This window comes from Canis lupus, chromosome 30 (assembly GCF_011100685.1).
Source record: "Canis lupus familiaris isolate Mischka breed German Shepherd chromosome 30, alternate assembly UU_Cfam_GSD_1.0, whole genome shotgun sequence".
NCBI classification, from domain to species: Eukaryota; Metazoa; Chordata; class Mammalia; order Carnivora; family Canidae; genus Canis; species Canis lupus.
Window position 1 is genome coordinate 929,187 of NC_049251.1, and position 72,089 is coordinate 1,001,275.

The window sequence follows — 72,089 nt, forward strand, 5'->3', positions numbered from 1 at the left end:
GAAAGATGAATGGATAAAGAAGATGTGGTTTATGTATACAATGGAATATTACTCAGCCATTAGAAACGAGAAAACCCACCATTCACTTCGACATGGATGGTACTGGAGGGTATTATGCTGAGTGAAATAAGTCAATCGGAGAAGGACAAACATTATATGGTCTCATTCATTTGGGGAATATAAAAAATAGTGAAAGGGAATAAAGGGGAAAGGAGAAAAATGAGTGAGAAATATCAGAAAGGGAGACAGAACATAAGAGACTCCTAACTCTGGGAAATGAACAAGGGGTGGTAGAAAGGGAGGTGGGCAGGGGATGGCGGTGGACTGGGTGACAGGCATTTAGGGGGCACTTGATGGGATGAACACTGGGTGTTATTCTATATGTTGACAAATTGAACACCAATAAAAAATAAATAAAAAACAAGCAAACAAACAAAAAATATAAAATAAATAAAAAATATAAGATATAAATGTAAAAAATGAAAATTACAATCTAAAAACAAAGAGTTGATAAAATAAGATACTAGTTGAAAAGAGAAAGAAGAAAAAAGAAATGGAAAATTTTAAATTGAAAGATACATGTATCATGAGAAAGAACCTCCACTTCTGTATGCTATTTTCCCTTATCCTGGATTTTTATGGTCTTGTAGGGTCTGTAATTTGTTGTGCACCTGGTCTTCCAGTTTATCTTCTAGGAGAGGGGTCTTCTGTGCTGCTTCTCAAGTATCTTTGCCTTGGTAGAGTCACACTGCCCCTTGCCAGGGGACCAGGCTCACTGTAAGCTGGTCTTGAGTGTGGCTTTTATTTCCTGAAGGCTTTCTGCACTGAATCCAAACAAAAATGACAGAGCTCACATCCCCATCCCCAGAGCTAAAAGATCGCAGTCCCCTGTCTTCAGCAAACTCTCAGGGATACATGGTTCTTACTTTTGCATGTGCCACAGTCCACAGACTCCTGCAGTGCATGCCCACACCAGTCCTCTCTGTGGGAAGTCGGAATGTCCCACCCCATTGCTCTCTGCACGACGCTGACACTGAGAGTGGCCACTGGAATGCCCCCATACCTGCTCCATCCCTCCTAAGGGAAGGTGGAGGGCCTCCTGGTATTGTCTTTTACATGGTCCCTTGCCATGAGAGCTATTGGTCAGTTGCTCCTGGACCTGCTCTGCCCCTCCCATGGGATGGCCAAGGGTCTTTGCATTCCAGTCCTATGCAGATTCCCCAGGTGGAGGGTGGTTACTGAATCCAGTAGGTCTCCAGCTCAGTGTCAATGGTACCAAGTTGAGAGCTCCCTCTTGGGCTCACCAATCCCAACCAGTTTCTCCTTTCCAGTGCCTGGGAATTCCACCAGCTCAGGCACTCCCTTTAATTCTGAGACCCCACTGAGACGCCACTGTCCCACCTAGAATTCTCCCATTTCACCACCTGAGCACCTTTTAGGCAGGGATGTCTCTCGTTGGAGAGATTTCTAAGGGTTCTTCTTTTTGTCCTACAGGGGAATACCACTTTCCAGTAGTCAGTTTACAGAGGCTCCCTGCCCCTGCCATTTATCTTCTGATATCTCCCCTCAGATTCACTTCTCCACACTTCCTACCTTGCAAAAAGTGGTCACTTTTTTATTTGTAGAGTTTGTAGAGCCGAAGGCACCGGGGGACAGAGCCCAAGATCCAGCACTCCCCCCGGGACAGGCTGAGGCCAGGAGAACACAGGGTAGCAAGACACTCCTGCCAGCGGGTGCCCCCGAGCTGTGCAGATCAGCGTCCCCCACCCGCAGAGCATCCAGGTCCCTGCAGACTGGGAGCTGCGGTAGTTACTGCTGGAGCTAACTCCAGGGCTGGAGAGCTGGCCACCTCCACTGTTGTTCCTCCTGGTGTCACCTTGTACCAGGGTTTGAGCCGGCCGCCAGGGAGCAGGCGCCTCACAGGATAAATGGCTCCCACTGAAAGGTGCTCTTGGCATGGGACAGAGCAGCTCCACCAGGTGCAAACACATGAGAATCAAAAGCAGGCCCCTCACCCAGAAGACCAGCTGGAAGGGCAGGGGAAGAGCAAGTTCTTGACCAAGCAGTGCTGGAAAGTTCCCAGGGAAGTCTAGGGACTTACAGTATATAGAATCAGAGGATACCCCTCCGTGTTTATTTGTTTTTTATTTGTTTCACCCCCTTTTTTCTTTTTCTATTTTCTCATTTTTCCAGTACAACTTATTTTCATCCACTCTGCACTGAACAAAATGACTAGAAGGAAGAACTCACCACAAAAGAAATAATCAGAAACAGTCCTCTCACCCATAGAGTGACAGAATTTGGATTACAATTTAGCGTCAGAAAGCTAGTTCAGGGCCGGGCTGAGGCCGGGGCGAGTGTCCCCAGGACAGGAGAGCCCCGTCCCGGAGACGCAGGAGCTGCACCGACCTTCCCGGGCGGAAAGGGGCTCGCGGGGAGTTGGAGCAGGACCCAGGAGGGCGGGGATGCCCTCGGGATCCCGGGGACACTAACAGCAACTGCGCGCCCAGGAGAGTGCGCCGAGCTCCCTAAGGGCTGCAGCGCGCACGGGGGACCCGGCGGGACCGGAGCAGCTCGGAGGGGCTCGGGCGGCGGCTCCGCGGAGGGGGCTGCGCGGCCCCGGGAGCAGCTCGGAGGGGCTCGGGCAGAGGAAGAGGCTCCGTGCGGAGGGGGCGGCGCGGTTCCAGGAGCAGCTCGGAGGGGTTCGGGCGGCGGCTCCGCGGAGGGGGCTGCGCGGCCCGGGAGCGCGAATCCACCAGCGCAGGCTCCAGAGCACAGGGCGCCGGGACACAGCCCAGGATCCCGCCTCCCCCGGGACAGGCAGAGGCCGGGAGGGCCCAGGACAGCAAGGACGCTCCTGCCCCAGCTGAGCAGATCAGCGCCCCGCCCCGGAGCCTCCAGGCCCTGCAGACGGAGTTCCTGCCGGAGCTGAACCCAGGTTTCCAGACCTGGCCCGCCACTGGGGCTGTTCCTCCTACGGCCTCACGGGGTAAACAACCCCCACCGAGCCCTGCACCAGGCAGGGGCAGAGCAGCTCCCCCAACTGCTAACACCTGAAAATCAGCACAACAGGCCCCTCCCCCAGAACACCAGCTAGACGGACAACTTCCAGGAGAAGCCAAGGGACTTAAAGAACACAGAATCAGAAGATACTCCCCGGTGGTTCTTTTTTTGTTTGTTTGTTTTTGTTTTTGTTTTTGTTTTTATTTTGTTTTGCTTTTTGATTTGTTTCCTTCCCCCACCCCCTTTTTTTCTCCTTTCTTTTTCTTTCTCTTTTTCTTTTTTTTTTTTCGTTTTTTTTTCTTTTTCTTCCCTTTTTTTTTCTCTTTCTCTTTTCTTTCCTTCTTTCTCTCCTCTCTTTTTCTCTTTTTCCCAATACAACTTGCTTTTGGCCACTCTGCACTGAGCAAAATGACTAGAAGGAAAACCTCACCTCAAAAGAAAGAATCAGAAACAGTCCTCTCTCCCACAGAGTTACAAAATCTGGATTACAATTCAATGTCAGAAAGCCAATTCAGAAGCACTATTATACAGCTACTGGTGGCTCTAGAAAAAAGTATAAAGGACTCAAGAGACTTCATGACTGCAGAATTTAGAGCTAATCAGGCAGAAATTAAAAATCAATTGAATGAGATGCAATCCAAACTAGAAGTCCTAACGACGAGGGTTAACGAGGTGGAAGAACGAGTGAGTGACCTAGAAGACAAGTTGATAGCAAAGAGGGAAACTGAGGAAAAAAGAGACAAACAATTAAAAGACCATGAAGATAGATTAAGGGAAATAAACGACAGCCTGAGGAAGAAAAACCTACGTTTAATTGGGGTTCCCGAGGGCGCCGAAAGGGACAGAGGGCCAGAATATGTATTTGAACAAATTCTAGCTGAAAACTTTCCTAATCTGGGAAGGGAAACAGGCATTCAGATCCAGGAAATAGAGAGATCCCCCCCTAAAATCAATAAAAAACCGTTCAACACCTCGACATTTAATTGTGAAGCTTGCAAATTCCAAAGATAAGGAGAAGATCCTTAAAGCAGCAAGAGACAAGAAATCCCTGACTTTTATGGGGAGGAGTATTAGGGTAACAGCAGACCTCTCCACAGAGACCTGGCAGGCCAGAAAGGGCTGGCAGGATATATTCAGGGTCCTAAATGAGAAGAACATGCAACCAAGAATACTTTATCCAGCAAGGCTCTCATTCAAAATGGAAGGAGAGATAAAGAGCTTCCAAGACAGGCAGCAACTAAAAGAATATGTGACCTCCAAACCAGCTCTGCAAGAAATTTTAAGGGGGCCTCTTAAAATTCCCCTTTAAGAAGAAGTTCAGTGGAACAGTCCACAAAAACAAAGACTGAATAGATATCATGATGACACTAAACTCACATCTCTCAATAGTAACTCTGAATGTGAACGGGCTTAATGACCCCATCAAAAGGCGCAGGGTTTCAGACTGGATAAAAAAGCAGGACCCATCTATTTGCTGTCTACAAGAGACTCATTTTAGACAGAAGGACACCTACAGCCTGAAAATAAAAGGTTGGAGAACCATTTACCATTCGAATGGTCCTCAAAAGAAAGCAGGGGTAGCCATCCTTATATCAGATAAACTAAAATTTACCCCAAAGACTGTAGTGAGAGATGAAGAGGGACACTATATCATACTTAAAGGATCTATTCAACAAGAGGACTTAACAATCCTCAATATATATGCTCCGAATGTGGGAGCTGCCAAATATATAAATCAATTATTAACCAAAGTGAAGAAATACTTAGATAATAATACACTTATACTTGGTGACTTCAATCTAGCTCTTTCTATACTCGATAGGTCTTCTAAGCAAAACATCTCCAAAGAAACGAGAGCTTTAAATGATACACTGGACCAGATGGATTTCACAGATATCTACAGAACTTTACATCCAAACTCAACTGAATACACATTCTTCTCAAGTGCACATGGAACTTTCTCCAGAATAGACCACATATTGGGTCACAAATCGGGTCTGAACCGATACCAAAAGACTGGGATTGTCCCCTGCATATTCTCGGACCATAATGCCTTGAAATTAGAACTAAATCACAACAAGAAGTTTGGAAGGACCTCAAACACATGGAGGTTAAGGACCATCCTGCTAAAAGATAAAAGGGTCAACCAGGAAATTAAGGAAGAATTAAAAAGATTCATGGAAACTAATGAGAATGAAGATACAACCGTTCAAAATCTTTGGGATGCAGCAAAAGCAGTCCTAAGGGGGAAATACATCGCAATACAAGCATCCATTCAAAAACTGGAAAGAACTCAAATACAAAAGCTAACCTTACACATAAAGGAGCTAGAGAAAAAACAGCAAATAGATCCTACACCCAAGAGAAGAAGGGAATTAATAAAGATTCGAGCAGAACTCAACGAAATCGAGACCAGAAGAACTGTGGAACAGATCAACAGAACCAGGAGTTGGTTCTTTGAAAGAATTAATAAGATAGATAAACCATTAGCCAGCCTTATTAAAAAGAAGAGAGAGAAGACTCAAATTAATAAAATCATGAATGAGAAAGGAGAGATCACTACCAACACCAAGGAAATACAAACGATTTTAAAAACATATTATGAACAGCTATACGCCAATAAATTAGGCAATCTAGAAGAAATGGACGCATTCCTGGAAAGCCACAAACTACCAGAAAGCTAGTTCAGAAGTACAATTATAAAGCTACTGGTGGCTCTGGAAAAAAAGCATAAAGGATTCAAGAGATTTCATGATTGCAGAATTTAGATCTAATCAGGCCGAAATTAAAAATCAATTAAATGAGATGCAATCCAAACTGGAGGTCCTAACAACATGGGTTAACGAGGTAAAAGAACAAGTGAGTGACATAGAAGACAAGCTGATGGCAAGGAAGGAAGCTGAGGAAAAAAGAGAAAAGCAAAAGATCATGAGGAAAGGTTAAGGGAAATAAATTACAGCCTCAGAATGAAAATTCTACATTTAATTGGGGTTCCCGAGGGCGCCGAAAGGGACAAACGACCAGAAAGTGTATTTGAACAAATCATAGCTGAGAACTTCCCTAACTTGGGAAGAGAAACAGGCATTCAGATCCAGGAGATACAGAAATCCCCCCCTAAAATCAATAAAAACCGCTCAACACCTCAACATTTAATAGTGAAACTTGCAAACACCAAAGATGAAGAGAAGATCCTTAAGCAGCAAGAGACAAGAGATCCTTAAGTTTTATGGGGAGAAGTATTAGGTTAACAGCAGACCTCTCCACAGAGACCTGGCAGGCCAAAAAGGGCTGGCAGGATATATTCATGTTCCTAAATGAGAAGAACATGCAACCAAGAATACTTTATCCAGCAAGGCTCTCATTCAGAACAGAAGGAGCAATAAAGAGCTTCCAAGATAGGCAGGAACTGAAAGGATATGTGACCACCAAACCAGCTCTTCAAGAAATGTTAAGGGGGACTCTGTAAAAGAAAGAGGAAGTCCAAGGAAACAATCCACAAAAACAGAGACTGAAAGGTATTATGATGACACTAAATTCGTATCTTTCAATAATAACTCTGAACGTGAATGAGTTTAATGATCCTATCAAAATGTGCAGGGTTTCATACTGGATAAAAAAGCAAGGCCCATCTATTTGCTGTCTATAAGAGACTCATTTAGACAGAAGGACACTTACAGCCTGAAAATAAAATGGAAAAAAATTACCATTCAAATGGTCCTCAAAAGAAAGCAGGGGTAGCCATTCTTATATCAGATAAATTAAAGTTTATCCCAAAGACTGTAGTAAGAGATGAAGAGAGACACTACATCATACTTAAAGGATCTACCCAACAAAAGGACCTAACAATTATGAATATTTATGCCCTGAATGCTGGAGCTGCCAAGTATATCAATCAATTAATAACCAAAGCTAAGATATACTTAGATAATAATAAGCTTACACTTGGAGACTTGAACACGGTGCTTTCTACAATCGATAGATCTTCTAAGCACAACATCTCCAAAGAAACAAGAGCTTTAAATGGTAAACTGGACCAAACATTATATGTTCTCATTCATTTGGGGATATAAATAATAGTGAAAGGGAATATAAGGGAAGAGAGAGGAAATGTGTGGGAAATATCAGAAAGGGAGAGAGAACATAAAGACTCCTAACTCTGGGAAATGAACTAGGGGTGGTGGAAGGGGAGGAGGGCGGGGGTGGGGATGAATGGGTGACAGGCACTGAGGGGGGCACTTGACGGGATGAGCACTGGTTGTTATTCTGTATGTTGGCAAATTGAACACCAATAAAAAATAAATTTATTATAAAAAAAAGAAAAAGAAAAGAAAAAAATAAACTGGACCAGATGGATTTCACAGATATTTACAGAACTTTAGATCCAAGCCCAACTGAAAATACATTCTTCTCAAATGCCCATGGAACTTTCTCCAGAATAGACCACATATTGGGTTACAAATCAGGTCTTAACTGATACCAAAAGATTGGGATTATCCCCTGCATATTTTCAGTCCATAATGCTTTGAAACTAGAACTAAAACACAAGAAGTTACGAAGGATTTCAAACATGTGGAGGTTAAAGACCATCCTGCTGAAAGATGAAAGGGTCAACCAGGAAATTAGAGAAGAATTAAAAAGTTTCATGGAAAATAATGAGAATGAAGATACAATGTTAAAAATCTTTGGGATACAGCAAAAGCAGCCCTGAGGGGGAAATACATCGCATACAAGCATCAATCCAAAAACTAGAAAGAACTCAAATACAAAAGCTAAATTTACAGTTAAAGGAGCTGGGGAAGGAATAGCAAATAAAACCTTCACCCAGCAGAAGAAGAGAATTAATAAATATTTGAGCAGAACTCAATGAAATAGAGACCAGAACTGTGGAACAGATCAACAAAACAAGGAGTTGGTTCTTTGAAAGAATTAATAAGATAGATAAATCATTAGCTAGCCTTATTATAAAGAAGAGAAAAAAAACTCATATTAATAAAATCATGAATGTGAAAGGAGAGATCACCACCAATACCAAGGAAATACAAACGATTTTAAAAACTTATTATGAGCAGCAATATGCCAATAAATTAGGCAATCTAGAAGAAATGGACACATTTCTGGAAAACCACAAACTACCAAAACTGCAACAAGAAGAAATAGAAAACCTGAACAGGCCAATAACCAGGGAGGAAATTGAAGCAGTCATCAAAAACCTCCCAAGAAACAAAAGTCCAGGGCCAAATGGCTTCCCAGGAGAATTTTATCAAACGTTTAAGGAAGAAACAATACCTATTCTACTAAAGCTGTTTGGAAATATAGAAAGAGATGGATACTTCCAAGCTTGTTCTATGAGGCCAGCATCACCTTAATTCCAAAACTAGACAAAGACCCCACGAAAAAGAAGAATTATAGACCAATATCTCTGTTGAACAGAGATGCAAAAATTCTCAACAAGATACTAGCCAATAGGATCGATCACTACATTAAGAAGATTATTCACCATGACCAAGTAGGATTTATTCCCGGGACACAAGGCTGGTTCAACACTCATAAAGCAATCAACATGGTAGATCATATCAGCAAGAGAAAAAATAAGAACAATATGATCTTCTCAAGAGATGCAGAGAAAGCATTTGATGAAATACAGCATCCATTCCTGATCAAAACTCTTCAGAGTGTTGGAATAGAGGGAACACTCCTCAGCATCTTAAAAGCCATGTATGAAAAGCCCACAGCAAATATCATTCTCAATGAGGAAACACTGGGAGCCTTTCCCCTAAGATCAGGAACATGACAGGGATGTCCACTCTCACCACTGCTATTCAACATAGTACAAGATGTCCTCGCCTTGGCACTCAGGCAACAAAAAGAAATAAAAGGCATTCAAGTTGGCAAAGAAGAACCAAACTCTCCCTCATCGCAGATGACATGATACTGTATGTAGAAAATGCAAGTCTCCACCCCAAGATGGCTAGAACTCATACAGCAATTTGGCAGTGCTGTAGGATGCAAAATCAATGCCCAGAAGTCAGTGGCATTTCTATACACTAACAATGAGACTGAAGAAAGAGAAATTAAGGAATCAATCCCACTTACAATTGCACCCAAAAGCATAAGGTACCTAGGAATAAACCTCACCAAAGAGGCAAAGGACCTATACCCTAAAAACTACAGAACACTTCTGAAAGAAATTGAGGAAGACACAAAGAGATGGAAAAATATTCCATGCTCATGGATTGGCAGAATTAATATTGTGAAAATTCAATGTTACCCAGGGCAATTTGCACATTTAATGCAATCCCTATCAAAATACCATGGACTTTCTTCAAAGTTGAAACAAATCATCTTAAGATTTGTGCGAAATCAGAAAAGACCCCGAATAGCCTGGGGAATATTAAAAAAGAAAACCATAGCCGGGGGCATCACAATGCCAGATTTCAGGTTGTACTACAAAGCTGTGATCATCAAGACGGTGTGGTACTGGCACAAAACAGACACATAGATCAATGGAACAGAATAGAGAATCCAGAAGTGGATCCTCAACTTTTGGTCAACTAATAGTATTCAACAAAGCAGGAAAGATTATCCACTGGAAAAAGGACAGTCTCTTCATTAAATGGTGCTGGGAAAATTGGACATCCACATGCAGAAGAATGAAACTAGACCACTCTCTTGCACCAGACACAAAGAAAACTCAAAATGGATGAAAGATCTAAATGTGAGACAAGAATCCATCAAAATCCTAGAGGAGAACACAGGCAACACCCTTTTTGAACTTGGCCACAAGTTTCAAGATACATCCATGAAGGCAAGAGAAACAAAGCAAAAAAGAATTATTGGGACTTCATCAAGATAAAAAGCTTCTGCACAGCAAAAGAAAGAGTCAACAAAACTAAAAGACAACCTACAGAATGGGAGAAGATACTTCCAAATGACCTATCAGATAAAGGGCTAGTATCCAAGACCTATAAAGAAATTATTAAACTCAACACCCAAGAAACAAACAATCCAATCATGAAATGGGCAAAAGACATGAAGAGAAATCTCACAGAGGAAGACATAGACATGGCCAACATGCACATGAAACAATGCTCTGCATCACTTGCCATCAGGGAAATACAAATCAAAACCACAATGAGATACCACCTCACACCAGTGAGAATGGGGAAAATTAACAAGGCAGGAAACCACAAATGTTGGAGAGGATGCGGAGAAAAGGGAACCCTCTTACACTGTTGGTGGGAATGTGAACTGGTGCAGCCACTCTGGAAAACTCTGTGGAGGTTCCTTGAAGAGTTAAAAATAGATCTGCCCTACGACCCAGCAATTGCACTGTTGGGGATTTACCCCAAAGATTCAGATGCAATGAAACGCCGGGACACCTGCACCCCGATGATTATAGCAGCAATGTCCACAATAGCCAAACTGTGGAAGGAGCCTTGGTGTCCATCGACAGACGAATGGATAAAGAAGATGTGGTTTATGTATACAAGGGAATATTACTCATCCATTAGAAACGACAAATACCCACCATTTGCTTCGACGTGGATGGAACTGGAGGGTATTATGCTGAGTGAAATAAGTCAATCGGAGAAGGACAAAAAATATATGGTCTCATTCATTTGGGGAATATAAAAAATAGTGAAAGGGAATAAAGGGGAATGGAGAAGAAATGTATGGGAAATATCAGAAAGGGAGACAGAACATGAGAGACTCATAACTCTGGGAAACAAACTAGGGGTGGTAGAAAGGGAGGTGGGCGGGGGGGTGGGGGTGACTGGGTGACAGGCACTGAGGGGGGTACTTGATGTGATGAGTACTGGGTGTTATTCTATATGTTGTGAAATTAACACCAATAAAATAAATAAATAAAAATATATAAATAAATAAAAATAAAAAAATTAGGGTATGCCTGGCTAACTTAAAAAAAAAAGAAAAACCATTTTTGTCTTCATAACAGGTGCAGAAAAATCATTTAACAGATTACATGTTTTCTTGATGAAAATTCAGCCATCCAGGTGCCCTAAATTATAAAGAGGTATAACACTATTAAGCTTGAAACTTATTAAATAAGGAAGTTTTGAATATATATTGATTTTAATGAAAATGAAAACATTTAGATCAGTGTCTAAATCTTTTGTCAAAAATCCTCCCAATTCAAGAAGCAATTCATAATATGAACGAAAAGCCCTAAGTATACAGCTACTCTTTGCCCAGTAATTACATATTACTGGGCAAATTACATATTACTGGGCAACTCTCCCAGCACCATTTATTGAAGACACCAGTATACATATTACAGGGCAAAGATTTTATTGGAAGAAAATAATCAAAAAAGTGCACAATAATGATTTATAGCATGATTCCTATTAGCAATATTGATGACTATATATACATCAAAGGAAGCTGGTTAAAAAAATATGGTATAAACAAATAAGTTCTGGGGATGTAATGCACAGAATGATGACTATAAATAATACTGTTTTGTATATTTGAAAATTTCTAGAAGAATCAATAGATCTTAAAACTTTCCATTATAAGAAGATAAATGTATTAAATATGTGTAGTGATGGATCTTTTTTTTTTTTTTTTGGTATGTTTTATTATTGGAGCTCAATTTGCCAGCATATACCATAACACCCAGTGCTCAACCCATCAAGTGCCCCCCTCAGTGTCCGTCACCCAGTCACTCCAAATCCCCACTCACCTCCCTTTCTGCCACCCCTTGTTCGTTTCCCAGAGTTAGGTGTCTTTCATGTTCTGTCACCCTCACTGATATTTCCCATTCATTTTCTCTCCTTTCCACTTTATTCCCTTTCACTATTTTTCATATTCTCCAAATGAATGAGACCATATACTGTTTGTCCTTCTCCGATTGACTTACTTCACTCAGCATAATACCCTCCAGTTCCATCCATGTCGAAGAAAATGGTGGGTATTTGTCGTTTCTAATGGCTGAGGAATATTCCCTTGTATACATATACCCCATTTTTTTTATCCATTCATCTTTCGATGGACACCGAGGCTCCTTCCACAGTTTGGCTATTGTGGACACTGTTGCTAGAAACATTGGGGTGCAGGCGTCCCGGCGTTTCACTGCATCTGTATCTTTGGGGTAAATCCCCAGTAGTGCAATTGCTGGGTCGTAGGGCAGGTCTATTTTTAACTCTTTGAGGAACCTCCACACAGTTTTCCAGAGTGGCTGCACCAGTTCACATTCCCACCAACAGTGTAAGAGGGTTCCCTTTTCTCCACATCCTCTCCAACATTTGCTGTTTCCTGCCTTATTAATTTTCCCCATTCTCACTGGTGTGAGGTGGTATCTCATTGTGGTTTTGATTTGTATTTCCCTGATGGCAAGTGATGCAGAGCATTGTTTCATGTGCTTGTTGGCCATATGTATGTCTTCCTCTGTGAAATTTCTGTCCATGTTTTTGCCCATTTCATGACTGGATGTTTGTTTCTTGGGTGTTGAGTTTCATAAGTTCTTTATAGATCTTGGATACTAACCTTTGTCCAATATATCATTTGCAAATATCTTCTCCCATTCTGTAGGTTGTCTTTACTTCTGTGACTGTTTCTTTTGCTGTGCAGAAGCTTTTTATCTTGATTAAGTCCCAATAGTTCATTTTTGCTTTTGTTTCTCTTGCCTTCATTGATGTATCTTGCAAGAAATTGCTGTGGCCAAGTTCAAAAAGGGTGTTGCTTGTGTTGTTCCCTAGGATTTTGATGCATTCCTGTCTCACATTTAGATCTTTCATAATTTTGAGTTTATCTTTGTGTCTGGTGTAAGAGGATGGTCGTTTCATTCTTCTGCATGTGGCTGTCCAACTCTCCCAGAACCATTCATTGAAGACTGTCCTTTTCCCAGTGGATAGTCTTTCCTGCTTTGTTAAATATTAGTTGACCATAGAGTTGAGGGTCCACTTCTGGATTCTCTGTTCTGTTCCATTGATCTATGTGTCTGTTTTTGTGCCTGTACCACACTGTCTTGATGATCACAGCTTTGTAGTACAACCTGAAATCTGGCATTGTGATGACCTCGCCTCTGGTTTTCTTTTTTAATACTACCCTGGCTATTTGGGGTCTTTTCTGATTCCACACAAAACTTAAAATGATTTTTCCAACTCTCTGAAGAAAGTCCATGGCATTTTGATAGGGATTGCATTAAATGTGTACATTGCCCTGGGTAACCCTGACATTTTCACAATATTAATTCTGCCAATCCATGAGCATGGAATATTTTTCCATCTCTTTGTGTCTTCCTCAATTTCTTTCAGAAGTGTTCTATAGTTTTTAGGGTATAGATCCTTTACCTCTTTGGTGAGGTTTATTCCTAGGTATCTTATGCTTTTGGGTGCAATTGTAAATGGGATTGACTCCTTAATTTCTCTTTCTTCAGTCTCATTCTTCGTGTATAGAAATACCACTGATTTCTGTGCATTGATTTTGTATCCTGCCACATTTTTGAATTGCTGTATGAGTTCTAGCAATCTTGGGGTGGAGTCTTTTGGGTTTTCTATGTACAGTATCTTGTCATCTGCAAAGAGGGAGAATTGGACTTCTTTACCTATTCGAATGCCTTTTATTTCCTTTTGCTGTCTAATTGCTGAGGCTAGGACTTCTAGTACTATGCTGAATAGCAGTGGTTAGAGTGGACATCCCTGTCGTGTTCTTGATCTTAGGGGAAAGACTCCCAGTGTTTCCCCATTGAGAAGGATATTATCCTGTGGGCTTTTTGTAGATGGCTTTTAAGATGCTGAGGAATGTTCCCTCTGCCCCTACTGAAGAGCTTTCATCAGGAACGGATGCTATATTTTGTCAAATGCTTTCTCTACATCTATTGAAAGGATCATATGATTCTTGTTTTTACTCTCGTTGATATGATCTATCATGTTGATTGTTTTACCAATGTTGAACCAGCCTTGCATCCCATGGATAAATCCCACTTGGTCATGGTGAATAATCTTCTTCATGTATTGTTGGATCCTATTGGCTACTATCTTGGTGAGAATTTTTGCATCCGAGTTCATCAGGGATATTGGTCTATAATTCTTTTTGGTGGGGTTTTTGTCTGGTTTTGGAATTAAGGTGATGCTGGCCTCAAAAATGAGTTCGGAAGTATTTTGTCTCTTTCTATTTTTCGGAACAGCTTTAGTAGAATAGGTATTGTTTCTTCTTTAACAGAATTCTCCTGGGAAGCCATCTGGCCCTGAACTTTTGCATCTTGGGAGGTGTTTGATGACTGCTTCAATCTCCTCCCTGGCTTTTGCCTTGCTCTGGTTTTCTATTTCTTCCTGTTCCAGTTTTGGGTATTTGTGGTTTCTCAGAAATGTGTCCATTTCTTCTAGATTGCCTAATTTATTGATGTATAGCTGCTCATAATACGTTTTTAAAGTCGTTTGTATTTCTTTGGTATTGGTTGTGATCTGTCCTTTTTCATTCGTGATTTTAAAGATTTGAGTCTTTTCTCTTTTGTTTTTAATAAGGCTGGCTAATGACTTATCTATGTTATTAATTCTTTCAAAGAACCAACTCCTGGTTTTGTTGATCTGTTCTACAATTCTTCCGATCTCTATTTCATTGAGTTCTGCATGAATCTTTATTAATACTCTTCTGTTTGGTGTAGGTTTTATTTGCTGTTCTTTTTCCAGTTTCTTTAGGTGCAAGGTTAGCTTGTGTATTTGAGTTTTTCCCAATCTTTTGAGGTATGATTGTATTGAGATGTATTTCCCTTTATGACTGCTTTTGCTGTATCCCAAAGACTTTGAACAGTTGTATTTTCATTCTCATTAGTTTCCATGAAAACTTTTAATTCTTCTCTAATTTCCTGGTTGACTCATCTTTTAGCAGGATGCTCTTTAACCTCCACGTGTTTGAGTTTCTTCCAAATTTATTATTGTAATTGAGTTCAAATTTCAAAGCATTATGGTCTGAAAATATACAGGGCATAATCCCAATCTTTTGGTATCAGTTGAGACCTGATTTGTGACCCAGTATGTGGTCTGTTCTGGAGAAAATTCCATGTGCACTTGAGAAGAATGTATATTCAGTTATGTTTGGATGTAAAGTTCTGTATATATCTGTGAAATCCATCTGGTCCAATGCATCATTTAAAGCTCTTGTTTCTTTGGAGATGTTGTGCTTAGAAGATATGTCATTTGCAGAAAGCGCCGTGTTGAAGTCTCCCAGTATTAGTGTATTATTATCCAAGTATGTCTTTACTTTGGTTATTAATTGATTGATATACTTGGTAGCTCCCACATTAGGGGCATAAATATTCATGATTGTTAGGTCCTCTTGTTGGATAGATCCTTTAAGTATGATATAGTGTCCCTCTTCATCTCTTACTACAGTCTTTGGGATAAACTTTATCTGGTATGAGGATTGCTACCCCAGCTTTCTTTTGAGTAGCCATTTGAATGGTAAATGGTTCTCCAACCTTTTATTTTCAGGCTGGAGGTGTCCTTAGGTCTAAAATGAGTCTCTTGTAGACAGCAAATAGATGGGTCTTGCTTAATTATCCAGTCTGAAACCCTGCATCTTTTGATGGGATCATTAAGCCCATTCATGTTCAGAGTTACTATTGAAAGATATGAATTTAGTATCAGTGTAATACCTATTCAATCCCTGTTTTAGTGGATTATTTCTTTGGGCTTCCTCTTTCTTTTACAGGGTCCCCCTTAATATTTCTTTCAGAGCTGGTTTGGTGGTCACATATTCTTTCAGTTAATGCCTATCTTGGGAGCTCTTTATCTTTCCCTCTATTCTGAATAAGAGCCTTGTTGGATTAAGTATTCTTGGCTGCATATTCTTCTCATTTATTATCCTGAATATATCCTGCCAGCACTTTCTGGCCTGCCAGGTCTCTATGGAGAGGTCTGCTGTTAATCTAATATTTCTCCCCATTATAAGTTAGGGATGTCTTGTCTCTTGCTACTTAATGGTTTTCTCTTTATCTTTGGAATTTGCAAGTTTCACTATTAAATGTCAAGGTGTTGTATAGTTTTTATTCATTTTAGGGGGTATCTATCTCCTGTATCTGAATGCCTGTTTCCCTCCCCAAATTAGGGAAGTTCTCAGCTATAATTCTTTAAATATGCTTTCTGGTCTTCTGTCCCTTTCGGCACCCTCTACAACCCCAATTAAATGTAGATTTTTCCTTCTGAGGTTGTCATTTATTTCCCTTAACCATTCCTCATGGTGTTTTTTCTCTTTTTTCCTCAGCTTCCTTCCTTGCCATCAACTTGTCTTCTATGTCACTCACTCTTTCTTCTACCTCAGTAGCCCTCCTCATTAGGACCTCCAGTTTGGATTGCATCTCATTTAATTGATTTTTAATTTCGGCCTGATAAGATCTAAATTCTGCAGTCATGAAGTCTCTTGAATTCTTTGTGCTTTTTTCCAGAGCCACCAGTAGATTTATAATTGTTCTTCTGAATTGGCTTTCTGACATCGAATCGTAATCCTCCAGCCCTTTACTGAGATCAGCCCGGGGGGTGTGTGGCACGCTCTCTCCCATGGCGCACTTCCTGTGTTAGTGACCCCGGGAGACTGAAGCTTTCCCTGCTGAGCGCCTTTCAGTCCGGGAGGAATCCAGTGTGGATTTTTAACGTGCCTGCTTCTCCGAGGCTGGGCTCTCCTGTTCAGGAGGCTTTCGCCATCCAGCTTTAGCCAAGTTCCTCGCAGGGCCCCTCCCCCACTGGATTCTTTTTATCCCCCCCACCCCCGTCATCCTACCTTGTTAGCAGTGCAAACTTCTCTGTGTAGCGTTCCAGCTGTTCTCTTTAAATCTCAGGTCGAATTCACAGGTTTTCAGAATGATTTGAAAGTTATCTAGGTAAGTTGGTGGGGACAGGTGACTTGGGGACTCTACTCTTCTACCGTCTTGCCCCCCCGCCCGTAGTGATGGACCTGCATTAGACTTGTGGTGATCATTTCACAATATATACAAATATTGAATCTTCATGTTGTATACTGAAACTAATAAAAGTATTATATTCCAATTATAACTCAATTTTTAAAGAATGAAAATTTTGAATACATGAAAGTAGGAACTACAAAAGAAGAGTGCCAATATATCTTTCCTAAGTTTGGGGGGACCTGATCTGTCAGCTGAGGTTCACTGACAAATCTGTGCAGAGGAGAGAGTAAAGATTTGTCAGAAACATTTTTAGCCTTGAATATTATTCTTCCCATACTTCACTAATAATCTATTGCTGCTGATGATCTTTTGTGTGTTCATGAATAGTGGGCCAGTTTCATAATAAGTTGCCTAGCCCACACATGAATAATAATGCCTTCACTCAACACCCACTCCTATTTATTTGGTAACTCAGAAAAAAATAGTGATATAGTTTTTGAATAGTTATTTATACCACTTCTGAAAAGTATATTTGGTTTTAAAATAATTATATATAACATACTTTATCACATGAAAAGTTTAATACATTTCTTTTTTTTTAAGATTTTATTTATTTATTCATGAGAGACACAGAGAGATAGGCAGAGGGAGAAGCAGGCTCCATGTAGGATGCCTGATGTAAGACTCAATCCTGGAATCCAGGATCACACCCTGAGCCAAAGGCATGCTCAACCACTGAGCCACCCAGACGTCCCTAATGCATTTCTTCATTATAGATGGTTTATTAATATATCTCTTCATTTGTAGACATTTTTGCAACAAATTTTCTTTAGTAATGTCTACACTTTATATTTGCTTTTAGTTATAAATCTGATTCATATTATATAGAAATCTTTTGCATTTTATTTATTTATAAACCAGTGCTACCTAGCCTTAGATCCGAAATATTCAATCCACTGATAAGCTTTTAATATTCAAATAGCTTTCTTTTCCATATAAAAATTGTTTAGGAAATAATTGAGGTAAAATATAATTATGATATACACTGAATGGTGTAGCAATTTATATCTTCTGGTCTCAAACCACTTGATTAAATAATAATATTAAACTTTCCTGAGTTGTTGTTCTATGATTTATCCCAAATTTCACCTTCCAATCTAAAGATTTAGTACTGGAGCACCTGGGTGGCTCAGCCAGTTAAGAGTCCAACTTCTGATTTCAGCTCAGGTTTTAATCTCAGGGTTGTGAGTTCAGGCCCCACATTGGGCTCCACATTTGACATGGAGCCTACTTAGAAAAAAAAATTAAAAATGAGAACCTTAGTATTAACTAAATCTGAGCATGTATAGTAAAATCCGGATGTCAAAAGTCTCAAATTCTGAAAGCTAGGCAATTGTCTTCATTTTGTGTATTCCTCCAAGTATATAGACATGAGAAACTCAGAGGGCATGAACATTAATATACATATAGAGTGGAAGAGATAGGTCTTTAAGAATCACTACCAAAGAGAAGAGTATCCAACATTTTGTTTTAATGGAAAATGTGCCCGGTATGTGAGATTTCATATTCTTTTATAATAAATAACAAAGACACTACATCCCAAGGCTGAATTCACTTTTCCTCAATACTTCCAGGATCCACAGGGTAAGGGCCCCTATGAAAAATTGACCCGATCAGAACAGAGTCCTTAAGGAGAGTTTTCACAGTAGATATTAAAATTACTAACTAAAATGAAAAGTTTAATTGAAGAGATTAATTTCTCTTTTTTTATTTTTATTTATTTATTTATTCATGACAGACACAGAGAGAGAAAGGCAGAGACACAGGCAGAGGAAGAAGCAGGCTCCATGCAGGGAGCCCACGTGGACCTGATCCTGGGTCTCCAGGACCACACTCCAGGCTGAAGCCCAACGCTAAACCGCTGGGCCACCAGGGCTGCCCAAAGAGATTAATTTCTAAGAATAATCAAGATGAATCTGAATGTCTTTGACTGGTCATGAAAGAACTCTTCCTGAAATTTAAAACCTTACCAAACAGTCTCCTCATTGCCACTTTCATATCCTTATTTCTGAAAGTATAGATAACAGGATTCATGAAAGGAGTGATAAGGGCATCAAAGATGGCTAAAAATTTATCTATGGGTAAGGTAGGGAATGGCCACACATAGACAATAATGCAAGGACCAAAGAAAAAGACCACCACGGTGATGTGAGCAGAGAGAGTGGAGAGGGCCTTGGATGGACCACCTGAAGAATGTTTGCGAACTGTGACCAGGATGAAGATATAAGACACAATCAAGATGAAGAAGGTACCCATAGAGATGAACCCACTGTTGGCAGTGACCAGAAACTCCAGTCTGTATGTGTCTGTACATGCAAGTTTGATGAACCGAGGAAAATCACAATAAAAACTATCCATTGTGTTGGGACCACAAAAGGGCAAGTTTACAACAAAAGCCAGTTGGGCCACAGAATGGATGAGTCCAATGGTCCAAGCAACAGCCAGAAGAGAAATGCACATTCTTAGGCTCATAATGCTCAGGTAGTGGAGGGGCTTACAGATAGCAATGTATCGGTCATAGGCCATGACAATGAGCAGCACCATCTCTGTACCCCCAACAGTGTGAATGAAAAACATCTGAGTAATGCACCCTGTCAAGGAGATGACTTTATGTTTTCTGAAAAGGTCATAAATCATCTTTGGGCTTGCAATGCTAGAAACACCTGTGTCGATGATGGAAAGATTTGCCAGCAAAAAATACATAGGTGAATGTAAGTGATGGTCTGAGATGATAGTGACCACAATGAGAAGGTTTCCTAGCATACTTGCTATGTAAAATATAGTAAAAAACAAAAAAAGAAGAATCTGAATCTCCCAAGAACTGGTGAGTCCCAGTAACAAAAATTCAGACACCACAGAGTGATTTCCTCCATCCATCAACTTCGTGTGCCAGGCCAACTCTGAAGTTACCTAAAGAGCATAAAAGGGAGAAAAACATTATATCCAAGTTAAAAGGGAAACCTGGCTATAGGATTACACAAATGTCAAAAACTGAAGACCACTTAGCTAGTGTACACAGTTAATAGAGATGACATAGTACAAATATCACAGAGAGCCAGGACCAAAATTTTTTCCATGCCTAGATCTTTGTTATTTAATTATGTGCCTCCAATTTAGTTTGGTCTTTAGTGCATAGGGAAGAGGGAGAAATGTAGACAAAGTTACCTAAGAAATTAAGGAGAAATATACCAGGAAATAAACATACTTTCTAATTTCTATACTGAACTATGCCACAGAATGGAAACTGCAAAAAGACACATAGAACTCTTTAGAAACGTGCTCTAATTTATTCTTTTAAATGGCTGCCCAATAATCACAGTGTGGATGGATCATAATTTCCCTATTAATAGGCATTTACCTTGTTTCCAGTTTTTTGACCCATGCAGACAATGCTACAGATAACTATCCTTATACATACACACATCCTTGTGCATCGGTGCTTTCCTCGCTGTGTCACAGATTCCCAGAGGTGAGATCACTGGGTCAACATGCACATATTTTTAAAAATATGTTAGTAGTGTTGCCCAACAGCTTTGGGCAAAAAAGCTGGAACAACACATACTTCTATAAGGATAAATGTTAACACTTTCTTTAATTGTTCCCAGAATAGTGGGTATAAAGTGATAGCTCACTGCTGTTCTGGTTTTCATTTCCCTGACAGCCAATAAATTCAAACGTTCTTCTTTGGTGAAATTTCTGTCTTTTGCCCATTTCATGATTGGATTGTTTCTTGGGTGTTGAGTTTAAGAAGTTCTTTATAGATCTTGGATACTAACCCTTTATCTAATATGTCATTTGCAAATATCTTCTCCCATTCTGTAGGTTGTCTTTACTTCTGTTGACTGTTTCTTTTGCTGTGCAGAAGCTTTTTATCTTGATGAAGTCCCAATAGTGCATTTTTGCTCTTGTTTCCCTTGCCTTCATGGATGTATCTTGCAAGAAGTTACTGTGGCCGAGTTCAAAAAGGGTATTGCCTGTGTTCTCCTTTAGGATTTTGATGGATTCTTGTCTCACATTTAGATCTTTCATCCATTTTGAGTTTATCTCTGTGTCTGGTGTAAGAGGATGGTCTAGTTTCATTCTGCACGTGGCTGTCCAATTTTTCCAGCATCATTTATTGAAGAGACTGTCCTTTTTCCAGTGGATAGTCTTTCCTACTGTGTGGAATATTATTTGACCATAGAGTTGAGGGCCCATTTCTGGGTTCTCTATTCTGTTCCATTGATCTAAGTGTCTGTTTTTGTGCCAGTACCATACTGTCTTAATGATCACAGCTTTCAGTACATCTTGAAATCCGGCAATGTGATGAAAGACAAACATTATATGGTCTCATTCATTTGGGGAATATAAAAAATAGTGAAAGGGAATAAAGGGGAAAGGAGAGAAAATGAGTGGGAAATATCAGTGAGGGTGACAGAACATGAGAGACTCCTAACTCTGGGAAATGAACAAGAGGTAGTGGAAAGGAAGGTGGGCAGGGGTATGGGGTGACTTGCCGGGATGAGCACTGCGTGTTACACTATATGTTGGCAAATCGAACTCCAATAAAAAAAATATATACAAAAATAAAAATAATTTAAAAATTTGAACGTTCTTACAGTTTGGATCTTCTCTTCCATGAACTGCCTCTTCATGACTGTTCCTGTTTCCTACTGTGCTTTTGTCTTTTCGTTGTTTTTTTAACCAATTTGTAAGAGCTCTTTTTATATTACAGATATTAAGCATTTGTCATTTGTTTTATCTTTTCTAAATCAATTATCTATTAATTTTGTTTCTGGTTTCTTTTGTCAACACCCAAGTTTAAAAAAAAAAAAAACACCCAAGTTTTTAACTGTTAAATGATTAATTATAGCCATCACTTTTTTGTACCTACAGCTTTTAAGATCTCCTTGCCTCCTGAATTATACATGTACACCCTTAGATTTTCTTTCAATATTTTGTTTTGTTTTGCTTTCTGTTTAGGACTATGCTTTATTATTTTTGTCTATGCCTTAAGATATAAGTCCACTTTTAATTTCTTCCAGGTGAATAGAGTAGTAATGGCACTGTGCATTAAATGACCCATTCTTTCCTCTTTGAATTTAACTACTATTTTTGCATTATGCTAAATTCTCAAGTATTTTGGGATCTGTTTCTGAATCCTTTATTCTGATTTCACTGATACACATGTCTTTTTCTGTAGAAACATCAGGGTAATACTATGTCACTATATCTGATAAAACAAGTCCCTCCCTCACTGTCCTTATTTTTCATACTTCATAAGCATGTATTTATAGCATATAAATTTTAAATTCATTTTATCCAACCCCTCTCAAAATCCCATTGAACTTCTGATCTGAATTGTGGTAAATTCGTATATTAACTTTGAATGAAGTAGCACAGTTATGGTGGTATCCTCCCATTCAAGAAGATAGTAGAATTTGTTCAAACCTTGTTTCATGTCTTTCATTATGATTTTGCCATTTTTAATATATATTCTATTTTCTCTCTATTAAAATTATTCCTATGTACATTATAGCTTTTTCTCTTGGCATTATAAATGAAATATCTCTTCTCACTTCCATTTCTAGGTTCTTTTAGCTAGAATGAAGAAAAATAATTTTTATCTGTTTTGTGTACTCACCTTACTACATTAGGTTATTGGGTGAATAGTTTTTACTGAAATATCTTGGGTTTTCTAGATTTACAATAATGTCATCAGCAAAAAGAGACAACGTTTTCATATTTAATTTTTTGCTGGTTTGGTTAAGATAGCATTCATTTTATCAACCCCTTGTTAACATGAAAGTCCTACTATGCTTTCCTATTTTTTTCATGTTTATTGTCCTTTTTCCAGTGATACATTTCTCTATTCTTATTTTAAAATAAGATGCCAATTGGGCGCCTGAATGGCTCAGGTGGGTAGGCAACCAACTCCTAACTTTGACTTGGGTGGTGATCTTGGGGTCATGAAATAAAACCCCTCATCAGGCTCCACACTGGGCATGGAGCTTACTTGGGATTCTCTCTCTCCCTTTCCCTCTGCCCCTTCTCCTCCCCATCCAAAAAAATAAAAATAAATAATAACAAATAAATTAAATAAGATGACAACTATTTTCCCTACCAATATGTTCTATTTTCTTCCTGCCTTCCCCCAACAGCAATTAAGATAAGACCTTTAAAATACCTTTCTCGGGATCCCTGGGTGGCGCAGCGGTTTGGCGCCTGCCTTTGGCCCAGGGCGTGATCCTGGAGACCCGGGATCGAATCCCACGTTGGGCTCCCGGTGCATGGAGCCTGCTTCTCCCTCTGCCTGTGTCTCTGCCTCTCTCTCTCTCACTGTGTGCCTATCATAAATAAATAAAAAACTTAAAAAAAAATTAAAATACCTTTCTCCCCATCTTCTTATCTCCTCCTTACATTCAAATTAAATCAGTTCTTTTTTATCTTTCTGGATTTTCTAATTATTTTATATATTATGCCTTAGTCTATACCCCTCCCTATTTGGTTTCCTTCATGATTTCTATCCCATTGTCTTTATCCTACATGCTTTAAGATATCATTGCACCTAACATTCTAGCCTCAAATATAAATTTCAAGAATAATCATCCTTTGTTTAAATTCATCACAACTGTTCAGTTCCAAAGGGTCTTGTTTATATTGCTCATGAATCCCTTTACATGCTAGTATTTCTTTTTATTGAAATTAGCTTCTACTTCTTCCAACAGCCTTGTGTCCAATATCAGATTAATATCACATATATTTAGAACATGCTTTATACATATAAATTCCAATATCTGAGATGAAATTTCAGAAGTCATCTATATAATCTGTCTGATTTCAAGATTTATTCAATATATCCAGTCCAGTCTGGTACTGTTTTTGCTTCTCTAAACTCTCAGGGATATAAATACCACCTAATCCAAAGTGTTAGACTCCTTGTTAGGTGTTGTTGGAATAATAATAGAAAATTGCCTAAAAACCTGTGAAGTAAGTAAACATCGTGTCAGTAGGGTTTGAAGTAAACTATGACTCTCAATTACAATATTTTTATGTATTGCTTTACGTTAAAGTGATTAAAGCTGACTTGAGGATTTGATTTTGTTTTGAGAGTTTGCTTTTTTTTAAGGCTCCAAACTAAGAATTAATCTCATCCAAATATTTTCTGTCACAGTGGAGGTTGATCTTGAAGACAAGTGAAATTTTTCCTCACGATAACAAAGAACTAGAATTTAAAATAAAAATCCAATCCTGTTATCTTCTATATATACAAATTTGGGTATTGCATAGTTTATTTAAGTTGGTTCATTTATTTTTCTTCCTATGTTTCTTGTTCTGGAGAGACAGATGTAAAATATTGGTTAAAAGTGAAGAATCACAAACCAGACCACTGGGTTTAAACTTGCCTTAACCACTTGCCCTTCCACTAACCCTTGGAAGAGGATTTCAACTCTCTCCATGTTGACCTCAGTCTGTACTTTCTGATTAAGTCCTCTTTCCAGCTTATGTCTTAGTTTAGATAACATACCCCCGCAGGCAAAGCTTCCTCTGATGGGAACCAAAACTACCCCCTTTAAGCAATAGGGCCTGCCCAGACACCAGCATGACCCCATGTGATTGACCTAAAGACAATGAGCCACCTGACCTCTACTGCCCACTTGCAGATACCCTCTGACCTTTGTCCCACATTTTCCTTACATAAACCTAGAAGTTTTTTCAGCACTTTGGAGACAATCTTTGAGATGTTAGTATGCACTCATCCTTCTGCCTTTGGGTTTTGCCAATAGTGAGTGGCCAAACCCGGTCTAAATGGTACCCCCCATATCCAAGTGCTCTTGCTCCCCTGAGGCCCAGTTACACCCTGACCTCAGATAACTTACTTAATCTTATTGTGTCTAAGTTTACTAACCTGTTCAATTGGAGTAATAATAGTCTAATCTCAAAAAATGCTATGAGTAAAGAACTTAGAACAGTATTGGACACATAGCAAAAATTAAGTAACTGTTAACTGTAATAATGTTATTATAAACATCCTCAGTTCACTGAACTCTCAGACTTGTCTTTTTGTCATTCCCTCGTTTTCACCTTTGTTCACTGTATACATTTATCTTGCCTTGTTCTACTCCTAATGGATTTCTTTTATATTCTAATTATGCCCTCCCCAAAAGCTTGACCACTATGTCAAAGGCAGTGGATATGAAAAGGCTTAATACTTTCATTAGCATACAAATGCTAGTTGAATCTAAGTAGGTAGGTGTATCACTCATTCAATTCTATCCTAAACAGTAGTCATATTTCCCATAGTCTACTAAACACTGTCACCTAAATGCTTATATGTCAATCTTGTATATGTGGAATTTCACATGACTACCACAAAGCCAGTAATCATCTCTCCCTTCCCCAGGCAGGCAGCTTTTCTTTCAAATCTAGTATGGTATTATAAGCATCTTATCCACTCGGCTCTTCTCAGATCCTCCACTTACTTTTTTACTAGTAATTACCAAAACTCTACTATACAGGACAATTGATATCTCCCAATCTAACCTGAATATGGCCATCAGATGACTCTTCCTAAATAGCACTTTGGTATTGTAACTACCACCACCGAAATATGTTCAGTAGTTTTCATTGCTTCTGAAAGTACAAAATCCTAATTTAGAGTGTGCGGCTACAATTTGGCTCTATACCATCTTTCCAGGATGCTTCTATGTTCAAGAAATATTTATTCCTCCTTAATACTATCTACTCTAGGGGTGCCTGGGTGGCTCAGTCCATTTTAAGCATCTGCCTTAGGGTCCTGGAATTGGGTCCAGGGGTGGAGCCCTGCAGTGGCCTCCCTGCTCAGTGGAGAGTCTGCTTCTCTCTCTGCTCCTCCTTCATGCTCTGCTCTCTATCTTGCTCTTTCTCTCTCTCTCTCTCTCTCTCAAGTAAATAAGTAAAATATTTTTTAAAAAATACTATCTGCTCTATCACCTCACCTATAGGTGACTTTCTCTTTAGCTCCCTGCATTCTGACAGCTATCCCCTCAACCTTTATACTGGTCTCATTGATGTGGGGCCACTGATTATATACTTTTTAGTTAGTGAGACCTAGGGATAATGTAAGTCTCTAAGGAATCTATATATACTGAAAGCAGGGTCTCCAAGACTTTGGAGGGCTATTTATTGTCAAGATAAGGTTATTCTTTATTGCTTTAGTAAAGCATTAGTCATGAGACCCTTTAGATATGTGTTAGTGGGTCACATGTTGCAAGATGATTGTTATATCTGGAGGTTTGCAGTTATCAGAATGAAATTACATTAAGCAAAGCAAAGCTACATTGGTCGAACATTAAGGTTGTAGGAGTGTTATGCCCTGTATGTGTCAAGCATTTATCAGTGGGCTACACATTGTAAGGAGACTTCATTTTAGCTACAATTCTCTGCTTGCCTTTGTTCCCCTCATCATCATGAAGATCATTAAATATCTTGAGGTAGCTAAATCTTCATCCTTATGATCTCTCTGCATCATTTCATACTGTTCACCATTTCCTACATTCTGGAAAATATGATACATAGTGGGGTGTTCAGAGACTTTGTCATTTTTCTCCCTATTGGTAATGTCTAGTCTATAGGCTGGACCTAATAAAATAATCTCACAAATTAGAATTTTAACTAGAATCATCAACATAAGGAAGGACTTAAATCTTTATGGATTTACATTCTCATTATGTCGTACACCTGAAACCAATATACTATTATATATCAATTAAACTTCAGTTTTTGAAAAGACAAAAAAAAGTTTAGCCAAAAGAGGAATATTTAAAGGGCAGAGAAGAACTAGAAGTAGAAGATGACGGTCAGTGCAAACATTACTGGAAGCTTGAGTTGTCACTCCACAGGAAAAAAAAATGGGTTAATTTTTTTTTTCTATCTGGTTTACAGTTGAAGAGAAAGATCAAAAGTTATTCCCGGTACAGGGGCCAGAGACATTCTGTTCATTGAACATACAGAAAGATTCATAAGGAAAAAGTAGATAGTAGAATCTCTGATATTAATATAATATTATTTTAAAAGATCCACTTCCAATAGTTAGGAAGATCATTTTACTTAATTTCCCTCTTCCCTGAGAATTCTTATGTGGATACAATTGGGGGAAAAAAATTCTAACTAGAGTCATTAACAAATGAAAGGATTTCAATGTCATAGCTTAAGGCAGAATGTGCCTAAATACACGGTGCATAACTTAACTTTAAGTATATGCAAACGTGTAAATTCTAAAGCCTACTTTGGGCATCCTTTTGGGGTTTTTTCTTGTTGCTTTTGTTGTTTTGTTTTGTTTTTTGTTTTTGTTTTCGTTTTTGTTTTGGGCATCCTTTTGAGTGTTTCCTAAATGATATTCTTCACTCCTCTCCAAACCTCAGATATAATTTACTTAGGATAATTATTTGGGAGTAATTACTTTTGCTGTAACTTCCATATAGATGGAAACTATTATCATCTACCATATAGTGATCCTTTGACACATGTGAAAAATGCTGAAGGGACCATAAAACTACTGATCAATCAACTAAATCTACTGATCAGCCATATAATTTTTTTAAACTCTTACACATCTTCTTCTTAATCTTATGATACCCAGAATAAATACTTCAAATTTTTTAATTTGAGTATAGTTGGCATACATTGTTATATTAGTTTCACAAATACTTTTTACTAATGGTGTCTTTTTTTTCTCAACTCTCTTTAACATATTAGCAGTTCTCTGATTCTCTTCGCTGTCTACACATCATTTCTATTTCCTTAATGTTCTAATGAATCTTGGTTGTAAAACATTGGTATGAGTCTCTCTAATTATAAATATAATACAATTATTTCCTAAATGTTACAAGTCAGACTTCTGTTAATTCTGGCCTCATATTGGTTTTAGGTTATATTTATATTAGTATTATATATAATACCTGTACTACATCCTCTGGAAATAAAGATGCTATATGTTAGAATATCATTAGTCCTTATGATTAGCCATATGAGTTATAAAGTCATCTGAATTAAGAATGTTTCAATTCTCTCACATAATTATAACTAAGACAATTTTCTTCTGTCCTACCATGAACGCTGCTATTTTTTATCTTGTTTCATTAATCATTTTCTACAGGATATGAGTACCAAAATTTATACCATCAGTTGCTTTTTTCTAAAAGTTTATGGCCTCTAAAAACCTTTCACATCTTTTGTTGTACAATACACAGGGGAAAGTACAGGAAAGAAAATATGATCCATATTTTACAAATTAGAAAATAAGAACTCAAAGAGATTAAACGAATTGCATAATTTTGCATAGCTAAGTGTCAAATTTAAGTCCAATTCTTGGAATTGTTGTAAAGATGCAAGTGAATAAAAGAAGTATGTGAAGAAAATGACAAAATTTTAACACTTGCTATCTTCCTATGAAGGGACTGTGGGTGATTTTTTTCCCTTCCTTATACTTTCATAAATTTTCTACTTTGCACATCTATTTCTCTTTTTAAAAAATATTAATTGAAAAAAAAACAAGTTGAGGGCTTCTGGGTGGCTCAGTCAGCTAAGCTTTGGCTCAGGTCACACACGTTCTTAGGGTCCTGGTACCTCAATGGCTCCCTGCTCACCTGCTTAGCAGGGACTATGTTTCTCCCTTCCCCTCTGCTTCACCATCCTCACCCCAGCTCACGCGCTCACACTCTCTCTCTCTCAAAAATAAATAAAATCTTTAATTAAAAAAAAAAAAAAGCAAGTTGACTCCAGAGTTCAGCCTCTTCACTAAACTGCTCTGTGAGTCGCTGACAACCTACTGTCAAAAATAACTTCAAGGGGGATCACCCTGGGTGGCTCAGTGGTTTAGTGCCTGCCTTCCAACCAGGGCATGATTCTGTAGACCCAGGATTGAGTCCCATGTCAGGCTCCTTGCATGGAGCCTGCTTCTCCCTCTGCCTGTGTCTCTGCCTCTCTCTCTCTCTCTCTGGGAGTCTCTCATGAATAAATAAATAAAATCTTTTTTAAAAAAAACCTTCAAGGGCATGAGAAAGTAGCTTCTACTACCAAGGTACTTGAAAGAAGTTCATAGAAGAAGGTCTTAGTGTCTACCTCCTCTTCTCCAGCTCTTCTACCATCTACTATCATACTGCCTTCTATGACTTCTCAGTTATCTACTACCCACATGCTGTTTCTGGCTGTCTAAGACCTTCACTATGTCATTCTCACCCAGATCTAATGTCTTTTTTTTTTGTAAGATTTTATTTATTCATGAGAGATGCAGACACACACACACACACACACACACACACACACACACACAGGCAGAGGGAGAAGCAAGCTTCCCGCGGGGAGCCTGATGCAGGACTGGATCCCAGGACCCAGGGATCATGACCTGAGCCAAAGCCAGATGCTCAACCACTGAGCCACCCAGGCACCCCCAGATTTAATTTCTAAGTTCCTAGCCTCCAGTGTTATCCTTTCAAGGACCTTTCAATTAAACTATGTACATGCTAAGCCATATCCACATAAGGTGTTAAAAAGAAATCAATGGTTACTTGGATTTGTATAAATTTAACTCATAAAATTTTCATTTTAGTTATATATGTCCATAACTGTGCCATGCTTCCTGACTATTCTAGACTACTCCAACTCTTCCACTCTCAATCTGCCCTCTTTGCACAGAAGGAGACATTAACAACTTGGCACTCAACTTCTGAAATGTTACCTATACCTAATCTTAGCTCCCTATGGTGAAATTTTCACATGAAAATTGTAGTTTACTGCATTCCACTTACTGTTTCATCTATATTGCACCAAAAAACAAAACAGATGAATCTTCTCTGAGCCCTATAAATGGCTTACACTAAATGCTGAAAATGTCATTAATCTTATTTGCAAAGAAAGGCAGTGGGAACCAGACTCTTTCTTACCTGAGTTAGATCAAAGAATCTAATCTTCCAATTGGTAGTAAATCAATTCCTTCCAAATTTTGTGACAAGATAGAGAGCTTCCATTATGTAAAAACTATAATTTCTAAAAGAGAAAAATAAGAATTCGTTTAATGGATACTGAGGGCCATATGACAGAAATTGGGAGTGCATAAAACTTAGAACTGAAAATATCATTAGGCATTTGCCACAAAAACTAAAAGAAAATACAGAATAGGGGAACAGAAAAGAATAAGAAATAGAAAAGATGAAATACGCTGTTTCTTCCTCCTGGAACATCCTCTTCTAGTCAAAATCTCACCTTTGATTCACAATCCAGTTTATTTAATCCTCCAAATACCCTTAGCAATAACTTCACCAGTGACCTTAGCAAGAGCTGGAGTTGGTTCATCTTGATACTCCTGCCCAGAATAAATATAATCACAAATATGTGGAATAACAATTAATAACAAACTGTGTATTCAGTTAGGAGAGGAAATAATTACTGAGCAATCATTGGAGAAAGACCCAAGAGTAGGTTGGATTAATGTTCAGTCTGCTAAACTGAATGTTCAGTCTACTAAAACATTTGTTTTGCATGCATTTTACATGATAGTATTTGAAGTTGGAGCATTTTTCTAGGTTGAGGGAGGACAATTTCACAATTTTGACTGGGATTGTAACCTTTTCCAAAACAAAGAGCTTAATATTGTTTTCCTCAAGTAAAACAGATTCTAATCAGCAACCTTGAATACTAATGACCAAATGATGGTGTGAGTCTTGGGAATAGCCAACCTTTTCTTGATTATATTTGCTTGGGAATTATTCCTGGGATTCCACATTGATTTTCCCCATGGGGAATTAAAAAGGGTAATAGTGTCTCAGATAGTTGTACAGAAATATTTTTGCTTTAAAATGAATCAGTAAAGGGGTGCCTGACTGGCTCAGTCAAAAGAGTGTGTAACTCTTAATCTCAGGGTCATAAATTACACTGTCACATTGAGTGTAGAGATTATTTACATAAATACATACAAACATAGATACATACATAAACATTTTTTAAAATAATAAGAAACAAAATTAATCCATAGAAGTACCTAAGAAATCCAACACATTAGAATGCTTGAGAAGCAGCTAGAAAGGGAAAGAGTACTACTGTACTTTAGTACTAACTAGAGATTTCATGGCAAAAACACTCATCAATGAGAACAAGGAGGTAAAAGCAAATGAAAAATCACAGGACAAAAAGCTATATCTTACTTTAGCAATCTGGGCTTTCTAGATGATTTTCAGTCCCACAAAATTCAAAATCCAAGACCTTAGACTACATAAATCCATCAGGGTGTTATCAAGTGACAAAGTGGTAACTACCGGGGTATAAAAGGAATTATGTCAGAAAATCTTGAAATAAATACACCATTTCCAGAAAAGCCTTCTTGACCACATTTAACAAAAGAGATTCTTATACTTTGCTTTCACTGTCTTCTGCTTCTATTATCAACATCTTTGGGTATTATTGTTCAGATATTATTGCCTCATATTAACTCTTGCAAAGAACTACAACTGATTGGCTCCAACACCACCACCACACTCTGCCATAATCTGACTAGTAAACAAGCAGAGGTACACACAGTGCAAAACACATAGTCAATATTTAATAAATATTAATTTTAAAAATATTTGACTAATTTTTTTCTAATGTAGTTTAGAATAATTTTTACAATTGATCAATAATAGGCTCAAAATATATAAATAAAAAATTCATTAAGAAAATTCTTTTGTGCATAATAGAAAACTTCAATACATCTCTTACACATCTATACGTCAAGTAGACAAAAAAACAGCAATGCTATGGTTTTGAACACTACTAACAATTGAATAATCATGATCTAGTTAAAATATGTGGAACTCGGGGATCCCTGGGTGGCGCAGAAGTCTAGCGCCTGCTTTTGGTCCAGGGCACGATCCTGGAGACCCGGGATTGAATCCCACGTCGGGCTCCCGGTGCATGGAGCCTGCTTCTCCCTCTGCCTGTGTCTCTGCCTCTCTCTCTCTCTCTCTCTCTCTCTCTCTCTGTGACTATCATAAAAAATAAAATAAAATAAAATAAAATATGTGGAACTCTGTACCCAACAATTTAAAAATACACTTTTTTTCAAATATACATGGAATAATTACAAAAACTGACCAAGCAAGAGGACGTAAGGTTTTTTTTAAGATTTTATTTATTTATTCATGAAAGATACAGAGAGAGAGGCAGAGACATAGGCAAAGGGAGAAGCATGCTCCCAAGTTAGAAAATGAATAGAATAAACTAAAAAAAAGTAGAATATATAAGAGCAGAAATCAAAGATCATGAAAATAAATATAAAACAAAGAAGAAAAGGCCAGAAGTTGGTTCTTTCAAAAGATTTGTAACTAGACAATACTCTTGTTAACTTGATTGAGCAAGAGAAAATTATATATTTGTATATCTTCTTTGGAGAAATATCTGTTCAAGTTCTTTGCCCATTTTTTTCAGAAGCCCATATGACTTTTATTGTCTATAAATGTAACTTCTTTATTGAACATCATAAAAGAACTTTTACATTAAATGTCATTCATTATTAATTTTCATATATTGGATGCTATATGCATAATGTTACAGAGTATATACTTAAAAATATTTGTATAATTGTTCTAAATTTAAAGTATTATTTGTCATGTAAGTGATATATGAATCTTAATAGGTTGTTTTAAAAGGTATAATTTAACAGTGCCAATGATATGATAATAATATGTCTAAGTTAAATTTAAATAGGTCGGCAGCCCCGGTGGCGCAGCGGTTTAGCACCGCCTGCAGCCCAGGGAGTGATCCTGGAGACCCAGGATCGAGTCCCACGTTGGGCTCCTTGCATGGAGCCTGCTTCTTCCTCTGCCTGTGTCTTTGCCTCTCTCTCCAGCTGTGTCTCTATGAATAAATAAATAAAATCTTTAAAATACATAAATAAATAAAAAATAAATTTAAATAGGTGAAACAGAAAACTATGGGCACAAAGTCTAGCCTTTCCTCTTAGAAATTTGGGACTTTTTAAAACTATTTTATTTATTTATTTGAAAGAGAGAGCAAGTGAGAGACAGAGTACAAGCAGGGTGAGGAATAGAGGGAGAAGCAGACTCCCTGGCGAGCAGGGAGCCCAATGTGGGCTTGATCCCAGGACCCTGGGATCATTACCCAAGCCAAAGGCAGATGTTTTACCAGCTGAGCCAACCAGGTGCCCCAGAAATTTGGAGCTTTTTAAAAAATTGTCTGAATGATTTAATCTTTTTATGCTCATGAAGAAGGGAAAACTCAAAATCATCTGTGAGAGATCTTCTTGTAGTTGAAATTTTTCTGCATCCCACTATTTACAACAATGGTTTCTTCTACAAAATCTCCCAAGAAATATATTCTCTTAGGTCTTTACCCATTTTTTAATCTAGTATTGGGGTTTTTGCTGTTGAGTTGAGGCCCTTCTTTATTTTATAAATTTACCCCTTATGAGATATGTGGTTTACAAATATTTTCTCCCATTCCACAGGTTGTCTTTTGACTCTGTTGATTACTGCCTTTGCTGTACAGAGACTTTCCAGTTGGAAGTAGTCCCACTTGTTTATTTTTGTTTTTTGTTTCTTGTGTACTATTGATGTTCTAGCCAATAAATTATTGCCAAAACCAATGTCAAGAAGCTTTTCCCCTAATGTCTTTTCCTAGAAGTTTTATAGTTGCAGATAGATGGACATTTAAACTTTTAACTATCATCAATTGATTTTTGTGTGTGGTATAAGTTAGGGATCCATTTTTGTTGTTGTTAACCTTCAAAATAAAGCTGCCAGTTATTTTACCAGCAAAAAGATGGGCTTATTTAGGAATAGCAAAGAAAATTTGGGAGAAGCACTCTATAGCAAAGCCATAGGCAAGTCTAGAGAACAAAGGAGAGGAATAATTTTTTTCTCAGAAGAAAGGGTGGGGAGGGGAAGTTGGGAAGGACTGTTATAAACAAAAAGTCCACTGGACTAAACTGGGACTTCAAAGTATAGTGGCTTCTAAATGGCTGAGTTTTGACAGTCCTTTATAAGCTGGGCTGTGGCTGGAGGAGGGGAAAACCTACCTACCCTCTGCTGGGATAGTAAAGTACCATCCAGTGCAAGGTCCTTCTCTTCCTCTTGCATTTGCAATTGGAAACAAGTGGTAGGACATGAGAGCTCCACCTATTGGCCTTCCCACTCCACTTTAGTGAGGTATCCTTACATTAATTTTCGTGTTTTGCATATGAATATTCAGGTTTCCCAACATCATTTGTTAAAAATATCATCCTTATCTCATTGTGTATTCTTGGCACTCTTAAAGATTGTTTGACATTCACACACATGGGTTTATATCTTGGCTCTATGCTCTGTTCATTGGTCTATATGCCTGTGTTTATATCAATACCATACTGTTATAATTATTGTAGCCTTGTAGTATTTGAAATGATTAATTTGAAATCAAAAAGTGTGATGCCTCCAATTTCTTCTTCTTTCAAGATCATATAAATGGTAAGTAGGCATCTGAAAATATGCTCAACATCATTAATTATTGAGGAAATGTGAATCAAAACTATATTGAGAAATGATCTCACACCTAATAAAAAGACTATCATCAAAAAAAAAAAAAAAGATAAGTGTTGATGAGGATGTAGACAAATTGGAACACCAGCACTCCTGCTGGGAATGTAAATAGTGCATTCCGTATGCAAAAAAGTGGTTCTTCAAAAACAGCAGTTCTTCAAATAATTAAGAATAGAATTACCACATCAGTATCTCAAAAAGATAACTGCACCCCCACATTTATGGCAACATAATTCACAGTAGCCACGATATAGAAACTGCCAAGTAACCACCAACGAATGAGTGGGTGAGGAAAATCTGATATTCATATTCAGTGGGATGGTATTTAGCTTTGGAAAGGAAGGAAATCCTGCCATTTGTGACAACATGAATAAAACTGAAGGACATTATGCTCAGTGAAATAGCCATTCACGGGACCAATACAAGATTTGCCATATATGAGGGATCTAACATAGTCAAACTTACAGAAGCATAGAATACAATAGTGATCGCTAGAGTCTGGGAAACAGACAGTTGTTTTCCACTGGGTACAAAATTTCAGCTATTTTAGATGAATGAGTCCTAGATACCCACTTACAGCACAGTGTCTGTGATTAACAATATGGTGTTGTACCTTCAAAATTTGCTAAAAGGGTAGACATGGTAAGTGTTGTACCTCACACACGCAAAAAAGTAAAGTAAAACTAAAGGACACACAAGGAAACTTGGGGAGGTGTTTCATATCATCTATTACTTTAATTGTAGTGATGGCAGCATGGATGTTTCCATTGATGTTATCCAACTCATAAAATTGTACACATTAAATATGTGCAATTATTTGCATATTAAAGTACACCTCAGTGATACACAGAATACACAGAGAAAAGAACAAATGAAGACATGAGACAGAAACAGAGAAGGAAAATCAACTAGGAATATATCTCAACATGGTATAGATATATCATTTTTTAAAAAGTAATGAAACTACTGTAAAAAACTTGATACCAATGAATTTTAAAATGGTAAGGATGAAATAGACAAATTCCTTAAAAATATATTCCTAATTCTCTCTTCAGTGAGTCCTAATAAGTATATATATATCTTTAAAGAAGAATGTATGTAAGCTTTAAAAATGAGCAAAAATTAAACAACATTGTAGATTATATACTTCTTTAGAACAATTGTGTTTCAAACAAACAAAAGAAGCATAAACCAAAAAAATCCAGGCTAGTGATTGTTTTGGGTGAAAAAGCAAGGGATAGGGGTTGGAAGAGCAGATCCAACAAGAGATAGGCTCACACATATTTATTTTATTATGCTTTCTAGCTCAAATATATGTTACAGATTTTGTAAATATGTAATATTTCATTTAGAAAGTAGAAAAAATCAATGAGATCAGTAAGTAGTATTTTTTATCTTTTGCATTTGCAGAGATTCAAGTTAATCACATATCCACTGTTTGCAAACATGGGGGAAACTCATGAGTAATTCACTTCTGGTGATGGAATTTCAAATCAACTCAATCACCTTAGAGGACAGTTTTGCCAAATTTAATCAAGCCTTGCGAATACTTTTTGGCACAGCAATTTCATTTCTATCAAGTGATTATGAGGAAGTAATCAAAGCTATGTGTATATAAAATGGTACATCAATATCTTTCATAGCAGAGTTGTTGAAAACTAAAAATTAGAAATAACTAAAAATTAGAAGAATTGACTAAAGCAATATGGCTACATCCATCCACTGGATTACCACACAGTGACCAAGAACTACATGCTAAAGGTAGAATTATCAGCATAAGAGATTTACACATCATATCGTTAAATGACTCACATATCATATTGTTAAATGAATTTTAGAACAACGTGGTCCTATTTTGTATGATTTTTCAAATGCATAAAGGAAAATCCTAAAAGAAATATAACAAAATTTTGACAATTACATGTGAGTGAAATGATTTTCAGTTATTCTTTTCTCTTCCTTGTGCTTATCTTTATGTAACCTACAAATGTACTTTAGATTCCACAAGTTTGTTATTATGAATAAGTTCAACATTTGTGCTAAATCTATGAGATTTTTCCTATTTCATTCCATTCCTTGTGATTCAGAATGAAAGAGTTGTTTCTCTCCCTCTCCGCTTTTATTTACCATTTGTTCCCCAGACAAAAACAAGTAATCATTGACTTCCCACTGTAGGTCAGGCATCCATCTGGGTACAAAGATCAAAAAATCTTGTTTTTTGCTTTATGGACCTTCTTTCCCTGTGGACAGAAACAAAAAATAGTTAATAAAACAGCGCAATCATTCAAATGGAGACGCTCAAACATAGCATATGATAGAAACTGACTGGAGAACAAAGGCAAGAGGGCACTTCTCTAGATAGGAAGTCTTTTCTTGGAGTTGACACTCGGGTTGAACTTGAATGATGAGAAAGAGCCAACCCTGCCTTTACCCAGGCAAAAGTCTTTGCAAGTGAATGGAAATACAGTGTACAGGTCTCAGGCCATGAGAGTATTGGTGTTTTCCAACAACAGGAAGTCCAAAATGGCTAAGAAGAGCAATAAAGGGTCAATGAAGTTGGTAGAGCCAGATCTCGTCAGCTTTAACCAATCCGGGTCAGACAGTGAGGTAGATAGAGTAGGTATGCATCCCCCATCTTGCTGTGCTGTCAACCTGCCCAAAGCTTCCAGAGCTCCCCATGAGCTTCCCTTCTTCCTAGGGCATGCACACACCCAGCACAGACTGGTCAGCATGGGGTCTAACCACTTCCATGACATTCACAAATTCATGAATTCCCTCTACTAAACCCTGTTGTTGAGTCTGCCCACCCTGTCACACCCCTTACTTTCATGAAGTGCTTTTCTTTTTTTTATGAAGTGCTTTTTGTAGCCTCAGAGATGGATCATCCTTTCGTACAATTCAGTTGTATACGTCCTTATTTTTTAAGACGCCATTTCTTTGAGAGAGACAGAGAGCACACATGCAAGCATAGGGAGAGAGGCAGAGGGAGACAAACTCAAGCCGACTCCCTGCTGTATGTGGACACTCGGTAAATCCCGGGACCTATGAGAACATGATCTGAGTCAAAATCAGGCATGGAGCACTTAACCAACTAAGCCACCCAGGCACCCCAAGTTATATCCTTCTCACACAATTTTCTACAGTTCCTAGCATAGGATTTAGAACATAGTAAATATTCAATACCTTTTTTGGTTAATTGAATTTCTATTTATTTAATTTTTTTTATACCCTAGTCAGCTTGTTAACTTCTTCCAGCATATTAGAGAAAAAAAAGAACACCAGAGATAACCAAGACAGGCTTCTTAGAACTATTGCACAGAGCTTTAGGATGCAATTTGAATATGAAAGGAAGTGTATAAAGTAAATCAAATTGTGGCATTTTGAAGTCTGTATTCAACGACTTTTATGTTTAAAATCCTTCAGTCCTGGGCCACCTGGTGGCTCAGTCAGCTAAGCATCTGCCTTTGGCTCAGGTCATGATCTCAGAGTCCAGAGATGGAGCCCAGCATCAGGTTCCCTGATCAGAAAGGAGCCTGCTTCTCCCTCTCCTGCTTCTTCCCCTGATGGTTGCTCTCTCTTTCTCTCTCTCTGATGCTCCTTCCCTCTCTCAAATAATAAAGTATGTTTAAAACTAAATAAACAAATAAATAAAATAGAATACTTTAGTCCTGTAGGAAAAGTGTGTTTCTCCATCAAGGTCTGATAAATGGATTTTTTTATATATATTTTTTATTTATCTATGAGAGACACACACACTCAAACAGAGGCAGAGACACAGGCAGAGGGAGGAGCAGGTTCTATGCAGGGAGCCCGATGTGGGACTTGACCCCAGGTCTCCAGGATCACGCCCTAGGTGGAAGGCAGTGTTAAACCACTGAGACACCCGGGCTGCCCTGATAAATGGATCTAGAAAGGAAAGGAAATAATTTGTAGAAAGCATGGAAGAATGTCATCAAAACTGAGAAGTGGTTTTAATGTTTTATTTCATTTCATTGCACAGGCACTTATATAACACTCTAGATCAAGGATTTTGTAAGCACTTGACAACTACTAGCTTGGTGAAGCCTTATAAACTTATGAGGAAGGTATCTACCATAAAGGAACTGCCTTTTCAGTAAGTCAAAAACAAAGATCAGAAATTTCAGGGATCCCTGGATGGCTCAGCAGTTTAGTGCCTGCCTTTGGCCCAGGTCTTGGGGTTCCGAGATTGGGGTTCCGAGATTGAGTCCCGCATTGGGCTTCCTGCATGGAGCCTGCTTCTCCCTCTGCCTGTGTCTCTCCCTCTCTCTGTCTCTCTGTGTGTCTCTCATGAATAAATAAATAAAATCTTAAAAAAAGAAAAATTCAGATGGTTCAACTTACCTCTATTTTACAGATGACAAAATTTAGGCATAAGGAAGTTAAGCAATCTATGTGTTAGTCAAAACACAAAGCTAAGATTTAAAGTCAGGCAGTCTGGCCCAAGAGAGTGTGCTCTTAACCATGTCACTATAAAAGAAGACAGGTTACCTACTTCTGAGGAATCATTGCTGATTTCATTATAATTAGGGTAAGGATTAGCACTACCTGGGACAAAATTAATAAACAGGTCCTTGTCTTTGCTCATTACCAGGTCCCCATTATTTAACTCCCTGACAGTATAGGAATACAGCTTTTGAAAGTACTGGAGTAATTATAAAGGTTAATGCATAATTGTTACTGCATTGGTTGAAAAGTTTAAGAAGCCATAAACCAGTGGTCCAATGTCAGGCTGATGTTGTGATAAATACACACACAAACACACACACACTTCAAAATAACTTTAGTTCTTTGCTTTCATTTACTAAAGGACAATATATATTGAAAGGTAAGAGACAGACAACAATATCTCTTTAAAATCCTGTTTTTGTCTTTAATTTCTTCACACACTATAGCTACTCTCACACGTCTCACTATACAAACTCAAAAGAAAAAAACACTATCCCTAAAACTGCAATTTTCTAATATTTCTAAGCACTTTTCTTCAGATGCTGCATTACAAACCACAAAATCATTCTGACAAGGAAAGATACTCCTGGGAACACAGAGTAGGAAAAGATAAAGAAGAAGCCAGTCCAAAATCCTCCTTATCAAGGAGAGGCAAGAAAATGTACAAACAATTGTATATTAATACTTTTTATTCTGTCATATTTCATAAGGAATCAAACTATATCCTCCTTGGTTATGGACAGAAAACACAGTAAGAAAATCCTGGAATCAATAATTAAACTAGTCAGTAGACCACCCATGGTGCTGTGTTTCCTTGGATTCATGTCTGCAGCAACGGCAGGGAATATCAGAGATGCCTGTCTTCCTTGATATCAAAGTCACTTAAACAGCTTCTGGAAGCTCAACACCTGACTGAATATTCTCCTCATGGCCACTTTCATCTCTTTATTCCTAAAAGTGTAGATGGCAGGGTTCAGAAATGGAGTAATAATGACATCAAAAATGGCAAGGAACTTATCCACTGGCACTGTGGGAAATGGCCATGAGTACACAAAAATACATGGACCAAAAAATAAGACCACCACTGTTATGTGAGCTGACAGTGTAGAGAGGGCCTTGGACAAGCCACCTGAGGAACGTTGCCAAACGATGACCAAGATGAAGATATAGGAAATAACCAAAATGGAAAAAGTTCCCAGAGAGATGAAGCCACTATTGGCAGTGACCATGAGCTCTAATCTGTAGGTGTCTGTGCAGGCAAGCCTAATAAATCGAGGAAGATCACAGTAAAAGCTGTCCACCTCATTGGGGCCACAAAATGGCAGGTTTACAACAAACACCAGTTGGATCAATGAGTGGATGATCCCAATGGCCCAGGCCACCACCAGGAGTGAAATGCAAGTTCTGAAGTTCATGATGGCTAGATAGTGGAGAGGCCTGCATATAGCAACATAACGGTCAAGGGCCATGAAAATGAGCAGAACCATCTCAGTTCCTCCAATAACATGAATGAAGAACATCTGAGCAATGCAGCCTTGGAAAGAGATTACTTTTCTCTCCTTGAAAAAATCAGAGATCATCTTGGGAGCTGCAATGGAGGAAACCCATATGTCAATAAAGGAGAGGTTGGCCAGCAGGAGGTACATGGGGGAATGTAAATGTGAGTCAGAAATCACTGTGAGCACAATGAGGAGGTTTCCTAAAATACCTGTTACATAGAACACAGAGAAAACTAGAAATAGGACAAGCTGCATCTCCAAAGAACTGGTGAGTCCCACCAACACAATCTCAGACACTACCGAATTATTTCCTCCCCCCATAGTTGCAGTCACTTTGGGCTCCAAATTGGCCTGAAAGAACAGGAAAACACAAGAAATTGGGGTTAGTGACCATATCAGTCAAGGTTCCATTAGAGAAGCAGAACCACTAGGAGATGATATACTAAGTGATGTGTTAGTGTTTTGACCTTATATGACCATGGAAGCTGGTTCAGCAGTCTCTGTAAGTCTGTTGTCTTTGCACCGGATACCATAGCTTGAAGTCCACAGGACAGGCAGCCAGCAAGAGAAGATGGATGCACAGTGGAGGAAGGCGAGAATTAACTAGACCCCACAAGCAAAAGCTAAAGTCTCTGAGGTCAGACAAAAGTTAGTGCCAGTGCTCGTCGCCTCTAACCCCGATGGTGCAGATGTACTGCAGAAGCCAGGGCGCTCCACCACAGAGCTGAACGCACAGCTGGCCCACAAGTCAGACGAGCTCAAGAAGCCTCCCGAGGGAGGTGTGGCAGCTGCAGTTCTGGCCACTGCCTCACACCAATGAGACAAGCCAGCAGAGAAATGACAAAGTGTGTGAACTACAAGTAGGACAGCTGTTTCACTTTAACCTAGAAATATTGCAAAAGCATCTCCCTTACAATGTATTCTAGTTGGAAACATACAGAAAAAGGAATTTGAGAGTATGTAGTTCAATCTAGCTAAGCTGACACAACACAAGGCCACCATACTATCTATTTAAGAGAATATAGGGTCGCCTGAGAGGCTCAGTCACTTAAGGGTCAGGCTCTTGGTGTCAGCTCAGGTCATGACCTCAGGGGCACGAGATTGAGCCCTGTATCCAGCCTGGCACTCATCAGGGAGTCTGCTTCCCCTCACTCTCTCTCTCTCTCTCCCCCTCTGCTCACCCTCAGACCCTTTCTCTCAAATAAATATATAAATCTTTTAAACAATATATTTCTAAAACAATGTACTTTTTAAAAAATTTTTTATTGGAGTTCAATTTGCCAACATTTAGCATAACACCCAGTCCTCATCCCGCCAAGTGCCCCCCTCAAGTGCCCATCACCCATTCACCCCCAACCCCCCTGTGGCTCCCTTTTCACTACCCCTTGTTCATTTCCCAGAGTTAGGTGTCTCTCGTGCTTTGTCACCCTCACTGATATTTCCCACTCATTTTCTCTCCTTTCCCCTTTATTCCCTTTCACTAATTTTTATATTCTGAAAATTAACTATCACTTCTTTCGCTGAGCAATTAGGACAAACCAACAAAATATCTCAGTCAGTATAATGAAGGTTTAAAAACATGATTAATCAAATTGAATTGTAGAGATCCCTGTCCCCAATATATGCAGAATACTCGAGCATTCAGAGAACACTACAAAACTTTACCATAGGCTGTATTAGAGAGTAAATCTTAACAAATTTCAAAAGATTGCTACCACACAAACCATATTCCAGCCCCAAAACATTTAAGGTAGTACCACTGACCAAAATATAACTAGAAAATCTTCCTGTGTTTGGAAATTAGGAAACACACTCGTAACTCCTGGGTCAAAGATGAAATCACAATGGAAATTGGAAAACATTTTAAACTGAGTCACAAAATATTTTTTTAAGATTTTATTTATTTATTAATGAGAGACACAGAGAGAGAGGCAGAGACACAGGCAGAGGGAGAAGCAAGCTCCACACAGGAAGCCCGATGCGGGCTCAATCCTCCGGGACCAAAGGCAGGCGCTAAACCACTGAGCCACCCAAAGATCCCCACAAAATATCTTTATACCAAATACTGTAGGATGCAGCTACAGCAATGTTTAGAGGGAGATATATAGTCAAACTGCTCATATTAGGCATTCTGGGGATTTAAGTTAAGGAACGTGATACACGTAGTGTTTTGGTTTTTTTTAAGGAGCTAAGTCTAGAGAGGTCACTTAGAAATCATCTACATAGATATGATCATTGAAGCTCCAAGAAATATATGTATCTAGAGGAAAGGTCAAATATGCTATAAGAAAAGCCCAAGATTTAAAGTCTGGGAAAGGGACACCTGGGTAGCTCAGGGATTGAGCATCTGCCTTCAACTCAGGGTGTGATCCCGGATCCTGGGATGGAGTTCCACATCAAGTTCCCTGCAGGGAGCCTGCTCCTCCCTCAGCCTGTGTCTCCTGCTTCTCTCTCTGTGTCTCTCATGAATAAATGAATTAAGTCTGGGAAAAAGAAACAAAAAACAAGGAAAGAAAACTTTCCTGAGAACCAGAGAGTTCAGGGCTCTAGAAGTCAGGAAATGAAATTATTTCAGAAGATAAATAGTGTTGCAGTGAAATCAAGAAAAATAAGGATCAATTCAGTGTTTCTGGGATCAATAATAAGAAAAATTGGTATTTGAAGGCAAGGCATTCTAGGAATTCTTCACTAATGTATTCTCAGTGCCTAGAATGTAACATGAGATGTGCCCCATAAATATTTATGGAATGAACAGTAGAGGAACAAACTCAAATTGCCCGGGGTTAAAGTTAAACATAGGTTGTTAGGAAAGTTAGTCTATTGAGCGTATACGATTTAAAAATAAAAGAGGAGAAGGATACTTGGAGAGAGCCCAAAATAAAAGGACTTTTTAATGAATAAACAGGAGAAGTGAACAGGAACAGTAGAGGAGAATATGAAGGTGCACAATAGCTGGAGGTAATTGGTCTGTGGAAAAGCAGACCAATTGTGGCTGTGGAAAAGCAGAAATGAATGAAATCAAAAATAAAGATCAAGAAGGCTTAGCCTTGCAAAATACAAGGGTCATGTATTGTTCAGTCAGGAAGGGAAAAGGAAAAGAATTTGTGAAGACACAAAGAAATATTATAATATTATTATTTGTGAAGACAAAGAAATATTATATTACATTTAATATAATATACTATAATATTATATTATAATATAATATAATATTTAAATATTATAATAAGGTTATTAAAACACAACCCCAAGATTCTAGGGCCTCTGTGTTTGGACCCCAGCACTAACTTACCCTATGGTCGCCAAATCAAACCCTTCCCCATCTCTGAATCTCTTTCCTTCCTTTTCTTCAAACTCTCTCTTCCAAATAAAAAATGTTGTTCTATCTATCATGAAATTTTTTTTTTCACAGCTCCATTGAAGTACCACCCATTTCATGAAACCTCCCCATTTATCCTAGCAGGGAAAAAAATCTTGTTCCCTCTCTTTCCTGTATCACTTCATACTTAGCACAGCATCTTTGGCCCTGCAGTATAGTTACATGTGCATGATTTGGTTTCTGTGTTTCCAAGCACTACAGGAGAGCACACCTGCATTATTCATTTCTGTCTTCATCCTAGGAGAGTTTCAGAGGGCAGAATTGTCAGTTTTAGGAAGTCAGTGTTTGCTAAATTAATTTGAATTAATTCCTTTGCAATTTCAACTTAAGTGTTTAAAATAAGATATTTTAGAAGATGAAGATAAAGAAAACATATAAAGAGAGAAGAATTATGGTGAGGAGTGGAGAGAAAAAATAATTTAATGATAAAACAGAAATTAAGCAAAGGGGTAAGTAATAGAGCAAGAGCAATAAAAAGAATCATGTAGAAGAGAAAGAGAAAAGGAAACAGAATGAAATTTCCCTCAAATTCTGAAACCAGAGACAAATATGCCCAAAAATACAGGAAAGGAATTAAAAACTAGCTTATATATTAAAAAGTCCAAACACTTCTAGCCACACCCCGTAAAAGTCCTTTAGAAAGATAAGCTAAAAAAAAGAAAGAAAGAAAGAAAGAAAGAAAGAAAGAGAGAGAGAGAGAGAGAGAGAAAGAAAGAAAGAAAGAAAGAAAGAAAGAAAGAACGAAAGAAAGAAAGAAAGAAAGAAAGAAAGAAAGAAAGAAAGAAAGAGGCTAAACTCATAAAGACAAGGACCTGAATTTTCCTTCTCAGAAAATATTTGACAGAAAGCCTCATTCATCTACCATGGAGAATGACAGATCCTTAACTTGAAACCAAAGTTTTCCCCATTCTTTCCACTTCTTTTTTAATGAGACATTTCCCAAAATAATATTCTTCCCTTACTTACCTTTCCACCTCTCAGCTGTCCCTTCTCCAGGTGCAATGATGCAATGTAACTTCCAGTTTCTATCTCTTACTCCCAGTGAGTCTAGCTCATAGGAGGAAGAAATTGTGTATTTTTCTCTGTATTCCCGGAACTCTGGCTAATGTTCAAACTATAACAGATGCTGAAGAAGTATTTTTTGTTGAATGAATCAATGGATATACAAATAACCCAGATATCAAGGTTTTCTGAATTCTTCTGATAAGACCAGGGTCCAATTAAATAAATTAGAATATTTGACCTCAGCAATTACTTCAGATTTTTTTTCTCCTCAGTCATTTATTATAGTAACTAATTAAATGGTCAGTGTAGGAGGAGAGAACATCAATTCCCGCTTCTTTGGCAAACACTGACTAAATTGGATAATTCTTTTTGCTTGGTCCACATAGAAGTTGTGATCCACAACCAAAGTCAGATACTATTACCAGCTCTGGTGTGGATGTTCACTGCCAAACTAATCTGAGCTAACTCTGTATATTCCATGTGCATTATGATGTCATTTACACTCCTGTGTGCCTCCTAGATTGTACCTGACTGTTCTACGTCATGGTTCTTACCCTTAAATACATGACACTGAGTACCTCTTTATCCCTGCCTAGAGACCAACATAAGTTCCCTGCAGAATATTTTTCAAACCCTACCCATTGACTCAACTACTCTTCTCAACTCCTTGTCTTCTTGAGTGCCCTCCTCTCCTGGATCACAACTAAATCACAGTTTGAAATCTCCAGTGGTGATTTCAAGCTCTGATTTAGTTACCAGAAAACATCCTAGTCAACAAAACACAACAATCTGATTGCATTTGTTCTGCCTATCTTTCTCACCAACCTGTTATTTATAGCAGACCTAAGATAGCATCCTCAGAAAACTCACATCGGCATATGGATCTATTTGAAATTCCCCCAGAATGGAAAAGAGAGAGCTAATTAGCAATACAGAAGGTAGTTCAAAATGGCACCAAATAGCACAGGGAAGACTAATATGATTTCAGTCTGTGCTGGGCATCATCTCAGAAGAAGACTGATTTTCCCAGAGCAACGTAAGAGGAGAAAGTTAATGAGTCACCTAGGGGAAGAGCTCCCTCATGAATAAGTAGGTTTCATGGTTTTGGTTTGTTTGGTATTTTTTTACCTCAGGGCTTGAGGTAAAGATGAAATCCTCATGAAAGACTCATGTAAATATATTTTGATTACTATTTGTTAATGTAGGCTCTATGCCCATTGTGGAGCCCACCGCAGAGCTTGAACCCACAACCCCAAGACCAAGACCTGAGTTGAGGGATGCCTGGATGGCTCAGTGGTTGGGCATCTGCCCTCGGCTCAGGGCATGATCCTGGAGTCCCAGGTCAAGTTCCACACCAGGCTCCCTGCATGGAACCTGCTTCTCCCTCTGCCTATGTCTCTACCTCTCTCTCTCTGTGACTCTCATGAATAAATGAATAAAATCTTAAAAAAAAAAAAAAAGACCTGAGCTGAGATCAAGAGTCAGATGCTTAACCAAACTAAGCTACCTAGGCAACCCTTTTTTAATTGCCTTTTACTGAAAATCATCTTTACTGTTCTCCCATATGTATACATACAAGACAGATGCAAACACACACAACTGAGTATTTGTTTTCTAGATGTATGCATTTGAACAGGTTAAAAAAAGAAAAACCAATATATTCTGGGTTTAGAAAATACAACAATCCAAGAAAAAGAGCCACCAAGAACGTAAAGACTCCTTGTTTTTTGACACTATCCTGAATTACCTATTCATCTATCTAAGGGTCGCATCAATATTTTAACCTCTAAATGTCAATTACTCTGCCAAATAAATATTTATAAGATTTTTATGATATGGATATATCTTCTGCTTCACTCAAGGCTTTTCTGATGTCTAAATAGTGGGCTGACAAAACATTTTTCTTTACACGTTCAAAGACCACTGATCAGGATGATAGAGAAAAGGGTGAAAATTTCAAGGAGTTCACATTATTTCTAAAAACTCTATTTGAGATTCTAATATACCAAGTCCTGTTACAAATGATAATTATACAGGAGGAGGAGCAGGATAGGAGACATGGAATCTCCCTCAAAGAATTCACAGCCCTTGAATGAGAGAAATGTGAATATTTAAATACAGTATAAATGTAGTATTAAAAGCTCCACACCGGAGCACCGGGGTGGCTCAGTTGGTTAAGCATCTGCCTTCAACTCAGGTCATGGTCTGAGGGCCCTGGGATCGAGTCCCCAAGTGGGGCTCTCTGCTCAGTGGGGAGCCTGCTTCTCCCTCTCCCTCTGCCTTCTGCTCTGCCTACCTGTGCATTCTCTCTCACTCTCTCTGTCAAATAAATAAATAAAAATCTTTTAAAAATACAAAAATAAAAGCTCCACATAGAAGATAAGTAATAAGATATAAGTGGAAAGTATGAAAAGGCTTCATCAAAAAGGTAACAGTTGGGTGATAGTGTGACTTTGAGCAGTGATAGAAGGAGCAGCTCATATAAATATATGAAAATCTGAAACAGCACAGCACTTATAGAGCCTTCCCAGCAGTTTGCTCGTGGAAGGCTGTTGTTTGTGAAGAGAACTGAGGACTCTTAGAAGTAACTGTGGGTGCCTTGGGTTAATGAGGGAATATATGACCAAAGATCACAGATCAACTTCCTGTCAAGGAGCACAGAGGGTGGATACAGGAGGGAGATTGGCCATTTGACAATACATAGCAAAATGAGATTGTGATTCCCATTGTGGGTTGTTTTCTAAGAAAAACAAAAATAAACATTTTTAATTGAAGTATAATAAACATACAATGTGGCATTAATTTCAGGTACACAACATATTTTTTTATTTTTTTTAATTTTTATTATTTTTCATTTTTTAATTTTTATTATTTTTTATTTTTTTATTTTTTTATTTTTTTTATTTTTTATTTATTTATTTTTATTTATTTATTTTTTATTTTTTATTTTTTTAAATTTTTTAAAGGTACACAACATATTGATTCAACCATTCTGTAAATTACTCAGTGCTCACCAAGATCAGTCTAGTCACCATCTGTCACCAAACAACAGTGACAGTCTTGCTGATGTTATTCCCTAAGCTGTACTTTTCATCTCTGTGACTTATTTATTTTATAAATGGAAGTTTGTACTTCTTAATCCCCTTTATGTATTTCATCCCTCCCCCTCTGGCAACAACCAGTTGTTCTATGTATTTAAGAGTCTGGTTTTTTGTTTGTTTCTTGTCTGTTCTTTTTTTTTTTTTTTTTTTTTTTTTTAGATTTCACATGTAAGTGAAATTATATGGGGTTTGTCTTTCTCTGTCTGACTTATTTTACTTAGTATGATATCTTTAGATCAATCCATGTTGTCACAAATGGGAGGATATCTTCCTTTCTTGTGGCTGAATAATATTCCACTGTGTATTTATACCACATCTTCTTTATCTATTAATCTATTAATAGACACTTAGGTTATTTCCATATCTTGGTTATTATAAATAATGCTGAAATAAACATAGGGGTGCATGTATCTTTTTGAATTAGTGTTTTCATTTTCTTTGGGTAAATACCCAGTATTTTACCCAATTACTAGCTTGTATGGGATTCCTATTTTTAATTTTCTGAGGAACCCCCAAACTGTTTTCCACAGTGGCTGCACCAATATACATTCCCACCAACAGAGCACAAAGATTCCTTTTTCTCCACCTCCTCACCAACACTTGTTATTTCTTGCCTTTTTGATACCAGGCATTCTGACAGGTGTAATGCGATATGTCTCATTGTGGCTTTGATTTTCATTTCCCTGATGATTAATGACGTTGAGCATCTTTTTATGCATCTTTTGGTCATCTGTATGTCTTCTCTGGAAAAACGTCAGATCTTCTGCCCATTTTTAAAAGTTATTTATTTAAGTAATCTCTGTACCCAATGTGGGGATCCAACTTATGACCCTGAGATCAAGAGTTACATGCTCTTCCAACTGAGCCAGTCAGGTACCCATTTTTAATCAGATTACTTGTGATTTTGGTGTTGAGTTCTCTAAGTTCTTTATATATTTTTTTAATTTTTTAATTTTTTTATTGGAGTCAATTTGCCAACATATAGCATAACACCCACTGCTCATCCCACCAAGTGCCCCCCGTCAGTGCCCATCACCCAGTCACCCCAACCCCCCACCCACCTCCCCTTCCACTACCCCTTGTTCATTTCCCAGAGTTAGGTGTCTCTCATGTTTCGTCACTCGCACTGATACTTTCATTCATTTTCTCTCCTTTCCCTTTCATCCTTTTCACTAATTTTTATATTCCCCAAATGAATGAGACCATATAATGTTTGTCCTTTTCTGATTGACTTATTTCACTCAGCATAATACTCTCCAGGTCCCTTCACATCGAAGCAAATGGTGGGTATTTGTCGTTTCAAATGGTAGAGTAATATTCCATTGTATACATATACCACATCTTCTTTATCCATTCATCTATTGATGGACACCGAGGCTCCTTCCACAGCTGGGCAAAAAATCATGAATGAGAAAGGAGAGATCACCACCAATACCAAGGAAATACAAACGATTTAAAAAACTTATTATGAGCAGCTATATGCCAATAAATTAGGCAATCTAGAAGAAATGGACATATTTCTGGAAAACCACAAACTACCAAAACTGGAACAGGAAGAAATAGAAAGCCTGAGCAGGCAAATAACCAGGGAGGAAATTGAAGCAGTCATCAAAAACCTCTCAAGACACAAAAGTCCAGGGCCAGATGACTTCCCAGGGGAATTCTATCAAATGTTTAAAGAAGAAACCGTACCTATTCTACTAAAGCTGTTCGGAAAGATAGAAGGAGATGGAGTACTTCCAAACTTGTTCTATGAGACCAGCATCACCTTAATTCCAAAACCAAAGACCCCACCAAAAAGGAGAATTATAGACCAATATCTCTGATGAACACAGATGCAAAAATTTTCAACAAGATACTAGCCAATAAGATCCAACAATACATTAAGAAGATTATTCAGCTTGACCAAGTGGGATTTATCCCCGGGATGCGAGGCTGGTTCAACACTAGTAAAGCAATCAATGTGATTGATCATATCAGCAAGAGAAAAACAAGAACCATATGATCCTCTCAAGAGATGCAGAGAAAGCATTTGACAAAATACAGCATCCATTCTTGATCAAAACTCTTCAGAGTATAGGGATAGAGGGAACATTCCTCAGCATCTTAAAAGCCATCTACAAAAAGCTCACAACAAATATCCTTCTCAATGGGGAAGCACTGGGAGCCTTTCCCCTAAGATCAGGAACACGACATGGATGTCCACTCTCACCACTGCTATTCAACATAGTACTGGAAGTCCTAGCCTCAGCAATCAGGCAATAAAAAGAAATAAAAGGCATTCAAATTGGCAAAGAAGAAGTCAAACTCTCCCTTTTCACAGATGACATGATGCTGTACGTAGAAAACCCAAAAGACTCCACCCCAAGATTGCTAGAACTCCTACAGCAATTCGGCAGTGTGGCAGGATACAAAATCAATGCCCAGAAATCAGTGGCATTTCTATACACTAACAATGAGACTGAAGAAAGAGAAATTAAGGAGTCAATCCCATGTACAATTGCTTCTTTATGTATTTTGGATATTAACCCCTTATCAGATACATCATTTGCAAATATTTTCTCTCATTCATTAGGTTGCCTTTTTGTTTTGTTGATGACTTCCTTCGTTGTACAAAAGCTTTTATTTCGGTGTAGTCCTAATAGTTTAATTTTCATTCTGTTTCTTTTGCCTGGGGAGACATCTAGAAAAATGTTGCTAAAGCCAATGTGAAAGAGATTACTACCTATGTTTTCCACTAAGAGTTTTAGGTCTTACATTTAGGTCTTTAATCCTTTTTAAGCTTATTTTTGTGAATGATGAAAGAAACTGATCCAGTTTCATTCTTTTGCATGTAGGCTGTCCAGTTTTCCCAGCACAATTTGCTGATGACACTGCCTTTTCCCCATTGTATATTCTTGCCTCCTTTGTCATAGATTAATTAACTATATAAGTATGGGTTTCTTTATAGGCTTTCTAATCTGTTCTATTAATCTATGTGCCTATTTTGGTGCTGGTAGCATACTATTCTGATTCCTACAGCTTTGTTGTATATCTTGAAATCTGGGATGGTGTGATATCTTCTGTTTTGTTCTTTCTCAAGATTGCTTTGGCTATGCAAGCATGGTTTAACATCTGCAAATCAATCAGTGTGATACACTACATTAGCAAAAGAAAGGACAAGAACCATATGATCCTCTCAATAGATGCAGAAAAAGCATTTGACAAAGTACAGCATCTCTTCTTGATTAAAACCCTTCAATGTAGGGATACAGGAAACATACCTCAATATTATAAGAACCATAAAAGAAAAGCCCACAGCTAATATCATTCTCAATGGGGAAAATCTGAGCTTTTCCCCTAAGTCAGGAACATGACAGGGATGTCCACTCTCACCATTGCTATTCAACATAGTACTAGAAGTCCTAGCCTCAGCAATCAGACAAGAAGAAGAAATAAAAGGCATCAAATCAGCAAAGAAGTCAAATTCTCACTCTTTGCAGATGACATGATGCTCTATTTGGAAGAAACAAAATATTCCACTCCAAAATTACTAAAACTCATATAGGAATTCAGCAACTGGTAGGATATTAAATCAATGTAAAGAAATCAGTTGCATTTCTATACAATAACAATGAGAGAGAAGAAAGAAAAATTAAGGAGTCAATCCAACTTACAACTGCACACAAAACCATAAGATACCTAGGAATAAACATAACCAAAGAGGCAAAGGATCTATACTCAGAAAACTATAGAACTCTCATGAAAGAAACTGAGGAAGACACAAATGGAAAAATGTTCCATGCTTATGGATTGGAGGAACATATATTGTTAATATGTCTATGCTACCTAGAGCAATCTATACATTCAGTGCAATCCCTATCAAAATACCATCAACTTATTTTCAGAGAGTTGGAATAAATAATCCAAAAATTTGTATGGAACCCGAAAAGACCTGGAATAGCCAAAGGAATTTTGAAAAAGAAAACCAGAGCTAGGGGCATCACAATGCCGGATTTCAAGCTGTACTACAAAGCTGTGATCATCAAGCCAGTGTGGTACTGGCACAAAAACAGAAACATAGATCAATGGAACAGAATAGAGAACCCAGAAATGGGCCCTCAACTCTATGACCAACTAATCTTTGACAAAGGAGGAAAGAATATCCACTGAAAATATGACAGTCTCTTCAATAAATGGTGCTGGAAAAATTGGACAGCAACATACAGAAGAATGAAACTAGACCATTTCTTCACACCATACACAAAAATACTCATAATTGATGAAAGACCTAAATGTGAGGCAGGCATCCATCCAAATCCTAGAGAACACAGCAGCAAGCTCTTGGACCTCAGCCACAGCAACTTCTTACTAGATACAAACAAAGGCAAAAATGAACTATTGGGACTTTACCAAGACAAAAAGCTTCTGCACAGCAAAGGAAACAAGTGAAAAAATCAAGACAAGAGGCAGCCCTGGTGGCGCAGCGGTTTAGCACCGCCTGCAGCCCAGGGTGTGATCCTGGGGACCCTGGATCAAGTCCCTCATCAGGCTCCCTGCATGGGACTTCCTCTGCCTGTGTCTCTGCCCCCTCTCTCTGTGTCTCTATGAATAAATAAATAAAATCTTTTAAAAAATCAAGACAACCAACAAAATGGGAAAAGATATTTGCAAATATATATTAGATAAAGGGCTAGTATCCCAGATCTATAAAGAACTTATCAAACTCAACACTGAAAGAACAAATAATCCAATCAAGAAATGGGCAGAAGACATGAACAGACATTTCTTTAAATAAGACATACACATGGCCAACAGACACATGAAAAAAGGTTTAGCACCACGCAGCATCAGGGAAATATGAATCAAAACCACAATGAGATACCACCTCACACCAATCAGAATGGCTAAAATTAACAAGTCAGGAAATGACAGATGTTGGCTAGGGTGTGCAGAAAGTGGAACCCTCTTACATCATTGATGGGAATGCAAACTGGTGCAGCTACTCTGGAAAACAGTATGGAGGTTCCTCAAGAAGTTGAAAATAGAGCTACCCTATGATCCAGTAATCTCACTACAGCGTATTTACCCCAAAGGATATAAACATAGTGATCTGAAGGGGCACCTCCACCCCAATGCTTATAGCAGCAATATCCACAATAGCCAAGATACGGAAAGAGCCCACAGATGCCCATCAACAGATGAATGGATAAAGAAGATGTGGCATAAATATATAATGGAATACTACTCAGCCATCAAAAAAATTAAATCTTGCCATTTGCAACATGGATAAAACTAGAGTAAGTATTATGCTAAGTGAAATTAGTCATTCAAAGAAAGACAATTATCATATGATCGCACTCATATGTGGAATTTCAGAAATAAAACAGGATCATAGGAGAAGAGAGGAAAAAATAAAACAAGATGAAATCAGAGAGGGAGACAAATCATAAGAGACTCTTAACCATAGGAAACAAACTGAAGGTCCCTGGAGAGGAGGAAGATGTGGGGATGTGGTAAGTGGGTGATGGACATTAAGGAGGGCACGTGATGGGATGAGCACTGAGTCTTATACTGATGAATCACTGAATCTACATCTGAAACCACTAATACATTATTGTTAATAACTTGAATTTAAATAAAAAAAGAAACAACAATAACAACAAAAAGATTTCTTTAGCTATTCAGGGTCTTTTGTGGTATCATACAAATTTTAGGAACATTTGTTCTAATTCTGTGAGAGATGTTATTGGTATTTCAATAGGGATTGCACTGATAGATTATTTAGATTCTTAAGCCATTTGTGGGGCACCTGGATGGTGCAGTCCACTAAGAGTGTGACTCTTGGTTTTGGCTCAGGTAGTGATCTCAGGGTCATGAGATCAGCCCCATGAAGGGCTCCCAACTCAGTGCAAAATCTACTTAAGACTCTATCTCCCTCTTCCCCAGCCCCTGCCTTCTATATGTTCTCTCTCTCTCTCTCTTTCTCTGTCTCTCTCTCTCTCAAACAATTTAAAAAATAAATCTTTAAAAAAAAACAAGAAGTCATTTGCTCTCATTCTATATGCAATGAATCTTTTTTATCTAGCTGCCTTCAAAGTTTTCTCATTATTAGTTTTCAACAATTTGTTATATGCCTTGATGAGTTTTTCACATCCTTTTTTTTTTAGGTATTTATTTATTTATTTATTTATTTATTTATTTATTTATTTATTCGTGAGAGACACAAAGAGAGAGGCAGTGACATAGGCAGAGGGAGAAACAGGCTCCCTGCAGAGAGCCTGATGCGGGACTTGATCCAAGGACCCTGGGATCATGACCTGAACCAAAAGCAGACGCTCAACCACTGAGCCACCCCAGTGCCCCTCACATCCTTTTCTGATTATTGCCATTATTTATGTCATTCCTAAATTCCTTTTCTATTGATTTATTTTTCTCCTGGATGTCATATTATTATGCTTCATTCTACACCTGAGAATATTTTTTTATGCACAGTGTAGCTTTAATGAGTTAAGCACCGGACTATTCCAACATGCTTTCTTTCATACATATGTTTAGAAATCCTTATATCTTCCTTTAATGAGCCTAGGTGGCTCATAGGTTAAGCAGCCAACTCTTGGTTCTGGCTTGGGTCATGATCTCAGGGTCCTGGAATCAAGCCCCAAGTCAGGTCCTATGCTCAGTGGGGAGTCTGATAGAGGATTCTCTCTTTCCTCTGCATCTCCCCATGCTCCCATGCCCACCCTATCTCTCTGTAAAATAAATAAATTATTTTTTTTTAAAAAAGACATAACTTCCAGGCACATACCCCAACCTCTAACCACTCTAACCTAAACCTGAACCCTAACGTTAACCCTAATCCAAACAGTAACCCAGACCCACTGCTAACCCTAAACCCAACAGTAACCCAAACCCAAAAACTAACCCTAACTTTAACCCCAAACTTCAAACCCTAATGCTCTGGAGACGTCTCTGAATGGCAAAATACCAGGCACATACCCTAAACTTGAAAAAAAAAAAAAAAAACCCTAAACCTAACTCTAACCCTAGCCCTTATGGTAATCCCAGCAGAGATTTTGGTTTTATTCTCTGGTGATGCCCCTGATCTGCAAAATACCAGGTACATAACCTAACATAACCATTAACCCCAACCCCTCTGCCTAACCACTAACCCCAAATCTTAACACCTAAAATTGACCCTGAGCATAACCCTAACACCTAACTTAACCCTAACCTTCTGGAGTCATCTCTGAACTGTAAAATTCCAGGCATATACCATAACTTCAACCCTAGCCCAAACACTAACCCTAAATCTAACCCTAATCCCTAACTTTAACCCTAACCCTTAACCATCAACTCCTATAACTAATCATTTATTTAATTATTTTTTCTTATTTATTTCTTAAGTTAATTTTTATTTTTATTCAAATCCAGTTAACATACATGTAATATTAGTTTCAGGTGTATAACATAGTGATTCAACACTTCCATACGACACCCAGTGTTCATCACAAGTGCCCTCCTTAATCGCCATCACCTATTTATCCCATCTCTGCTCTGGTGACCATGTTTGTTCTCTATAGTTAAGAGTCTTTCCCTTGGTTTGTGTCTCTGTTTTCTCCCCTATGTTCATTTGTTTTGTTTCTTAAATTCCACAGATGAGTGAAATTATACAATATTTGTCTTTCTTTGACTGATTTATTTCACTTAGCATAACACACTCTAGCTCCATCCACATCATTGCAAATTGTGCCTGAGAATTTTTGATTGGATGCTAGTCGTTGTGATTTTTACATTGTTGATTATTGCGTTTTATTGTATTCCTTTAAATAGTGTTAGATTTTGTCCTAGAGTTTAGGTCATTAGAATCTTCTGCCCTGCTTTCTAAACATCTGTTATAAAATTTGGTGAGGAGTTCTCTAAAGATTGATTACATAGCATAACCAAAGTAGAAGGAAAATCAAATTTCCTTTGTTGATTCAGTCCAACTTAGAACTAATATTTTGTAAGAATACAGAAAACTAAAATGACTTTTGGATGTTCTTAGATTACTTGAAGAACTTCATCTTTGTTCACTACTTTCTTTAAGTGAATGATTGATTCTATTTCTTGAAATACACAGGAGCTATTAAAGGTTAAAATAATAAACATAATGTTTTTTTCTTGTTTTAGAATTGTGTTCTGCAGAGGCCCCCTCAAAATCTATTTCAGCCGTGGTTACTAACAAAACAAGAGATGAAATCTACAACATTTCAAGGGTTGCCTTATGACCCTTCAAGGATCACATAACCAGCCTTTTCATTCCAGAAAAGTCAGTTCTGAAAATATTAAATTTAAGTAGCTATGATTTTAAAAACAAATCATATCAAGAATGTGTCTATGTAAAAAAAAAAAAAAGAATGTGTCTATTTATACCATATAAATGGCTCTCCTTTGTTTTGGTTTATTTTTTATTGGAGCTCAATTTGCCAACATATACTATAACACCCAGGGCTCTTCCCAGCAAGTGCCCCCCATAATGCCCATCACCCAGTCACCCCATACCCCCACCCACCTCCCTTACCACCACCCCTTGTTCATTTCCCAGAGATAGGAGTCTCCCGTAATCTGTTACCCTCTCTGATTTTCCCACTCATTTTCTCTCCTTCCCCTTTAATCCCTTTCACTATTTTTTATATTCACCAAATGAATGAAACCATATAATGTTTGTCCTTCTCTGATTGACTTACTTCACTCAGCATAAACCCTCCATTTCCATCCATGTTGAAGAAAATGGTGGGTATTTGTCATTTCTACTGCCCAAGTGTTACTCCAATGTGTATATATATATATATATATAATCACATCTTTATCCAGTCGTCTTTTGATGGACACTGAGGCTCCTTCCACAATTTGGCTATTGTGGTCATCGGGCCTGTGAACATTGGGGTGCAGGTGTCTTGGTCTTTCACTGCATCTGTATCTTTGGGGTAAATCCCCAGTAGTGCAATTGCTGGGTCATAAGACAGATCTATTTTTAACTCTTTGAGAAACCTCCACACAGTTTTCCAGAGTGGCTGTACCAGTTCACATTCCAACCAACAGTGCAAGAGGGTTCCCCTTTCTCCACATCCTCTCCAACATTTGTGGTTTCCTGCCGTGTTAATTTTCCCCATTCTCACTGGTGTGAGGTGGTATCTCACTGTGGTTTTGATTTGTATTTCCCTGATGGCCAGTGATGCAGAGCATTTTCTCATGTGCATGTTGGCCATGTCTATGTCTTCCTCTGTGAGATTTCTGGCGCTAAACTGCTGCGCCACGGGGGCTGCCCCCTCTGTGAGATTTCTGTTCATGTCTTTTGCCCATTTCTTTTTTTTTAATAATAAATTTATTTTTTATTGGTGTGTTATTTGCCAACTACAGAAAACACCCAGTGCTCATCCCGTCAAGTGCCCCCCTCAGTGCCCATACCCATTCACCCCCACCCCCCACCCTCCTCCCCTTCCACCACCCCTAGTTCATTTCCCAGAGTTAAGAGTCTTCATGTTCTGTCTCCCTTTCTGATATTTCCTACCCATTTCTTCTCCCTTCCCTTCTATTCCCTTTCTTTTCTTTTTTCTATTCCCTTTCACTATTATTTATATTCCCCAAATGAATGAGACCATAGAATGTTTGTCCTTCTCCGATTGACTTATTTCACTCTTGTCCATTTCATGATTGGATTGTTTGTTTCTTTGCTGTTGAGTTTAATAAGTTCTTTATAGATCTGGGAATCTAGCCCTTTATCTGATACGTCATTTGCAAATATCTTCTCCCATTCTGTAGGTTGTCTTTTAGTTTTGTTGACTGTATCCTTTGCTGTGCAAAAGCTTCTTATCTTGATGAAGTCCCAATAGTTCATTTTTGCTTTTGTTTCTTTTGCCTTCGTGCATGTATCTTGCAAGAAGTTACTGTGGCCGAGTTCAAAAAGGGTGTTGCCTGTGTTCTCCTCTAGGATTTCGATGGAATCTTGTCTCACATTTAGATCTTTCATCCATTTTGAGTTTATCTTTGTGTATGGTGCAAGAGAGTGGTCTAGTTTCATTCTTCTGAATGTGGATGTCCAATTTCTGGAAAACCACAAACTACCAAAACTGGAAGAAATAGAAAACCTGAACAGGCAAATAACAAGGGAGGAAACTGAAGTAGTCATCAAAACCTCCCAAGACATGAAAGTCCAGGGTCAGATGACTTCCCTGGGGAATTCTATCAAACGTTTAAAGAAGAAACTGTACCTATTCTACTAAAGATGTTTGGAAAGATAGAAAGAGATGGAATACTTCAAAACTCGTTCTATGAGGCCAGCATCACCTTAATTCCAAAACCCCACCAAAAAAGAGAATTATAAACCAATATCCCTGATGAACATGAATGCAAAAATTCTCAACCATAGGATCCAACAGTACATTAAGAAGATTATTCACCATGACCAAGTAGGATTTATCCCCAGGATGCAAGGCTGGCTCAACACTGTAAAACAATCAGTGTGATTCATCACATCAGCAAGAGAAAAACCAAGAACCATATGATCCTTTCAATAGATGCAGAGAAAGCATTTGACAAAATACAGCATCCATTCCTGATCAAAACTCTTCAGAGTGTAGGGATAGAGGGAACATTCCTCAACATTTTAAAAGCCAACTACGAAAAGCCCACAGCAAATATCATTCTCAGTGGGGAAGCACTGGGAGCCTTTCCCCTAAGATCAGGAACACGACAGGGATGTCCACTCTCACCACTGCTGTTCAACATAGTACTGGAAGTCCTAGCCTCAGCAATCAGACAACAAAAAGACATTAAAGGCATTCAAATTGGCAAAGAAGAAGCTAATGGTTAATCCATCTTATTAATTCTTTCAAAGAACCAACTCCTGGTTTTGTTGCTCTCTTCTACAGTTCTTCTGATCTCTATTCCATTGAGTTCTGCTTGATTCTTTATTAACTCACTTCTTCTGATTGGTGTAGGTTTTATTTGCTGCTTTCTCCAGTTCCTTTAGGTGCAAGGTTAGCTGTGTATTTGAGTTTTTCCAATTTCTTGAGGGATGCTTGATTGGGATGTGTTTCCCTCTTAGGACTACTTTTGCTATATCCCAAAGATTTTGAACAGTTGTATCTTCATTCCCATTAGTTTCCATGAATCTTTTAAATTCTTCTCCAATTTCCTATTTGACCCATTCATCTTTCAGCAGGATGCTCTTTCACCTCCACTTGTTTGAGCTTCTTCCAAGTTTCTTCTTGTGATTAAGTTCTACTTTCAAAGCATTGTGGTCTGAAAATATGCCGGGGACAATCCCAATCATTTGGTATTGGTTGAGACCTGATTTGTGACCCAGTATGTGGTCTATTCTGGAGAAAGTTCCATGTGCACTTGAGAAGAATGTGTATTCATTTGCATTCAGATGCAAAGTTCTGTAAATATCTGTGAAATCCATCTGGTCCAGTGTATCATTGAAAGCTCTTGTTTCTTTGGTGATGTGCTTAGAAGATATGTCATTTGCAGAAATTGCCATGTTGAAGTCTCCTACTATTATTGTATTATTATCTAAATATGTCTTTACTTTCATTATTAATTGTTTAGTATATTTGGCAGCTCCCACCTTAGAGGCATAAATATTCATGATTGTTGGGTTTTCTTGTTGGATAGACCATTTAAGTATGATATAGTGTCCCTCTTCATCTCTTACTACAGTCTTTGAGATAAACTTTAATTTATCTGATATGAGGATTGCTACCTCGGCTTTCTTTTGAGGGTCATTTGAATGGTAAATGGTTCTCCAAGCTTTCATTTTCAGGCTGGAGGTGTCCTTGGGTCTAAAATGAGTCTCTTGTAGACAGCAAATAGATGGGTTTTGCTTTTTTATCCAGTCCATAACCCTGCATCTTTTGATGGGATCATTTAGCCTATTCATGTTCAGAGTTACTATTGAAAGATATTAATTTAGTGTCATTGTAATACCTATTCATTCCCTGTTTTAGTGGGTTATTTATTTGGGCTTCCTCGTTCTATCACAGGGTTGCCCTTAATATTTCTTGTAGAGCTGGCTTAGTGGTCACATATTCTTTCAGTTTCTGCCTATCTTGGAAGCTCTTTATCTCTCCTTCCATTTTGAATGAGAGCCTTGCTGGATAAAGTATTCTTGGTTGCATGTTCTTCTCATTTAGGACCCTGAATATATCCTGCCAGCCCTTTCTGGCCTGCCAGGTCTCTGTTGAGAGGTCTGATGTTAATCTAATATTTCTCCACATACAAGTTAGGAATCTCTTGTCTCTCGTTGCTTAAAGGATTTTCTCTTTGGAACTTCCAAGTTTCACTATTAAATGTCGAGGTGTTGAATGGTTTTTATTGATTTGGGGTGGGGGGTAAACCTCTCTATCACCTGTATCTGAATGCCTGTTTCTGTCCTTAAATTAGGGAAGTTCTCAGCTATGATTTGTTCAAATATGCTTTCTGGTCCTCTGTTCCTCTCGGCACTCTCTGGAACCCCAATTATATGTAGATTTTTCCTTTTGAGGCTGCCATTTATTTCCCTTAACCTTTCCTCATGGTCTTTTAATTGTTTTTTTTTTTTTTTTCTGTTTTTTCCTCGGCTCCCTTCCTTGCCATCAACTTGTCTTCTATGTCTCTCACTCTTTCTTCTACCTCATAACCCTTGTCGTTAGGACCTCCAGTTTGTATTGCATCTCATTTAATTGATTTTTAATTTCAGCCTGATTAGATCTAAATTCTGCAGTCGTGAAGTCTCTTGAATCCTTTATGCTCTTTTCCAGAGCCACCAGTAGCTTTATAACTGTGCTCCTGAATTGGCTCTCTGACATTGAATTTAGTCCATATTCTGTAAATCTGTGGCAGAGAGTACTGTTTCTGATTCTTTCTTTTGTGGTGAGTTGTTTCTTCTAGTCATTTTGCTTAGTGCACAATGGCTGTATGAGTGGGCTGCATCAAGAATATTAAGCACGACCTAAGTATATTTCACCCTAGATGATTCTGACGAGGTCAGAGACCAGAAATTGAAAACAAAGATCAGAACGAAATAAAACAAAGGGACCACTAAAATGAAAAACAAATTTTAAAACAAAGTAGTAAAGAATCCCAAAGAAGAAGAGGGGGAAAAAAGAAAAGAGAAAAACAGAAGAGAAAAAAGCAAAAGTAAAGAGGGGAAAAAAAAGAAAAAAGAAAAGGAGGGCTGTGAGATGGTGGTGGTGATGAAGTTGTAGTGGAAGGAGATTGTAATCTACCTGTGGGGTCCTAGAGGGTTATCTTCTTGGTTCTGAGTATATTAAGTTCTGTATGTTAGAATATACTCAGTCCCAAATTGATATAAACCAGCGATACGTGTAGAAGGCCCCAACATTGACCATCAAAACATAAATGAGATAAAAAAAAAAAGGGGGGGAGGCAGAATGGGAATGAAGAGAGAATATAATCTCACAGAATGAACCAGCACAGTATTCCACTTGGTTCTGGGTGCATGTGGGTCATGTTTTAGAAGGTATTAACTTCTGCCATTGTAGAACAAAATGAGGCAGAGAAACAAAAAACACAAAACAAAAAAACATATCTTGTATATCTCCCAAAACTAAGTTGCGTATGTTGCGGGGAATCTAGAAGTGGAAAATATATCTAGAACCTGTAATTGTAGAAATATGAAAGTCAAAAAGGAAGAAACTTAAAAATGAAGAAGTGGTAAAAAGTGGGAAGAGAGAAAAAATTGATAATTTGCAGTCTGTAATAAAAACGAGTTGTACTGGCAAAAGGAAGAAAAAAAATCGGAGGGGTATCCTCTGGCTCTATATACTGTAAATCCCTTGACTTCCCCTGGAGCTTTCCAGCACTGCTTGGTCCAGAACTTGCTCTTCCCCTGTCCTTCCAGCTGGTTCTGGGGGAGGGTCCTGCTGTGCTGATTTCCAGGTGTGCACCTGGGGAGATGCCCCGCCCCCCGCTGGTTGCCGGGCTCAGTGGGAGCTGTTGACCCCTGAGGCCTCTGTTCCCTGGGGCCCCGCCCCTCCCAGGGACATGGTGACACTAAGAAGAACAACACCACTGGCGGTGGCCAGGTCTCCAGCTCTGGGGTCAGCTCCCCACACTAATCACCTGCAGCGCCCAGTCCGCACTGGCCTAGATGCTCCCGGAGGCATCAGGGGGCACTGACCTGCACAGCTTGGGGGTGCCTGGTGGCAGGAGAGTCCTCGCTGTCTTGGGCACCCCCCACCCTGCCTCCTCCAGGGACCCTGTGGCAGGTGATCCTCACTGTTCTATGCCTTTCCCACATCCCCCGGGAGTCCAGTGGCAGGTGATCCTGGCTGTCCTGGGCCCTCTCCACCTCCCCCTGGGATGCCCCAGACAGGAGAGACCTCCCTGTCCTGTGCCCTCCCCACCTCCACCTGTCCCGGAGGGGACGGCAGGATCCCCGCTGTGTCTCCCAGCACCCTGGGATCCGGAGCCTGCACTGCTGGAATCGCACCCCCAGGGCCATGGCTCCTGGGAAGGCAGCAGGGCACAGACATCTCCATCTGGAGCCCCGCCTGACCCACCAGCTTCTCCCCGAGGCCCCGCTGGCTCCAGCCCTTTACTAAGATCGCCGGGTGGTGTGGGCGCTCTCCCTCTGCTGCACTTCCTCTATTAGAGACTCCGGGAGGCTAGAGGCTCCACTGCCCCTCTTGCAGTTCTGCCCGATTTCCCTTCTGAGCGCCTTTCCTTTGGGAAGAATCGGTGCAGAGTTAAAGTTCCCGCATCTCCGGGGCTAGGCTCTCCTGTCCCAGAGGCTCCTGGCCGCCCCCCATAGCCCAGCTCCTCTTGGGGCCCCTCCCCCACTTGATTCTTTTTTATTTTATTTTTTTCCACCTTCCTACCTTGCTAGAAGCGAAAACTCTTCTATCTGTAGCGTTCCAGGTATTCTCTTTAAATCTCAGGTCGAATTCATAGGTTTTCAGGATGGTTTGACAGTTATCCAGGTGAATTGGTGGGGCCAGGTGAGTTGAGGACCCCTGCTCCTCCCCTTCTGCCAATTATATCAATAGCTTTCCATTTATGTAACAAACTTATTGTCTCACTTGTGTTAGGTGTGTGTTGAGAACAGCTGATCAAAGCTCTGTTTAAATATTTCTTTTTGTTTGTTTGTTTAAATATTTCTTGATTTACTCTTTAGCTTTAACTCTTCCATCTGAATAATCAAAACATTTTTTTTAAGATTCTATTTATTTACATGACAGAGAGCGAGAGCATGAGCATGAGGAGGGGGGAGAGGGACAAGCAGACTCTCCACTGAGCAGGGAGCACGATGTGGGGCTCCATCCCAGGACCCCGGGATCATAACCTGAGCTGACAGCAGACACTCAACTGGCTGAGCCACCCAGGCACCGCAATCAAAAACCTTTTAAAACCTGTTTTCATCTTTTTCATTATTGCACTGCTCTTCTCTACTAACTCTCCATATCTTTCTAAACCACATTCTTTTTGTAAACCACATTCTTTTCATAAGGATTTTATTTGGGCAGCCTGGGTGGCCCAGTGAAGATGCCGTCTTCAGCCCAGGGCATGATCCTGAAGACCCGGAATCGAGTCCCACATCAGCCTCCCTGCATGGAGCCTGCTTCTCCTTATGCCTATGTCTCTGCCTCTTTCTCTGTATCTCTCATGAATAAATAAATAAAATCTTTTAAAAAAAATTTTATTTGAGAAACAGAGAGCACAAGTGAGAGAGGTACAGAGAGAGAGAGAGAATGAGAAGTAGACTCCCTGCTGAGCACAGAGCCCCCACTATGGCTCGATCCCACCATCCGAGATCATGGTCCAAGATCACAATCTGAGCAGAAGTCACATGCTTAACCAGGGCACCTGGGTGGCTCAGTGGTTGAACATCTTCCTTCGGCTCAGTTCATGACCCCAGGGTCCTCGGAACCAGTCCCACACCGGGCTCCCTGCCTGCTTCTCCCTCTGCCTGTGTCTCTGCCTCTCTTTCTGTGTCTCTCATGAATAAATAAATAAAATCTTAAAGAAAAAAAAGCCAGATGCTTAACCGACTGAGCCATCCTAGAGCCCCTTAACCACCGTTTTTTTTTTTATTTAAATTCAATTAGCCAACATATAGTACATCCTTAGTTTCAGATGTAGAGTTCAATAATTCATTAGTTGTGTATAACAGCCAGTGCTCATCACATCACGTGCCCTCCTTAATGCCCGTCACCCAGTGACCCCATCGCCCCCCCTCCCCTTTAGCAACCCTCAGTTTGTTTCCTATGGTTAAGAGTCTCTCATGGTTTGTCTCCATCTGATGACTTCCCATTCAGTTTCCCTCCCTTCCCCTATGATCCTCTGCATCATTTCTTATATTCTACATATGAGTGAAAGTATATAATTCTTTCTCTGATTGACTTATTTCATTCAGCATAATACCCTCCAGCTCCATACACATCCATGTAAATGATAAGAATTCATCCTTTTTGGTGGCTGAGTAATATATATATATATATATATATATATATATATATATATATATCCCGCATCTTCAGAATGGCTAAAATTAACAAGTCAGGAAACAACAAGTGTTGGAGAGGATGTGGAGAAGGGGAAGCCCTCTTACACTGTGGGTGGGAATGCAAGCTAGTACAGCCACTCTGGAAAACAGTGTAGAGGGTCCTCAAGAAGTTAAAAATAGAGCTACCCTATGACCCAGCAATTGCACTGCTGGGTGTTTACCCCAAAGATACAGATGCAGTGAAATGCTGGGACACCTGCACCCCAATGTTAATAGCAGCAGTGTCCACAATAGCCAAACTATGAAAAGAACTGAGGTGTCCATTAACAGATGATGAGTGGATAACCACATTCTGTTAAAAAAGATACAAAGCAGCAGTCTATTAATGCAAAAACTAAGGCTGAATAAAAAGTCATTTCCCCTGGTTCTTGCAAGTGATGTACTATTAAGACATCACAACCTCATACAAGCCCTCTCTCCTAACCCCTCATTCCCATAGGAGAATAAGGAGAGCTCCTGTAATAGCACCCTTGGCTACTGAGCTAATATCCTCTCTGGAATACCTATGATCCTACTACCTCTCGTGATTCTTTCTGCTTAGGACGGCTTTTGCAAATCCCTATTTCCTTGTCTGGGTGAAGCATTTTTCTCTAAGAAAATTGTATTGTTTTAGGAAGGCTCACGTATTGTTAAGGGAAGAGAAGACTAGTTAACTACTAGCCAGAACAGCCTCAGAGATCTATGGGATTATGAATTCCATATCAGATCAGTCTAGCATCCCAGGTACTACCCTTATCCTGCCTTTCCCTCCTTCCCATCATAACAGTGTGACTCAAAGAAAAGTCACACCATCAAGGCTGTGCTGTCTTTATGTGTTCCTGGCCCTTTAATGATAAATGATGAAAAAAACTTTATCCCTTAGCTATTTCCTATACTTCAAAAATATTTCTAAACCATCCCCAAATGTAAAATATTAAAAATAATAATAATAATAAGATAGATAAATACATACATACATACATACATAAATACATAAATAAATACATAAATAAATAAATAAAGTCCCCGTATGATGCTTTGAAAGCTTAAAGATATTTGGACTAAACTAAATATAAGAGAAGCATTCCCTTCATCTCGGACAGTTTCTCCTTACTTATTAGATGCTTGGATTGACAAAAACAGGAGGAAGGAAGGGGAACCAATGTAACAGAGGGAAGAAGACTTAGACTGAGGGTTGTAGCTCTGGCACCTGTGTTTGTTGTGACCATGTGGAAGTCACTTCACCTACCTGAGCTTCAGATCTCCTATTTAAAATTAAGGGGAGGGATCCCTGGGTGGCGCAGCGGTTTAGCGCCTGCCTTTGGCCCAGGGCACGATCCTGGAGACCCGGGATCGGGTCCCACGTCGGGCTCCCGGTGCATGGAGCCTGCTTCTCCCTCTCCCTATGTCTCTGCCTCTCTCTCTGTGTGTGTGACTATCATAAATAAATAAATAATTTAAAAAAAAAAACAGCTTAAAAAAATTAAGGGGAAAGGGCAGAGAATTGGACTGGATAAGCTTTGACAGTCTCTTCCAGATAAGCTTTAATATTCTGTATTGTACATAAATATACTTGGGGTAACTGATGAAATAGAGAACAAATAAAAACAACAACAACAAAAAGCCAAGTGTTTTGTTTTGTTTTAACCTTAATAAAGGGAACAATTAACTGTTGAGACCTACTACATGTGCCAGCCCTGGGAATTTAGCAATGACAGAAACAGATATGCCTCTGCCCTCATCCACTCTAATGACAGAGAGGAGGACAAACATTAAAAATATAAACGTGATTCCATTCACACCATAATTAATGAGTAAACGGATTGTATGAGCTATGAATACTTTGACTAGAGCTTTCTAATCTAATCTGGGCATTAGAAAAGGTTTCCCTGAGGAAAGGAGAAAAAAAAAATGAGTGGGAAATATCAGAAAGGGAGACAGAACATGAAAGACTCCTAACTCTGGGAAACGAACTAACGGTGGTGGAAGGGAAGGTGGGCGAGGGGTGGGTGACTGGGTGACGGGCACTGAGGTGGGCACTTGACGGGATGAGCACTGGGTGTTATGCTATATGTTGGCAAATTGAACACCAATAAAAAATAAATTTATAATAAAAAAAATGAAAGAAAAGGTTTCCCTGAGAAACTCTTTAGCTGAGACCTGGCCCAAGGAGATTTTCCAAACATGAGGCATTTTTAAATAAGAAAAGTGGGGGAAAGAGGAGAGAGGAAGAGAGAGAGAAATTACAGTGAAAAGAACCCTAAGAGGGCAGCCCGGGTGGCTCAGCGGTTTACTACCAAGTTCAGCCCAGGGCCTGATCCTGGAGACCCGAGATCAAGTCCCACATTAGGCTCCCTGCATGGAGCCTGCTTCTCCCTCTGCTTCTCCCTCTGCTTCTCCCTCTGCCTCTCTCTCTCTCTCTTTCTCTCTCTCTTTCTTTCTCTCCTCTCTGTGTATTCTCATGAAGAAATAAATAAAATCTTTAAAAAAAAAAGAAAGAAAGAACCCTAAGAAAGTTGAAAAGGAGAGAAAAACTAAAACGATATCAGGGGTGGCCAAGATTTTCATAATATCTACTTTGGTATTAGAAATCCCCAAATTTAACCAAAATTATCCTGGACACTAATTACTGCATAGGCTTCTATTCTGGTAGGTAAGATTGCTAATTAACAGTCCTGGATATAAATAATAATATATTGCATGGAGACCACATTATGTCATGTCATTGCCCTAGGTTTTTATTTACTTGGTAATAAATAAATACCTTCTGTGTCTGAACTGGGATAGGACTCTGGCCATCAGGAAAGGGACAAGTTACAGCATGTCTGCTTGGAATGATAGAGACTGGATTGAGAATCCCTTGCAACCACCAACAGTCATGTCAATCTCATATATACTCACAGAAAATAAATTCTCTAGGAGAGAAAACCCCCAACACCCTCCGTGTGACAACAGTAAATTTACCCCCTTCCAGCCTGTGGTTACAGCTGTCCTCTCCTGCTTTTCTGGTTTGGGGCTCCCAAGAGACTGTGGGTCTCCATTAACATCAAGCCTCCCCTTTGTTTCAAGAGGTCTTCAAAAAGAACAAGTATCTTGATTAGGAACTTGAGTCTTACACAGAACTATGCATTTAGGAACTTCCACTGGACTCTACATTTACCTGCAAACAAACCAACAACTAGAAATAAGTATCAAACCAGAGGAAAATCAGAAAGTTTTAGAGTCTATAGCAAGTGGAATATTTGTGTCAATGGAAGCAATTTCACTTTGTGGCAAAATAGCATATGGTTGGTGTGATTTTTCTAGCCTGGATTGGGAAACAGAACAATTTAGATGTTTAGTATGTGACCTTTCAGGAGATTCTCTTCTAGTAAAGATAAACATAGGTATAAAAATGGTCTTTATTTTGCTCGTTGCATGGAAATCCATAGACAGAAATATGGCTCTTGCTGTTTATGTGATAAAGGATAATCATTCCGTAATACCAATGAAGCCATAATTTGACTACAAGAGTTGATGGGCAGACCCAGCATCTAAGTACTAAGTTGGGACAGTTAGTAAGACAGTAAGAAAGTTTAACTTATTTCTTGAACTATCTGGAATAGCAGTTGAGCCTGAGAAAATAATAAATTAACCATACGAACCAAATGAATAAATGAATGAGCTGTTTCCTCCTACTGCCACAGATCACCCATGCCTTCCACTTCTAACAAGCACAAGTTCCAGTGACTTTTATCTCCTTCCCAGTCTCTAGTATCTTTTAACTCTCTGTTTGTCTATTCTCTTCTTTTTCTATGCATCCAGGCCATAAACTATATTCAGTGGAAGTGATACTCTATCAAAATCAAAAAAGACTTATTGACATCAAAATTTGTATTTCTATCCTGCAAAAAATATCTGAACCAAGGAAGTTCTTAAGGGCCTGGCTATGCACTCCAACTGGAGAAGTAGAAATAAATATATGGCAAAATGCAAATTAATACTTCCAAAAATTATCCTGCCGCACATCAAAAACTCAGTTCAATGGCTTTTCTTATTTGAAAGACTTGGCTCTCAAACACTTCTGACTCTTTCAAAAAATAAAATCTACTAACAATTAACTCCTTCAACATGCTTTACAAACATTCAAAAGGCTGCTAACTTCGAGATAAGAACCAATGGGATCTGTTGGAAAATTGAATTTAAATTTTAAAAAAAGTGGGGAGAGGGAAAGAACCAAAGAGATCCATGCTTAAATAGCCTAAACTAGATGCTTTGCCAAATGACTGATTATTTGTGTCCCCCTCAAAATCTGTATGTTGAAACCCTAATCTCAATGTGATGCTATTTGGAGGTGGGTTCTCTGGGGGGTGGTAGGTCATGAGGGTAGAGTCCTCATAAGTTGGATTCAGGTCCTTAAAGAAAGCCAGAGTACTCTCATTCTCATTCAACCATGTGAGGGTGCAGTGAACAGTCAGCACCCAGAAAAGGGTCCTCACCAGACTTTAACCATGTCGGTACCCCAATCTTGGACTTCCAGCCTCTTGAACTGTGAGAAATAAATTTCTGTCATTTAAAAGCCATTCCTAACTCTGGGAAACGAACTAGGGGTGGTGGAAGGGGAGGAGGACGGGGGGTGGGGGTGAATGGGTGACGGGCACTAAGGGGGGCACTTGACGGGATGAGCACTGGGTGTTATTGAACAAATTGAACACCAATAAAAAATGTATGTTGGCAAATTGAACACCAATAAAAAATAAATTTATTATTAAAAAAAAATTCTTGAAAACAATAAATAAATAAATAAATAAATAAATAAATAAATAAATAAATAAAGCCAGCCAGTCTGTGGCACTCTGTTATGGAAGCTTAAATGAAGACGGTGTGATTTCTAATGGGGCATTGCAAAAACTGGGTAGTTCCTCCATAGGATGGCTGTGGATGGAGGTTAGAGTGTGTCTGCCACCTACTGTAATTTTTGTGAATGACCAACCAACCAGATGCTCCTACCTGAGAAAAACTTAGAATAAAACCCCATTAACATTGTTTCTAAGAACTAAGAGAAGTGCTACCAAAAATATTGCTAAGGTTTGAGATGACCCCAGAATTATAACCCCTCCCTCCTTATCACCAGTAAGGATAGAGGCAATAAATAAGATAGTTGGAAGTCAAATGACACTTTTGGTAGTGATAAAGCTGATGGCCAAGTATATCATATACAAGTATGATAGCTACACAAGCTTCCAATGCTGGACCCCAAATTATTTTTTCAAGATTTTATTTATTTATTCATGAAAGACACAGAGAGAGGCAGAGACACAGGCAGAGGGAGAAGCAGGCTCCATGCAGAGAGCCCGATGTGGGACTTGATCCCGGGTCTCTGGGGTCACAATGTGAGCCAAAGGCAGATGCTCAACCACTAAGCCACCCAGGTGCTCTGAACCCCAAATTAAACTCACCCAAGTCAATCAGTGCTGAGCCCCCACAGCCCTACCCAAGTGAAGGGGATTAAGTAACTTAGTGCCTAGAGGAACAGAGAGAACCAAGCACTGTCCAAGGGCAGAGAAGACAGAGAGGCATGTCCACTTCCACCTTCCAAGGTCACCCACCAGATATGGTACCACATCCTCCACCTCCACAGTGTTGGGCGGGTGGATGTCCATCTAGAAAGAAGGAAATGTCAGGAGGGAAGAAAAAATGACCCTTCCACCTCCCATCTTACCACACTCCCTGCTTTAAAATAGCCAGGAAGGGGTACCTGGGCGGCTCAGTGGTTAAGTGTCTGCCTTTGGCCCAGGGCGTGATCCTGGGGTCCTGGGAGATCTAGTCCCTCACTGAGCTCCCTGCAAGGAGCCTGTTTCTCCCTCTGCCTCTCTCTCTGTCTCTCTCATGAATAAAGAAATAAAATCTTTTAAAAAATAAATTAAAATAAAATACTCATTTCTGACAAATAGTTGCAAAATAAAAAAATAACAAAAAATTATGAGTAGCTCTAAAGATTATGTACAATTTTCAAGAAAATGTAAGTTTTAATAGTGGAATTTTTATTTTCTTCCTTTGACCCAAAATTTCTACTACTACATTTCCCTGCTGTATTAAAGAATAATAAGGGAGGAAATGGGGATGGGGCAACTGGGTGATGGCCACTGAGGAGGGCACTAGATGGGATAAGCACTGCGTGTTATACTGTACGTTGGCAAATTGAACTTAAAGAAAGAAGGAACAATAATTCATCCCAGTGATTTTTATTAAGTGCCACTAGGTGTTCCATTCTAGAGCAGCAATAATAAAAGAGACAAAGGTCCTGCCTTCATGGAGCAGATGCCAGGGAAATAGGGAAGTGGTAGACAAAAAGGTAAGCATGTACTTTAAAGAGTAATTACCGCTGTGAACTAAAAATAAAACAAGTTGCTGAGATGGAAGCCAACAGGAGCAGAATGAGAAGGAAGGAAGGGTGCTATTGTGTATCTGGAGTTCAGAACAGCCTCTCTGAGGGGACAGCAGTTAAATAGAGACTTAGTGAAGGAAGGAAGGAAGCCAAAGCAAAGTAAGTGCCTTGAGTCAGAAACAGGCTTGTGGGCCTTAGGAGGTATAGCAGTCGGCTGAGACAAAGATTCAAATTCAGCTGATTTATTAAGAAAATGCCCCTTGAGAAAAGGGAACCCTCTTGCACTGTTGGTGGGAATGTGAACTGGTGCAGCCACTCTGGAAAACTGTGTGGAGGTTCCTCAAAGAGTTAAAAATAGAGCTGCCTTATGACCCAGCAATTGCACTGCTGGGGATTTACCCCAAAGATGCAGTGAAAAGCCGAGACACTTGCACCCCAATGTTCACAAGCAGCAAGCAATGCCCACAAGCCAAACTGTGGAAGGAGCCTCGGTATCAATCGACAGATGAATGGGTAAAGAAGGTGTGGTCTATATATACAATGGAATATTACTCAGCCATCAGAAATGACAAATACCCACCATTTGCTTTGATGTGGATGGAACTGGAGGGTATTATGCTGAGTGAAGTAAGTCAGCCAGAGAAGGAGGATCAGCACATGGTTTCATTCATATAGGGAATATAAGAAATAGTAAAAGGGATTATAGGGGAAAGGAGGGGAACTGAATGGGAAAAATTAGAGAGGGTGACAAACCATGAGAGACTCCTGACTCTGGGAAACAAACAAGGAGTAGTGGAAAGGGAGGTGTGGGGGAGACGGGGTGACTGGGTGATGGGCACTGAGGAGGGCATGTGACATCATGAGCACTGGGTGTTATCCACAGCTGATGAATTACTAAACTCAACATTTGAAACTAAGGTTGTACTATATGTTGGCTAATCGAATTTGAATTTTTTAAAAAATTCTTTATCCAGAAAGAAAAAAGAAAGTGCTCCCCAAGTGTTGATGAGGATATAAAAGGAACCATTGTGCACTGCTGGTAGGAACATAAATTCGTGCAATCACAATAGAAAACAGTGAAAAAAAAAAAAAATCAAAAAAAAAAAAAAAAAAGAAAACAGTGGAGTTCCTCAAGAGATTAAAAATAGAATATCACGGGGAACCTGGGTGGTGCAGTTGGTTGAGTGTCAGACTCTTAGTTTCGGCTCAGATTTGATCTCAGGGTCATGGGATAGAGCCCCATGTCAGGCATTGTGCTCAGTGAGGAGTCTGCTTAAATACTCTCTCCCTCTCCTGCTGCCCCCCCCCT

General features: G+C 38.9%; 2 protein-coding genes and 1 long non-coding RNA gene across 6 annotated transcripts; all 3 read right to left on the reverse strand.

Annotated features, from left to right (window-relative positions):
• Positions 1 to 18,829: 18,829 nt before the first annotated feature.
• Positions 18,830 to 19,801, reverse strand: OR4F63 (olfactory receptor family 4 subfamily F member 63). Its single transcript, NM_001388977.1, is given in 1 exon segment — positions 18,830 to 19,801. A coding segment is annotated over 1 exon segment (972 nt).
• A 3,940-nt stretch (positions 19,802 to 23,741) lies between these two features.
• On the reverse strand, positions 23,742 to 45,258 carry LOC111093354. Of its 4 annotated transcripts, XR_005381396.1 has the most exons (6): positions 44,764 to 45,258; positions 43,960 to 44,034; positions 37,277 to 37,494; positions 36,580 to 36,692; positions 29,827 to 29,929; positions 23,742 to 26,441 (listed from the first exon to the last, which is right to left on the reverse strand). It is a non-coding gene; the product is annotated as an uncharacterized LOC111093354 (long non-coding RNA). The 4 variants fall into 4 exon arrangements; XR_005381398.1 differs by lacking the exon at positions 37,277 to 37,494 and having other exon boundaries at positions 44,009 to 44,034; XR_005381397.1 differs by lacking the exon at positions 37,277 to 37,494.
• Positions 39,798 to 40,739, reverse strand: OR4F34 (olfactory receptor family 4 subfamily F member 34). The gene is given in 1 exon segment (NM_001389032.1): positions 39,798 to 40,739. A coding segment is annotated over 1 exon segment (942 nt).
• Positions 45,259 to 72,089: the final 26,831 nt, after the last annotated feature.